This window comes from Rutilus rutilus (assembly GCF_951802725.1).
Source record: "Rutilus rutilus genome assembly, chromosome: 4".
NCBI classification, from domain to species: Eukaryota; Metazoa; Chordata; class Actinopteri; order Cypriniformes; family Leuciscidae; genus Rutilus; species Rutilus rutilus.
Window position 1 is genome coordinate 34,481,875 of NC_140212.1, and position 66,396 is coordinate 34,548,270.

Consider the following 66,396-nt stretch of genomic DNA (forward strand, 5'->3'; position numbering starts at 1 on the left):
AGGAAAGTGTGCCTCGCTCTTAAGCGCTTTCTCCGAATTTTTGTGCTGTTTCCTGGGCACAAACCCGTGAGAGCCATCAAAGAGGAGTTTTACAGGATTGCAGGTCAGTGATGTATAAATCGGTTTAAATGAGGCTAACCTGATAAATGACGTTCAGTTAAGAGCATCTTGCTGCGACCCCTGGAAGTAAACTAATAATTAGAATTCCTTTTAGGATTTCCGAATGTGGTTGGATGCATTGATGGCACACATATTCCCATCATTGCACCTTCCAAAAATGAAGCTGACTATGTCAACAGGAGGTCCATCCACAGTATTAATGTGCAGGTACACTGACAGCCTACTGTTTCTAATGGTCAAAGACTACATCACAGTACTATAACATGTCTCATTCTTTGCATTGCCAAGATCATATGTGATGCTGCACATCTCATTACAAATGTGGAGGCCAAGTGGCCCGGTTCTGTTCATGACTCACAAATGTATCGTGAGTCAACCCTGAGCAACAGACTGGAAAGGGGTAAGTAAATGCATGTATTTCAATGTATGCACTACACACTTACTGGGGAACTTCTATGCAGCTCTAAAGCAATGTGAACTTTCTTACAGGAGAGATTGATGGCTTTCTGCTGGGAGATAGGGGTTACCCATGCCAACCAACACTAATTACCCCTTACCCAGAACCTGAACCAGGCCCCCAGCGCCGCTTCAATGTGGCACACTGCAGGACGAGAGCCCGGGTGGAGATGACCATAGGCCTGTTGAAAGCACGTTTCCAGTGCCTATGTCACCTCAGGGTAACCCCTGAAAGGGCCTGCGACATTATTGTGGCATGTGTTGTTCTCCATAATATTGCCATAATTAGAGGGGAGCAACACCCTGCCCTACAAATACAAGACCCAGAGGAAGACCCCATCAACCCGGCAGATTTCCAGGATGGAAGGGTAGTCCGGGATATGATATGCCGAAATGTCTTCACAGATTAATACACATTATATCCACCACCACAACCAACCACAAAATAAAATAAATGAATAAACACAAAATCACAGCAATTTATATGGTGTTCTTTATTTCCTACACATAAAAAAAAAAAAAAAAAAAAAGATTTTTATATATTTTCAATACTTAGAATTCATCTGTGACCATGCACTTACCTCTAGCTTTAGTTTCAGAATCTCAATTTCCAGATCTGCCTTTTGGATCTGGCGGTCCAAGTATACTAGTTCTTTGCTGTTTTTTTCTATCTTTTTAATAAGAAGAAGCCTATATAACTCCTTAACTGGCAACTAAAAATACAGTAGATTACAGTTACATAATGTAGTTCTAAAATTCTACAGAATTAAATGGTGGTATTTACTGAGAATCACTGAACTGTGTTCATCTGTGCACCAGAAGTTGATGGACCATCCTCTTGCTGTTCTTCCACACTCTGGGGAGAGGTAAAATACCTGTTTATACTTAGATTTAAACTTAGATTCTATAGGCTACTCCACATAAAAAGGTGAATAAATGTGAATGTGTAGATTGTTTGATAGACACATAATATTACCATTACCTCTGTAGGCCTCTCTGTGGCAGCAGAAACTGTTTCTTCATCCCCATCATCCTGTGAAGATGAGCATTTGAGTACACTTTATAACACTATTTGTCATAATTTCTGGTGTATTGAGTAGGCTACTTACAACTGCCTGGGGTTCTGTTGGGACAGGAGGCTCCAAAAGACAGATTTTACCGTCAGAATCTGTTGGGACCAACGAAAAACCCACCCCAAAGTAAAATAAATGGAAATATCACAAATAGCCTATATAAAAACACAACACATAGGTAGACCTCTTACATTTTATGAAGGCACTTAAATCTTCTGGAGTGACTGGCTCTGATGAAGTCCCTCCAGGAATTCCCTCAGCCATTGGCCTTCCAGCATTCAGGCTCAGGGCCATCTCCTCTGCAAATTTTGTCAGAGGTGGTGGTGCAGGTCCTCCCCCCGTTTTGCGAGCCTCTGCCTTCTTTCTGTTGGCTGAGTAGTCAAATGAGAATGAACATTTAGACCTATGTCAAAAATGCTGCTGCACTGCTAGACACTGGATGCTATTTAGTTATTTATATGTCAAATGTTTGTAAAGTAATGTCAGGTAGACTACAACCATGATATGCTCAAGCCTTACCTGATTGAACTATGTTTTAATATTTCATTTTCAGCTGCTGCCATGTTCTTTTAATACCTGCAGGATTGCACCTACATGAAAATTAAAATTAGGTTGAATAACATACTGTTCTTCCAGTTTCACCTCTGATATTATAACAGTTGGGCAAGTCACTTATATTACTAACTACAAATGACATCTTCAACAGTGTAATTAGATTAATGTAATAATTACTATCTCTAGAAAGTATTGGTCTACTTATTACTAATTACTTTCTAAATCCCATATCAACCTCAACCACTTGAACAATACAAGGAGAGACAAGAAACTGCACTTTTAATGCTTTCAAATAAACATTATACAATTGCATAAATTATTCTTGAAAAAAATATATCTTTTAAAATTTGATGTTAAATCCACTATTGTTTTATACAGAATTGCTTTAAAGTCTATGCAGCATTTAATGCAATTACATCAGATTTTACTTTAAATTACAGAGTAATCCCTTTAATTAAATTACAGTTTTTAGATTACATAGAAATTAATTACACACAACACTGTATAACAGTAATTCAAATGTAAACTTACGCATTGACTCGAGCAGCTATTTTCTCCCTGGCTAACTCTCTGTCCTTCGCCGCTGCAGCCGTGGTGCTTTTTTTTTTTAATATATGTTCGTACTCTCCATATGCTTGCATAAGCACATCCAGTTCTGCTGGTGAAAAATATGCAGACCTCTTTTTGTCTGGCGCTGTTGCCATGGTGACTCATAATATCTGCGCTCCATTGATAATGGCTTTTTATAGTTGTGGTGCACGACCTTAACTCAGAGTCAGTCAACTCAGAGTTGATTAAACTAACTCATTTCAGCTGTTCTGAAACCGAAAACTCAGAGTTTCCCATCTCAGGGTAAGTCAACTCAGAGTTCAAGTTTTAACTCAGAGTTGGTTGAACCTCCTTATTGAAACAGGCCCCAGGCCTTGATCGCTATCAGACACAGCATGTGTCTTTGTCTGTGTCTTTGGGAACAAATGTTCATTGGAGAAGGAGGGGGTTGAAAACAGTATAGCAAATCTGTTACGAAGCATAGGAGTCATTCAGATCCAAGTGCAGCTTGTCTTTATTAAACAGAGTAGTCACCAGGCAAGGGTCATACACCAGCAAACACAGAAGAGAAGATTAGGCAAAATCGTGGTCAATTTACAGGCAGGATATCAGGGGCCTGTTTCAGAGAGGAGGTTCAACCAACTCTGAGTTAAAACTTGAACTCTGAGTTGACTTACCCTGAGATGGGAAACTCTGAGTTTTCGGTTACAGAACAGCTGAAATTAGTTAGTTCAATCAACTCTGAGTTGACCTACTCTGAGTTAAGCGCGTGCACCACAACTATAAAAAGCCATTATCAATGGAGTGCAGATATTATGAGTCACCATGGCAACAGCGCCAGACAAAAAGAGGTCTGCATTTTCTCACCTTTACATTTTAATTAGTTATACAGTGTTGGGTGTAATTAATTACCAAGTAATCTAAATACTGTAATTTAATTAAAGGGATTACTCTTAATTCTTCTGTAATTTAAAGTAAAATCTGATGTAATTGCATTAGACTATAGAACAATTCTGTATATTTAACATACATTTTTAAAAGGTATATTTTTTATGTAACCTTCTCCCTCTACACACTTTGGTCAGTTCAAGAATAATTCATGCAATTGTATATTGTTTATTTGAAAGCATTAAAAGTGCAGTTTCTTGTCTCTCCTTGTATTGTTGAAATGGTTGAGGTTGATATGGGATTTAGTAATTAGTAATAAATAGACATTAATCTAATTACACTGTTGAAGATGTCATTTGTAGTTAGTAATACAAGTAACTTACCCAACTGTTATAATATCAGAGGTGAAAGAACAGTATGTTATTCAACCTGATTTTAATTTTCATGTTGGTGCAATCCTGCAGGTATTAAAAGAACATGGCAGCAGCTGAAAATTAAATATGAAAACATAATTCAATCAAGTAAGGCTTGAGCATATCATGGGTGTAGGCTACCTGACTTTACATTTGACATAAATAACTAAATAGCATCCAGTGTCTAGCAGTGCAGCAGCATTTTTGGCTGAGGGAATTCCTGGAGGGATTTCAGAGCCAGTCACTCCCAAAGGTCCAAGGGCCTTCATAAAATGTAAGAGGTGTGCTATTTTTTATATAAGCTATTTTTGATATTTCCATTTATTTTACTTTGGGTTGGGTTATTTTTTTTTGTTGGTCCCAACAGATTCTGATGGTAATATCTGTCTGTTGGAGCCTCCTGAACCCCAGACAGTTGTAAGTAACCTACTCAATACACCATTATGACAAATAGTGTTATAAAGTGTAGGCTATACTCGACCAAATGCTCATCTTTACAGGACGGTGGGGATAAATAGTTTCTGCTGCCACATAGACGCCTACAGTGTCTACACATCAAACAATCTACACATTCAGATTTTTTCACATATTTATGTGGAGTAGCCTATAGAATCAAAGTTTAAATCTAAGTATAAATGGGTATTCTTATCTCTCCCCCCGCCCCAAGAGTGTGGAAGAACAGCAGGAGGACGGTCCATCAACTTCTGCTGCACAGATCAACACAGTTCAGTGATTCTCAGTAAATGCCAGTTGAATTCTGTAGAATTTGTTTACAACTACATTATGTAACTCTAATCTACTACTATATTTTCAATTGCCAGGTAAGGAGTTATATAGACTTCATCTTATTAAAAAAATATATATATACAAAAAAAAACCCAGTAAAAATAGCAAATATTTTATTTATTAATAAAAGATTAATTTTATTAATAAAAATGTACTGAAAGAATGAATGAGGTGTTTAAACACTACTTCCTCTTTAAAAAAGGGGAGGAGACCAATAGAAACTCTGGGTTTACCGAAGAAAACCTGCTCCCGACCAGGTTAGGTTCACAGAGTAAGTTACCATAGTAACTGACTCTGAGTATAAGTTACCTCTCTTTCAGAAACGGGCTTGACTTACTCTGCTTTCTCAGGTTTAACATACCTCCCATTCTGAAACAGAAAACTCAGAGTTTCCCTCATTTCAGGGTTAACATACTCAGAGTTTTCACTTAACCTCCTTTCTGAAACAGGCCCCAGGGCAGGCAGCAGACAAACAAACAGGATACAGGAACCAGGCAGAAGATCAGGAACAGACAAGGTCACAGCAGGCAGGTAAACACATAGAAAACCTGTGGAAATGTTCGCAGCAGCAAAACAAGACTTAGCCCAGAGTGTTGTGTGAGTGTGGCTTAAGTGAGTGTTTGAACATGAGATGCAGGTGTGTGTAATCAGCGCAGTGCATGTGTATGATGTAATCAGTCCAGGGAGATGCATGATGGAAAATGGAGTCCGTAATCACCCAGAGAGTTAGTGGCTAATCTTGACATATCTCTTGGTTCATTTCAAATGTCTTGGATTACTTTCAATCCTACACTAATAAAACCTTCCTTTACATGTTTCCTTTAGAAATTATACTAAGTAAAGACAATGGGCTTTAATCCGTTAAAATTGCTAACTTTAAGATGAAGAATGTTTCTCTTGCAGGCTATTAAGAAGACAGAAACGTGTGGACAGAGACATGCTGCTACAGGGTACTACACTGCCCAAACAATTATATTTGGCAAAGGAGTTACTTCCTGAAGCACGCACCCTTCCAGCTGCTCCTGCACAGCATGGGCATGAGGCCATGGTATTTGAGGAGCCAGAAAATCAGGAGGGAGAGGCCTTCATACGCAAGCAAAAGTCCAAAAGGTGCCCACTGCCCACCCCTCCTCCTTTATCTTCCTCTTCATTTCCCATATACCCACCAGCACCACACTTTGCATCCTCCACTCTTGGGTCCTACCCACCCATTTCCAGCTACCCAACAGGTCTACCAGTGCCTCAGTCTACCCAGTTTATGCCACCTTCGCAATTCCAGCCATCTTCCCAATTCCAGCCCCCTGCCCAATTCCAGCCCCCTCCCCAATTACAGCCACCTTCCCAATTACAGCCCCCTCCCCAATTACAGCCACCTTCCCAATTCCAGCCCCCTCCCCAATTCCAGCCACCTTCCCAATTCCAGCCCCCTCCCCAATTACAGCCACCCTCCCAATTACAGCCCACTCCCCAATTCCAGCCACCTTCCCAATTCCAGCCCCCTGCCCAATTACAGCCACCTTCTCAATTCCAGCCACCTTCCCAATTCCAGCTGCCTGATAACCTGCCAACACAAACTCAGCCCAGGCAGCGCACCTGGAGAAGGCAGAAAGCTGCCCAAGAGGATGAAGAGCAAGTGGCTAGGGGTGAACCACCACGGAAACGACTAGCAAAGGATATATATCACTATATCTGCAAGCAGTGTGGGCTGGCAAAAAATAAGACAACTGGCCACACTCAGCTGAAGGGCCGGTGGTATTGTCCAGCCTCAGGCCTCTCTATTGAGCAGTGGAGGGAGAATGTACAGGGAGGACCTTTATTTTTTTTTAGGTAGCTTATATAAATACCTGTGCCTGGCACGGTCAGTCATCTTAGGTGATCCAAGATGGTTGGCTGGCAGTTTGACTGAATTGAATTTCTTTAACCCCCAACTATAACGTCATCATACTAAAAATAGCTGCGGAAAAAGACCACCGGCAGGCGAGTGGCTGAGTGGTTAAGGCAATGGACTGCTAATCTGTTGTGCTCTGCGCGCTTATGGGCTTGAGTCCCATCCTTGGTGTTTAGTTTCACAGAGAGCCTAGTGAACAGGTCAACCGCAGGGGTGCCGCTCATGGCGAGCTTTAGCTGAATTGCGTTTTAATGATAGCTGCAGAAAAAGCTCATGTTCATTTCTGAAAACATTGTTGAGGTCAGGATCAATACAAGAAGCCCCCTGGTGCATGGCTATGACCATCAGAAATACAAAAACACGTTCTAAGGGAGGTCCAAATCCTGGATACACCAGCCTTCTTCAAGCTCATGCTTTCGCCAGCACAGCGAAAGCAGCAAAAGCAGAAGCAAAAGCACAGTTCTTTTTTTCAACAAGTCACGAAGCCTTCTAAGAGACCGGCAAAAATTGCCAAGGCTGACTGTATTTCAAGTCATCCCAGCGGGGTATTGGGTAAAGTTTTCAACCAGCAAAGATCACGTCTCGGATGAGCCTCATAGAGTACGATATTGCCTCTGCGAAAGAATGCCGGCGAAGGTAGCGACGTCTCCCGTGCTTTTATCTGGACATGGAACGACAGGGTGGTATCAAGCTTTAAACTGCCATGTAATCAGCCTTTTGGCACTGACGGCTGCATGGTGAGTCTACGAAACAGGCGAGTGATATGCACATAAAGGTTTATTCATTGTTCTCTCTTCACTCAAAGAACAAAAAGTGCGCTGCTTTCGTAATTTTGGGGGGAGAGACTTATGGGTATCCTGGTAGCAAAGGGGGGGAGTTATAACGCTCAATCTCCAAGAACATATTTGAGTTCGGGATCGATTCGACGAGCCCCCTACGAGGTTGGGTAGGATAATGAAGAGTGCAAGGACACTGCAAACATATTCTGAGAGAGGTCCAATGCAAGCTATGCTGCCATTTTCATGACCCAGGTGTTCTCTCTAGGTTCTTTCCAACAAAGCAGAAGCAGCACACAAAAGAAACATAAGCACATCTCCCTCTATCAACACGGTTGTGAGTCTCCTAACCCATAGAACCCAACGCTCCTTGCAGGTCAGTCGAAGGGTTACCCATCTCATCAGCCCAACCTTTTACAACACATTGTGGTGAACTTTATCTCCGTCATGTTAATGAGAGCGGTTGAAAAGCACCAAAATACCGCTTCCGACAGCTTAAGCGGCGTGACGAGGTGGCCGTACCCTCCAGCAATTAGACAGCCTAACTATTCCTAACCATTTGTTACAAGTCCTAACACAATCTAAATAAGTCCTAACAATTCCTAACGCAGTCCTAACAATTCCTAATATAAGTCCTAACAATCCTAACATAAGTCCTAACGGCCAAAATTACGTCCTAACAGTTCCGAACAGCACTCAATGGGGCAAAACAGCCGTTGGCTGGACGGGGCAAAAAAATCATTGGCCGAAACATAGTCACGTGACTACCGTCATAAACAGCGACAGCGCGGGAAGGATTCGTCACCCAACCCATCACTACGTGAGACGGTTATTGTATTTTGATGCAGGCTTGTACAGTTTAATCAAAATATAACGTGAAAAGGAAGCAGTTTCGAGACGATTTTGTGTTTTAATGCAGGTGAGTACAGTTTAATTAACATATAACATGAAAGAGAAGCAGTACGTGATGTATTTTCGTTTGGTTGCACACGTTTAATTTAGCTAACTTATCTTTATTATTAATTCGATGTTTTAATACTTATGTAGAGTTCAGAGGCCATGTTTGGATATAGTGATATAAATCGCGGTGGCCATTCATATTGCAAAAGCGTAGCCGGACTGCCTTAAGATAACAGTATATAGAAAATAAATGATGACGATAATTCCTTTGATGATAATAATTCCTATGATGATTAATGCTAAAATACAGAGTGGTGACTTGTTTTGTATTAACCATAGACTGTATAAATAAAATAGTAAGAAAAAGCCTAATAAATTTAGTAATTAATATGTTATAATTTCTACATAATTAACTGGGGGTTTTTTTACACTCTGTTATTTACTGTTTTCAATTTATTAATTTGAATTTAGTGTAACTTTATCATTCATTCTATTTGCCATAGTTTAAAAATTGTCTTTTAACATGAATAAATTAACAAACTTATACGTAATTTGACAAGCATCCATGTAAATAATAAAAAATAATCCATGTGTCAAATCTCTCTTCTACATAAAAATTGTCTTTAAAAAAAAATGTTTGCCCCTAACCCTTTTCTTTAAATTTCACTTAATTTGTATCTCTCTCAAGTTGTTCTCAAGTTGTCTGTTATTTACCCTTGTTGTTTCATATTTAAAGACATGACTAAGACAGGTAAACCTGACTCATACTGGCTTGACATCATGTGCAAGTATGCCCAAGGGAAGTACCACTTCTCAACAGGCAAGAAGCCAGGGATGAAGAAGTGGAAGCATGCCTTGGACAGAATTAACAACTGTCCATTACACAACCAGACCCATGCATGTGATGTATTTGGGAAAAGAATCACTTGCAAATGTGGTTATCATAAGGTATGTAATGATATATGTGATTATTGTACCTATGCTGATCATTACTCATTTTTTCTTTTCTTTTTTTACATAAATTTAACAAATTTAACTCACAGTAAAAAGATACATGCACAAAGACCTGAAGGTGGGTGTTTTTACAATTATACTAAAAGGTGTATTACTTACCTTAAAAAATAAATAAATTCTGAATCTGACGACAGATGGCATGTAGTAATTGTGTACAACAGGTTTTTCAGCAATGTTTTGATTTTGATAATTTGCAGATTTTGAGCCCTAGGGAAAACCTTAATGCTTTTTTTACAGTCAGCAGAGCAGACAGTATTAGGCATGCAGGCAGGACCACAGAGCAGTGTTCTTGAACCAACCTCACAGAGCAGTGCAGGCGCAGGACCATCGAGCAGTGCAGGCGCAGGACCATCGAGCAGTGCAGGCGCAGGGCCATCGAGCAGTGCAGGCGCAGGGCCATCGAGCAGTGCAGGCGTGGGGGTTTATATTATAGTATTTTAATCATGTGAAACATTGTCTTTCAGGGTGGAGGTGTAATGCACTACATACTCAGATGTACATGCTTGAGGGTGCATCTAGACTTCTTCTCCCCCCCCTTAGCAGTCCCTTTTGCCCCGTCTGAAAAATGGATGGTACCACCGATGGACTGCTAATCCGTTGTGCTTTGCGCGTTTATGGGCTCGAGTCCCATCCTTGGTGTTTAGTTTCACAGAGAGCCTAGTGAACAGGTCAACCGCAGGGGTGCCGCTCATGGCGAGCTTTAGCTGAATTGCGTTTTAATGATAGCTGCAGAAAAAGCTCATGTTCATTTCTGAAAACATTGTTGAGGTCAGGATCAATACAAGAAGCCCCCTGGTGCATGGCTATGACCATCAGAAATACAAAAACACGTTCTAAGGGAGGTCCAAATCCTGGATACACCAGCCTTCTTCAAGCTCATGCTTTCGCCAGCACGACGAAAGCAGCACGCAACAGAAGCAAAAGCACAGTTCTTTTTTTCCAACAAGTCACGAAGCCTTCTAAGAGACCGGCAAAAATTGCCAAGGCTGACTGTATTTCAAGTCATCCCAGCGGGGTATTGGGTAAAGTTTTCAACCAACAAAGATCACGTCTCGGATGAGCCTCATAGACTACGATATTGCCTCTGCGAAAGAATGCAGGCGAAGGTAGCGACGTCTCCCGTGCTTTTATCTGGACATGGAACGACAGGGTGGTATCAAGCTTTAAACTGCCATGTAATCAGCCTTTTGGCACTGACGGCTGCATGGTGAGTCTACGAAACAGGCGAGTGATATGCACAAAAAGGTTTATTCATTGTTGAATGCGGTTGAAAAGCACCAAAATACCGCTTCCGACAGCTGAATTTTTTACGCGCATAACGCATCTTTGCATTGAAATCACTCACGCCTGACACGCTATTCGCGTCCGGTGTGAACGCACCATGAGAGTATAGCAGTATAGCCTACTACACAAAATAATCAATAAATCATGTTGCTCTATCGTCAATTACCTTCAGGAAAGTTAACACATTCTACAGCTGACCACACATAAAAAACTAGGCTAAGGCATGTGGTAGATTTTTCCCTAAACCTAACTATCTGGGTCTCATCTACAAATCGACATCCGTACTCAATAAGTCACCTAGTCTATCTTGTTCCCCTAAACTAACTTACTTCCTAAACTAGCTTCCTGCGCAGGAATAAATCGACAAACAGACCTGCAAATGTCCTTTAAATGCTTTAATCACGGCTAGGAGATCTTCCCGAGCAGTTCTCAGGGAATCTCTCCCAAGAAGCAAGGCCGGAGGATCTCAGACAAAATCCACTGAGAATCCCACCGTAAAACACAGATACAACAGTTTTTATAGAATCGAGAAAACAAATAAGACTAACCTGTCACCTTCAATATGATTGGTTCAAAAGCCCCAACCTTTTTTCCTCTGTCACTGGCACAAGCAAACTCTGATTTTAATGATGACTTCATTTGTTAATCACAAGATTCTAACAGACTGTCTAGTTTAATTTCCCCTTTCTGTGTTATTTTTACGCACACAGTCAAAGTCACAAGTTTTCCCCAAAGAGTTTGGACACATTAAAAGCATATGAATGTTATTCCTGCAAGAAAAACAAATGTTAGTTGATTAATTAAAGTTGATTAATTAAAATCCATCACAGGCAACACTGAAAGACAAAAGCATGTGATGTCAGCACAATTTAAAACTGAGTGGGTTGTGTCACAACTAAATAAACTTACCTAAGGAAAAACCCAAAAGCCATAGCCACTGACATCAGCTGTCTGCTACACACACCAGTTTAAATAAGTCAGGCTATTCGCCATCCAACCAGAGGCCTTCAGGTGTTACAGCCACATGTGTAGCTCATTAGCAAAAAAGGTTTCTTTAAATCAGTTGCAGCTGATGAGGTTAGAGTTGCCTTTAAACCTCATGGGTAGAGAAACTGACTTATAAAAAGTGGTGTGTAGCAGGCAGCAGCACACAGTGTCAGTTTGGCCAGGATATACAGAAAAAGCAAGTGGTTCACTTAAGTTTTATGTTGGTTTGCTGTAGGGCTGCACGATAAATCGCATGAGATTGTTATGCGCATCTCGTCAGTAAAGCCGGTTCCTTGATTAGTAGTAAATCCCCATCACCTGCTTTCAGATGAAGCGGCATTTACTACAAAGAGCCGTAGTTAACTGACAAGCTGAGCCATATCCCATTAATATCGCGGACGTATCGCCAGCGACAATAATATCGCCAGCCGACATACAATAAATGTGGAAAATTGCACGATTCAGGGAGCAGGATACACAGTGAACTCCAAGAAAACGCTACTGAAGCTCCGCTACTTTCTTCGACCCTCTCTGTCTCTGTCTCTGGTCCTGGGCTGTGCTCACTCAGTGTGCAGTGTGAGAGGGGAGGGGCCAGCTGTTCTCACTCAGTAGGCGTTTCTCAATGTCAAGGAAGGATCCTCGGAAGCCAGAATTTCGAGGATGCTACGTCATCGACATCCGTCGAAGGACTGTTCCAATGTCGAGGATCCTCGGAATTTCAGCCAAGGACTGAGTCCTTCGTTCGAAAAATATCCCATACACAGGAAAGGATGCATATGTGTAGCCTTCGCGCTCTCAAATCACCCACAATCCTATGCGCGCAGCTTTGCTATCTTGTTCAAAAATACAAAATGTCGGACATTAGCGGAGTCGGAGCGGCAACGGGGCAATATGCGTTCAAATGTAAGTATATTTACGTTACCAAACATTTGTTATTAATCGTAGTAAATATAAGTAAAGTTTAACGTTTAAATGCCAGTACAAATTACTGCCGTATTGATATTATAAATTATACAAATTACGTTATTGATGGCTAACTGAACCGGACCTGTCATTTAACAATTGTTAGCCGTCACCGGCATTTCTTTTATAAATAACTAGTTGTCCAACGTAATTTAACGTTAATATTATACCATTCACAGCGTTATTCATAGCTTTCTCGTCTTTTTTTAACAGGGACCAAGGAACAAATGGAGGCGTTTATACGTCTACGTGCAGAAGAAAAAAAGCTGTTTACCGGGGGGAGAGACACCGCGGCGAACGGATATCGGTGAGAAGCAAATTATTTAATGTTCAGAAGTGATAGCTGTGTAATCTTCTTTTTATTTCTCCCCCCGTCATTCACATAGGCTTATTTTGGAGAAGATGGGTCTGGAAGGGAGGGTTTCCCACGCCCAGGCAAAAAAAAAGTGGGACAATTTAAAAACCAAGTACAAGGTGGGAGACAAGTAACTGTGTTATGGAAATAATTGTTTATCCACATTTTAATGTAACTTGTGATTTTTGAAGTAAGCCTTGAATGTTAACCTGACAGACTTGGGCCTGCTTCCAGTAGGCCAAAGTAAGTTATATGCAGTGCAACGTTAGTGTACAATAGTACTAATACACTACCATTCAAAAGTTTGGGGTCAGTGAGAATTTTTGTTTTATTTTTTTGAAGTAAAGAAATCAATACTTTTATTTATCAATGAATAATTAATTTGATCGAAAGTGACAGTAAAGACGTATAATGTTACAAAAGATTCTATTTCAAACAAATGCTGTTCTTTTGAACATCCTATTCATCAAAGAATCCTGAAAAAAAAAAAAACTGTACAACTGACAGACCAACAACTGTTTTCAACATTGATAATCAAATGTTTCTTGAGCATCAAATCCTCACATTATACTTTTTTTCTGAAGGATCATGTGACACTGAAGACCGGTGATGCTGAAAATTCAGCTTTGATCACAGGAATAAATTCACATAGAAAACAGCTGATTTACAGTGTAATAATATTTAATACTATATTTTGTAGTATTTTTAATCAAATAAGCGCAGCCATGGTTAGCAGAAGATAATTATTGTAAAACATTTGTACTGACCCCCAAATTTTTGAACGGTAGTGTACATCATCACAACTTTTTGATCTTCACTGTTTAGGAATGTAAGTGTCCTGCCACAGGTCAAGGGACAGAGGATGGCAAGGTGACAGCAGGAAATTGGCCCTGGTTTGCCCTCATGGACGAGGCATTAGGGCAGTCTGCAGCAGTCTCGCCCCCTTGCCTTATTGCCTCGATCCAAGAGGAAAAACCAGGGCCAAGCACTGCACAAGAGGTAGATGAAGGGAGAGACGAGGAGGAGGAGAGAGTGAGAGACAGCAGCAAAAAGAGAGCAGGGCACAGAGGAGAGAAGAGGAGAAGAGAGCGAGAGGATCCAATCCTACAGATACTTGAGGACATTAAATACCAGAGGGAGGCAGATGAGAGGAGGGAAGCAGAGGCCAGAGAGAGGTCCAAACGCTTTTTTCTGCTGTTGGAGAGGTTGGCGGAAAAATAAAGTCAATTAAATTGAACTGGTTTTGTCTTTGCCCCTTAATTATTTAATATAAACTGTATATCCATTTTTAAAAAAACCTTGTTCTTTAGACTGCAATAGAAAAACAAAACAATGTATTGAACAATATCTTCACCCTTATTTTACAATGTTTTTGTGATTCGGTATTCCAAGCTCTACAAAAAGCATTAATTTCTTCTTTGTTACATACATTTTTTATTTTATTTAAACATTTCTATATTGACAACTATATACATGAAGCAGCAAATTCATTTAAACAACATTCTCATATCTACAACTATATACAACAACTTAAACATTTACAACTATATACAACAAGACGAGAAGAACACGGCCATCAGCCACAGTGCCTACAGCACCGCCGGTGCTGCTGTTGTTGCTTCAAGGCTGCAGACAGAAGAAGAAAGTGTAGGTTACTCCAGTGGTTATCCAATCTGTCATGTAAGATGATAAGTGATTCTACAACAGTTGCAGTATATTTAATATTGTATCACTGAAGGTAAATAAAATATACTTAATGTACTTTAATGGTCAGTGTTAAAGGAGAACTCTGGTCAATTTGAACATTGAGCTCATTTTTTTGTACATTTGTAAATTTGTTTTTGTAAAAAATTACATCCAAGTACATACAACACCACCATTGGTAAACACCCATAGGCAAGAAGGTAAATGAAATATACTCAATGTACCAGTGATTTTTTGTAAATTTGGAGTGCTGTCAGTACAGAGAACGTAAATTTTTTTCGTTGTTCTCTGTACTGACAGCACTCCAAGTTTACAAAAAAATCACTGGTACTTTGAGTATATTTCATTTACCTTCTTGCCTATGGGTGTTTACTAGAGCTGGGGTAAACGATTATTAATTAAACGATTAGTCGGGCGATTATTTTATCGATTAGTCGACTAATCTAACGGCTAAGTGGAATTAATTATCCTGTCTGTTATTCGCATATCTCTGTCGAACCGTTACTCCGATGGATTTCAAACTCGACAGCTGTCTGGGCACGAGTAAGTGCAGTGCCAAGTTTGACGTTGTTTGAATGAGAAATGCAAAATATATCGTTAAATATATAGGTAAAAGAAGCACTTAGAAGGTTGTGGTTTAAAAATAAACATTCTGGCATAAATACTGTCAGCTACAGTGTTTACTTCTGAATAATATAGTATAAACATGATAAATCCATTTTGATTAATTTGAGTAAAATTTTTTTTTTCTTTACCAAGAAAGTGGCAAGATGAAAACCACTATTTTCTGTTTCAAACTTTCACATAGCATCTCTAGGTTATAATAACATACATAATTCATATCCAGATTTAGATTTTCAAAGATTTATTATAAAAACGGATTATTTTTCCCCAAAAATGCAATAAATTCATGACACTTTTTTTTTCAAAATGCAATTAATCCATTGAATCAATATAAAAGTTATTTTTCATATTTAAGCTGTTGAAAATACACAACAAAGTAAGTTGATCCACATATGACAGCCTCTGAACTCGGCCAATACTAATCTTATATAGCCTACAGGCACGTACTGGACTAAACATAGGCTAATGTTACAGCATTCAATCAGCCATCGCTAAGAAATACCTCCTGAACTTTTTTGACGGCGATCAGCTGTAAAATGGTCCTGCTTGGTTTTTCGTTGACTTTGAGTACAAGAATTGAAAGTTTTTTAAAAGATCCCCTGGGGTTAACGTGACAGAAGTTTGATGTTGTCGTGTGAGAACCAGTCTATGGTGAGAACAAGCAACAGTCTGCATTTTTCCTCCTCCCGCGTGCCTCATCTTCTTAATCTCCTCACGTAAATGATTAGATTTCGATGGCTTACGTTTCTTCCCTACGGCAGAAACCACCACAGGTTCATCAATGCCGTCAAATGTATTAATTTTTTTTGTTTGTTTGTTGATCAAAAAGTACAAAGTAGATAAGGAAAACTAGGATGCTGGGTGTATTCAAAGCTCCGCCGTTACTGTTTACAATGCGTGGAATGGTGCGCTGTGATTGGTTGAGCGGATTTATAGCATTCTGCAGAGAAAGGAGACTGGCGTTTGTCGCGGTTTGGAAAGAAAGGGAGAAAACATGACAGAATAACACGGCGGGCGGTGTGTGTGTGGCGAGCTGTACCTCGGGGAATGGTGCAAAAAAATAAATAAAGAAGCGTGGACGCAAAAAATATGGCGTCGACGTAATTTTGGCGTCGAAGCGTCGACGTCATCGACGCACCGCTACAGCACTAGTGTTTACCAATGGTGGTGTTGTATGTACTTGGATGTAAGCGCAGCAGGTCATAGTCCACACTTAATTATTCACCTGACAAAAATAGTCATGGTCAAGAGGTGCCTCGTGGAGTGCAGACACCTCATTGGTCAGCGCAGCCCGCCAAGCCGCTCCACTCCGGCTCTCCCCACCATCAAGCTCCACAGGTGGCTGGTTGTCCTCCTCCTCCACAACCTCTTCTAGCACATCCCCAACACCAACACAAATGTTGTGCAAAATTACACACGCCGTCACCACCTGTGTACAAGGCGGAGCAAAAGGATACAAGACTGTTGAGATATGAAAAAACAAACACAGAAGGTAGTGTGACTTTAGCAGTTGTTAATCATTAATTGTTATTTTGAGTAGGATACTATGATTTGATTAAGAAATCCACTACAGAAATATTGCAATGATTTATTACCTTAGGGACAAACAGTGTATGTACTTCAAGTGCTTCTAAAAAGATGCACCTGAAGCGGGTTTTCATCATTCCAAATGCACGCTCAATGATTGTGCGACCTTTGGAATGATGGTAGTTGAACCTTTGCTCTGCCATGCCTCTCACTGGCCTCTTATATGGTGTGATAAGGGCCAGGGGTTCCTGTAGACATGGGTAGCCACCGTCAGCTAGGAGAAAATACCCAGGCGGAGGGTAAGTCCCCCTAGTGTAGATGGGGCTGTTCTTGATGATGCGTGCATCATGCACACTTCCTGGGTAACCCACAAAGATGTCAATAAAGCGGCCCTGATGGTCACAGACTGCCTGGAGCACCACTGAAGGGAAAAGCTTTCTGTTGTTATAATCGTGACCATCAGGGCCATCAGCATTTTATTCTAATATGGCAGCCGTCTACGGCCCCTGCTGCCTTGCCAAATGCTTGGTGGTTAGCCAAGCGGGCAAAACCATCCCCAACCACTTGGAGCTCCTCCTGTGTGCGGGGGAAGTGGACAAATTGGGGGAGCACAGCCACCACCTCATCCACCATCTTGTGGATAACTCTGTGCACTGTGGGAAGAGGCATGCTAAAGACCCTGGAGACAACTGTGTAGGCTGAACCGGTTGCCAGCCAGAACAGGAACACGAGTGTCTCCAGGGTCGGGCCCCACCCGTGCTGCCTGTCAGTCTTCAGGGCCACCATCAGCTGCTGCATGGCCTCTCTGCCCAGCCTGAAGTCTGGCCGAGTGTCCTCCCCTGAATAGTACCGCTGCAGTACTGGCACTGTGGCATTGATGGCACAGTAGTGCCGAGCCTTTACAACATGTTGAAGAGAGGAAGGTTTAAGTATAATTTCAGTTTTGCCATTTATTTAATGTTTGTTAAACTATTAAACATATCGGCTCAACTGATTTGCAGAGGGGGTATTTAAAGCTGTTCCCTTTTACTGGTGATTCACCTTGCAATTTTTACTTCAACAAAAAAAAAAAATGCTAGGCTATATGATCACATATTTTACCATTGCATGTGTTTTAACAGCTAGAATGTTCCCAGTCAATAAGCTTAACACTCCTATTATGTTGTGGGTCAATTTGACAATTTGTCAATTTATTTTTTTCAAAATAAAGTGTCAATGGAAAAGATACCAGCTCTGCTCATCTCGACAAGACAGTAAAACCAGTACCACTTGTGTTGAATGCAATAAATACTTATGCAGAAAGCACACATACATTATGTTCAAAATGTGGAGAGAAAGACTGAAGGGATCATTTTGCTAAATAGGGTAAAAAAGTCTAACGTTAGTTAAAAAAAAAAAAAAAAACCTCTTAAATTATATATATTTTTAAATATCAAATATCATTACATGGCTTGGTTGAATTCCGGTCTGTTATTTCTTGATAACAGACCACCGCGAAGTATACCGGCACACCGTTGCCATGAGAAACAGAGCGTTGCTATGGACGCAGTTTTGTTCACTCAGGCAATATAATCGTTTTTAAATCAATAAACTCCTTTTTAATCATATTGATTATTTGACTGTCAAGTGTGTTTAAACAGTGCGGGTCAATTTGACCCATAACATGATGTAATTATTTTTAAATGAATGATAAGAGCGTAACGTTACTTACCATCCCACGTCTTTGACGGCAGAGGTGGCGACAAATTAAAATTCTCCTCCGAGCCTGACGCCGATGCTGCCTCACCATCTCCATCTCAGAAAAAATGCTGTACAGCAACCAAACCATTAACCTTTGCATTTCTATTTTTCAGCGCCGAAAGTGGACCTTTTCGCTGACGTAATGACGCAATGACGTGCACTAGGGCTGGGTATCGATTCAGATGTTCCAGATCGATTCGATTTCGATTCACAAGCTCTCAAATCGATTCGATTTCGATTCTCGATTCGATTTTCGATTTCGATTCTCGATTCGATTTTCTATACTCGATTCTCGATTCAACTCAATGAATATAGATTTAATACATATACTATATTTATAAAAAAGAACAGTGAACATAAGTTTACAAGTGAGTAATTAATAAAAAGAAATTAAGAGCCACAAACCTGTATATTAAACTCTTTTATTTTAGGTACACTTGGGTACACTAAAACAGAACCCATCTCTAATTTTCAAATGCATACAATTGTTAAATAAAAACAATACAATTTTGATGCAAGATGAAAAATGTATGCTGAAAATAGAACAGTGGCATTCCTTGATCAAACAGGATCAGGTTTATTTCATTTTTACGATAAAATAATCGTAAAATCTTACAAAATTAGCTGTAACATGGAGGCTGCAAGCCTATGAACAATGTAGGACAACTAATACTGGGTTATTGGCGATAGTTCACCCAAAAATAAAAAAAATATGTCATCATTTATGTATGTATTCATCATGTATAATATTTTTTTTCTTCTGCTGAAAAAAAAAAAAAAAAAAAAAAGATTTTTGAAGAATAGGGGGAACCAAACTGTTTTTGGTCTTAAAATATTCAATATTATGGAAGTCAACATTTGTGTTCAACAGAAGAAAGAAATTCATACATGATGAATACATTCATAAATGACACTTTTACATAAACTAACACTTTAACACTAGTACTAACAGTACGCTCAAAGTACAGTAACATTGCCTCATTGGAAATTGTAATTTTTTTGCAAGAAAAGGAGTTGGTCAACGTGCTCTGGCAGAAGGCAACTTCTTTGAGCTGTAATAATGTCTCCAGCTGTGGAGAAAATTCTTTCAGCTGGGACACTGGTCCCTGGAACACAAAGGTAGCGTTTTGCCTGGAGGGACAAAAGTGGGTACATTCCTTCATGCTTACACCACCACTTAAGTGGATCTTCTGAGAGAGGTATAGGTGTAACTTCTCTGTATTTGCCAACTTCTTCTCGTGTCCTGTCTGCAGCAGTAGCACAGACTACTGTAGCCACTGGTGCATAGGCTGCCCCAAGCAGATCCATCAGCGCACAGGATTCTTTTGACCTCTTTGGTGGGGCTGGGGAGGGGTCACCTTCACCAAGGGTTTTTTGCTCCTGTACAGGTGCACTACCTCCATTACCAGCACTATCAGATCCTTGCTGCTGATAGTTAGAAACAAGGAAAATGTCAATTAAAATTACATTTGAATTTAATGTTGCACATTTTATTATTTTACTTTAATTCATTAATTCAAATATGAATTATTAATAATTTCACTTTAATTCATTAATTCAAATATTTGTTTACATTTTCAGTTTTAAAACTTTATACAACTTGTAGCCTACCTTAACTTGCTCAAGAGTGACAATCTCACTGATCAATGTTGTGAATGTGTGCTCGCGTTCCCCTTCAGAGATGAAAGGAAGAGTCTTGAAACGAGGGTCCAGGGCAGATGCAACATACAGCTTCTCTTTTAGATTTGCATATCTTTAAAGATTAGACAATCACATTTAAATTACCATAAGGCATCAACATACACAAACTTACAATTAACAATAATGCAATCTCTTGTAACATTCACAAAAATGTTTACATTTTATATATAGTACTCGCTGTTTTTGTAAACATACCTAAACCTCAAGTTGTCATGCACGGCAGATTTGAGTTCCTTAATGACAGTCGAATCACTGGCAGTCGAGCGCATCTCATCAAGGAGCTGGGCGTGCAATGGTGCAATAATAGAGAGGGTAGCGGAGTTCTCCCCAGACATCACCAAAGTTGCACTCTTCATCGGCCGAAGAGCTTTCACGATGTCCTCGGCCACAGTTATATCCGCCTCTGTCAGAGTGCAAAGATCCTTTTCGCTCCGACGGACTTCAGGAGAAAGAAGTGCAGCTGAGATTGCCGGTTGCTGCTCCAGAAATCTGTCGAGCATGTCCAGCGCGCTGTTCCACCTGGTCACCACGTCAATTTTAAGTTTGCGACAGGGCAAGTTCAGTAGCGTCTGTTTTACTTTGAAAACGTTGTTAGCGCTAGCGCTCCTGTGAAAGAATGTCACTATGCGCCTAACTCGACCTAGCAACCGAGAGATGGCCGGAAGTTTCAGCGCAGCTTGCGATGCTAGATTTATTGTATGAGCAAAGCAGCCAATATGGAGCAGCTCCATCATCTCCACGGCACGTATCATATTGCTTGCGTTGTCGGTCACAATGATCGGGTTTTTCTCAGTAAGCCCCCACTCTTCCAACGCCTCTGAAAGCAATGCACATATATTTGCCCCTGTGTGACTATCCTGCATAGCTCTGGTCTGCAACACATTTGAAATGAGAACCCAGTCATGTAAATAGTGGCAGGTAATTGTGACATAGGTGTCTTGATGTCTTGACGTCCAACCGTCACACGTGAGGGCCACTCTGTCCGCTGACTGTAGGGACAGAGTAATGTTTTGCTTCACTTCATTGTACAGTCTCGGGATAATCTCTTCGCTCATACGTTTGCGACTAGGAATGGAATAACGAGGCTCCAGCACATTCAACATGTAACGGAATCCGTCGTTTTCGACTACGCTGTATGGCCGTATGTCTTTGCAAATAAAAAATGCAATCGATTCAGTGATCTTTTGTGCACGAGGTGAATTGTGAGGAATTTTGCTTGTGAATGCATTTGAAATCTTCGGTTGTGTGCTCTGCTGTGGGGGTGTTGTAACGTCTGGGTGATGTCTCATCAAATGGTTCCGCAGATTTGTAGTATTACTACAGCACTTCACCTCTGCATTACAAATCACGCATATAGCTTTGTTCTTGTCCACAACACTATCGTCGTCGTCTTGCTTGCGAAATTTAAAATGCTTCCATACCTCTGACTTTTTATGTGAAGGTGGTGGCATCAACGTCGACAAAGCACCTGAAACCGCCATTTTAAGCACTGAATGAATGAATGAATGAATGAATGAATGACAGGTTCGCCTCTCGCTCCTTGGTAACATCGCGCAAGGTAAATAAGAGGGTGACATCTAGTGGAGAAGACTAGTGATTAGATTAACGTTAATCTTACGTTCAATGTTTGCGGAAATAAATATGGAAAAAAAATCGATTCGTGGCCTTTGAGAATCGATTTTGAATCGACCACGTTTTAAAAAACGATTAATCGAAAAATCGATTTTTTTGCCCAGCCCTAACGTGCACTTGCTAGCCTGTTCCATTTACGTGTTCTCCGAATGCTTAAGAGGAGCCTCGCCTAGCCTTTGAAGGAAGTGACTTGGAAGGACGAGTCCTGCCAAAGGAAGGATCCTTGACATTGAGAAACGCTAATTGTGTAGCCTGCCCCCTGAATCGTTGAGTTCATTGTGTAGCCTGCTCCCGGAGTCGTTGCGCTTATTCATTTGTGGATGTTAACTTAATCTATAAGTCACCTACGCTGTTTACTTCTGTATATTATATCTGTCTATAAATTACGGGAACAATTTAGGGAGCAGGCAACGATTCAGGGGGCAGGCTACACAGTGAACTCAACGATTCAGGGGCGGTCTACTACATGGCGGTAAATAAAATGAAGAGTTTGGTTCCAAAATGCGATAAACGCCATTTTTCAAAAAATGTAGTTCCTGCAAAAATCAGTATTGTATAGATTTGTATATTTTTATATTTTTGTATTGAAAAGTAAATTTGTTATTTTACTTAAAATGCAATATCCGCCGTGTTATTCTGTCATGTTTTCTCCCTTTCTTTCCAAACCGCTACAAACGCCAGTCTCCTTTCTGCAGAATGAGATAAATCCGCTCAACCAATCACAGCACACCATTCCATGCATTGTAAACAGTAACGGCGGTGCTTTGAATACACCCGGCATCCTAGTTTTCCTATCCACTTTGTACTTTTTAATCAACAAACAAACCAAAAAAAATTATACATTTGACGGCATTGATGAACCTGTGGTGATTTCTGCCGTAGGGAAGAAACGTACGCCATCGAAATCTAATAATTTACGTGAGGAGATTAAGAAGATGAGGCACGCGGGAGGAGGAAAAATGCAGACTGTTGCTTGTTCTCACACGACAACATCAAACTTCTGTCACGCAAAGTCAGCGAAAACCGAGCAGGACAGCTGATCGCCGTCAAAAAGGTATTTCTTAGCGATGGCTGATTGAATGTATTTTAGTCCAGTGCCTGTATAGCCTATAAGATTAGTATTGACCAAGTTCAGAGGCTGTCATATGTAGATCAACTTACTTTGTGGTGTATTTTCAACAGTTTCAATATTAAAAATTACTGTTATATTGATTCAATGGATAATTGCATTTTGGAAAAAAGTGTCGTGAATTTATTGCATTTTGGGGGGAAAAAAGAATCCGTTTTTATAATAAATCTTAAATCAAAATCTGGATTTGAATTTTTATGTATGCAAGCATATCAGAGAACACCCCTGACCACTCGGTGAGTTTCACGTCTTTGTAAACGAAAGTTTAATGCGTTTTAGGAAGGATTGTTCAAGTGCACCTATGCAGCCATTGTGGTGGGGGGGTGCTACCACAGAAACCGAAAATTCTCGGGCCAGCAGCATGTGTCCAAATTTCTATCTTAACCGTTCTATTTCATCAGAAACGATCTGTAAACAGGACTTTTAAGTGTAAAATACCGAACTTGTCCTTTAAGGACTTAGTGTAACAAAACATTGCTACATTTTTTTTTCTTTTTCTTTTTTAAAAATAAATAAATAATGCAGAAACACTTATGGATGCTCGTGAGGCTCTCAGAGGCATCGGGCATTCTTTCTCTGCTTGGGTGCCCTGGCTTCCTTCACACTCTAGACCAAAGATGAGTCCTTGTGGAGGAAGCGGCAAGGACCTACATCGAGGGCCGAACCCAAAAGGCTGTGGAACAGTAAGTAACAAATGACCTAAGTTTCCCCTTCCAAACTCAGTATCTTTTTTTTGATGGATGGGACACAGGACATCAGTGGTGTTGAGCAAGTGTCTATCTGCATACGTTATGTTGACACAGACCTGGAACCTAGAGAGGAGTTTGTTGGCCTTGCAGGAAGTGGCCTGGAGAGGCAAATTGAGGGTGGAAAGCCACACTCTCTGGCCACAAATATATCTAGGGCTCCTGACATGACGTTTGTTTGCGGTTCTTTGAGTACGTGCCTTCGAACGACAGAGAGCCGACCTAACCCTTCTCCAGGTGCGCTTACAACGCTGGATGAAAGCTTTTACCGACGGTACATTGGAATCAGCATCCTGAGAGGAAAACAGAGGGGGCTGATACCCTAAGCAGCAGTGAAATGGGGAAAGGCCGGTACCAGACATAGGCAGAGAATTATGGGCATATTCGGCCCAGGGCAGTTGTTCTGCCCTAGAAGAGGGGTTACAAAAGGCCAAGCTACGTAGGAGTCGACCGACGATCTGGTTGGTGCGCTCAGCCTGACCGTTAGTCTGGGGATGAAAACCAGACGAGAGGCTGACGGATGCACCGATTAGACGGCAAAATTCCCTCCAGAACTGTGACGCGAATTGAGGTCCCCTATCCGAAACGACGTCTGAGGGAAGACCGTGAATCTTGAAAACGTGAGTGACCATTATCTGGGCCGTTTCTTTGGCAGAGGGAAGTTTAGCGAGAGGAATAAAGTGCGCGGCTTTAGAAAATCGATCCACGACTGTCAGAATGATGGTATTACCGGCCGACGAAGGGAGACCAGTAATAAAGTCAAGGGCGCGCTTAGCGTCGGGTTTTATGTTTTTAGAGCCTGGACGATAAGAAATTGTGAAATCAAAACGACCAAAAAACAAAGCCCAGCGAGCCTGACGTGCATTTAGTCGCTTGGCGGAGCGGATGTATTCTAGGTTTCTATGGTCAGTCCAGACAACAAACGGAATTGTAGACCTAGGGTTGGGTACCGAAACTCGGTTCCAATAGGGAACCGGTTCCGACGTAAACGGTAGTAACCAGACCGAATAAGAACGAAACTTTCGGTGCCTGATTTCGGTGCCTGACGTTTTTTACCGCCCCCTATAAAACATCTCGCGGCACGAATGATCCAATAATAAAACATCTCCAGTTAACCAGCAGAGCATTCATTTAGTTCGTTTGTTAAATAAGAGATCTAGCGCTGAAATGTGTTTTTTAAATCAAGTGATCAAAGTGCTCGTTGCCGCTGCGATCAGTGGCGCGGATACAGTGTTTTCTCGTGGCTCGCGCACACACTTGGCTTCACTCGGACGCGCGCTTCAATACGTTGCTGAGATCGATCTATTTATGAGGCGCCGTCTATATGATTATGTGCGCGGAGAGTTTGTGTGTGCGTGCTCGCGTCTCAGATGAGTATGTGCGCGGAGAGTTTGTGTGTGTGTGTGTGTGGGTGTCTGTGTGTGTGTGTGTGTGTGTGTGCTCGCGTCTCAGATGAGTATGTGCGCGGAGAGTTCCGCGCGTCTCGTGTGTGTAGAGTTTGCGTGTGTGTGCGTGAGCGACTTTAGAAGTTGTGCATTTCATATGTATTAGTTTGAGCATTCAGTAGTATACATGTAGCCTATGTGTGACTACCTAGTACATGTGTATGCAAGGGTTTCATATGTGCGTGAATGAAGTTTGATTTAAGCCCTAGACGGCGCCTCATATCTATTCGTTCTGGTGAAATCTCAAAATATAATGGACACAAAGTGTCCCTGCTTGATATACAACCACTGATGAGCATAATCGGTTTAAAAAAATAAATAAAATAAAAAATAAAAACAACGAATGCGGATTAGAACCCAAAACCTCTGACACGCTTGACTAAAGTTCAAGTTCAGCTGCCAGTGTTCCTCTTCGGGTAAGTCTAGTATTTTAATGCCAACTGCAAATCTTGATACAGCAGGTCGGGAGAAGCCTCTTGCATGAGTAGTATACAAAATAATCTGGCAAAGAAGCAGGGAAAAGGGGAAGCTAGAAGTAGCAAACATAATTAGAGGGAAGAGAGAACAGGTGTGAGAGAATTAGCGTGATAACAAGTTGCAACTAGAAACAGCTGAGGGTGAGTGAAGGTGCATGAGGTTATGTGTGTGTGTGTGTAATGGAGAGCGTGTGTGAGTGTGTGTGTGACCAGAAGAGGGAGACAGAGAAGGATACCAGATTCATGACATTGTCAGGTGTACAAGCTCACATCCGCAGAGAGCAACCACTTGCCACTTTTTTTGCAATTCTTTTGCAATTCTTTTGCAATGGATACATGAGCTGGGCTGTTTGTTTGGCCAGTCAGGCAAGTTTAAAACCATTTTTAGAAGTCTGTGGCAAAATCTGGCTGCTATACAACACTAAAACCATTGTGTCCAACTAGATGGACAGTGCGTACACCAGCCATCAATTCTGTCCTCACTCAATATGAAGCTGTCTTGACAGCACTGGAGGAAATGGCATCATCCGGCACACATGACACTGCCTCCAAAGCCAATGGCCTTCACAAGCGTTTCCAGAAAGGGAACACTGTCCTTGGACTGCTGTTGGCACAGGACATCATGTGGAGGAGTACAGATGAGGAGTACTATCGTGTGCAGTTCTTCCAAGTTGTTGATACAGTGATGACACAGCTGACACACCGATTTGACACACCAGAGGGTCTGCGGAACATTGTCATGCTTGAAAATGTCCTGATCTCTGGACAAGTCAACAACATTGTTGAACTGTACCCTGAGCTGGAATCCCGGTCCCTAAAGGTGCAGATGGCCATGTTTCGCACAAATTATAAATACCAAAGTTGTACAGAAGTGGTCAATATTTTGAAGAACATGGTACCTGAGGTCTGTGGACTCTTCAAGTGGAGACTCTTGTCTGCTTACTTCTCGTAGTTCCTGCATCATCAGCTGAGGCAGAGAGAAGCTTCAGTGCTCTATGCTTTACTCTATTGAGGAAATGTGATGTGTGAAATTAAGAAACAGGCAGAGACCAAAACTGAATTTGTACTTGCTTTTAGTAAGAAGAATTTGATGTAATAAAACACCCAATAATACAACAAACAGTGAACCAAATATACTTCCAAATCAATACACATCTATTTACAAATTATATACAACATAAAAGACTAACGATTACATAGTGAGGGACAAGAGTGGTGCTAAAGAAAATAAATAAATAAAACAAACACGTTAACTAAACCCAGGACAAACGCTAAACCTAAGTAAAGAAAATATCTTCAGCGTAGGACGCCACTAACTACGCTACCTAATAAACAGAAATACATGGATTAGCACGGGTCCGCTCATAACCTAGTGTGTTAAACAACTTTACTCTAACGTGTTGTGAGATGTAAATCACGTGATGTAACGTAGACTAACCATGTTCCGTACACAACAATATTCCGTACAGATGACCTTTTCCCGCCGATTGCCAAATAAATACTTCCAGGTTATAAATAAACTATATATGTGTGTTATCATAATTTCTCCCTCTTTCATCCCTGACCAAGAAAGAGAATCAACCCGCCGTTTGTTCCAGAGAGATTTCAGTAAGTTTGCTAGGTGCGCCCACTGCGCCTGCTAATGGAGGGTAGGCAAGCTGCAGCCCAGATATTAGCTTTAGGTGGGGAGACGAGTACAGTGGTGAAAATGTACATTTCAATTGGATTAATGCTTCTCACAGTACTATAGTCTTCATGAAATGATTATTATGTTATCACAAATCATTAAATATATTACCTTTGGTTGAATAACTGCTTTGAAATGGGAATTTTAAACGTAATTTCCGGACAATGGCCGCTTGGCGCCACTCTTGCACTGAGACAGGCAGCAGAGACGCATGTCAACACAGACTGCGTGCAGTGATGATTATATTTAGAATATTTATGATAATATTTATAATATTTTAACATTTAAAAATAGTCATTCTTTAATAAATCAACAATTATATGTATATATATTACTATAACTGAATTGATTGTGATGTTATTTCATAGCCAACTTTTCATAAAAACTAACGTTAATGTTATGTTTATGATACTGTTAGAACAATGATAGGATCTTCACACATAATGTTAACGTTATTTAATTAAATGTCATACATCAAATGATTGTTTAGAAATATTTTTTATTCACAGTTTTAGTTGTAACATATGTGTTCATTTCAAAAGGAAAATAATAAAAGCAAGACGAGGGAAAGTGAGGAAATGTCAGGCAAGAAAAAGCAGTATACAAAGGAAGTGCTAGAAAAGGCAGTTGAGGAAGTGAGAGCAGGAGCTAGCTTGAGGCAGATGTCCAAAAAGTATGGCATTCCACACACCACCCTGCAGGACTACAAAAAGAAAAAAATACTCACTGAACCCTCATCCTAATTTGGCCCTGACACCTGCAGAAGAAGATGCACTGATTTCTTTTATATTTTGGATGGCAGACCACGGCTTCCCAGTCACAAGAGCTCTAGTGAAAGTGCTGGCTAGCGGCATTATAAAAGAGAGCGGCAGAGCGGGCAGTACCACTGTCAATCTGGAGAAGGGGCCAAGTGATGTCTGGTGGTCCAGATTTAAGGCCCGCCATCCAGAACTCACCTCCCGTACCGCCAATTCCCTGGACAGAGCAAGAGTCCATGGTGCTACTCCAGAGGCCATTGAAGGCTTCTTTCAATTATATGAAGCCTTGTACATCCATCACAGTTTAGAGGACAAGCCCCATCTCGTCTTCAACTGTGACGAAACTGGCTTTTTGGGGACAAGCCTAGGTCACGAGAGAAGGTGCTCTGCCAGATTGGGAAGAAGCACGTTTACCAGCAGCAGCAGACGACCAGGGAGCACATTACAGTGCACTGCTGCGTGAGTGCAGCCGGAGAAAGCATTCCACCCTTCATCATCTACCCCGGCTGCCTCCCAAGTAATGCATACAGGCTGGATGGGTCCCCCAACGCTCTCTATGGCATCCAGGAGAAGGGGTACATGGACTCTGAGCTATTTCTTGAATGGCTCAGGCATTTTGTACATTTTGCTCCGGAGGAAAGACCAATCATTTTAATCATAGACCAACACGAGACACATGTCTCAAAAGACGTAATTATGTACTGTAGGGAAAATACAATTGAAATTCTCTGCCTCCCTGCCCACATCACACACATCCTTTAGCCCCTAGATATTGCCGTCTTTAATCCCCTTAAGACTTGTTTTTCCACCATGGCTTCCAGGATGGGTCTAGTGCGAGGGGATCTTGTGGTGGGGAAGAACCAGTTTTCTTCCCTGCTAAAAACAGTCTACCCCACTGCTGTCACTGCACTAAACATAAAGGCTGGGTTCCGGAAGGCAGGCATCTTTACTCTGTCCAGGGGGGCTGTGGACACAACCCAGGTAATTTTAACATTAACACAAAGATAATTCATCCTCTAAGTTACTTGAATTTTTTGTGGTGTGCTAATTAGTTTTAAATATGCTTTATTGTTTTAGGTGGTGAGAGTGCTACCATCTCCTGACGCCATCGCTCCCGTCACTCCCTCAGCCACGCCATCCAGTGCTCCCGTCACTCCTTCAGACACACCATCCGTCGCTCCCATCACTCCCTCAGACACACCATCCATCGCTCCCATCACTCCCTCAGACACACCATCCGTCGCTCCCATCACTCCATCAGACACACCATCCGGTGCACTACTGACACACAGACATCAGCCACTCCCTCCACCACTCCAACACCTTGCCCCACCTGTAAAAGGTGGATTCCAAAAAATTACTTGGTAGCAGCAGGGGTCATTCCAGAAAGTCTGGCTAATGTCCTCATGAGCCCAGCCTTGGACAGGAGGGAGGAGGTGAGGCGTCGCCTTCCGCTGCCAGCCCGCGTCATCACAAGTGACGAGTATGTTCGACTGCTGGAGCAGAAAGAAGCAGAGGAGAAAGAGAAGGAAGAAAAGAAGAGAAAGCGCAAGGAAGATATGGCAAAGAAGAAGGAGGAAAAAAGACAAGCGCAGGAGGCCAAAAGGCAGAAGAAACAGGCACCACCTCCAATTGAGGAAGATGGGGAACACTGCGCTGTCTAGAGTAGGGTGGTCCCACCTGGCTCAGGAGATGGGGCCATTGATGAATGGGTGCAGTGTGACCTTTGTCATCTTTGGTTCCACGTTGAGTGCGCAGGGGTGGAGGAAGTGCCAGACGCTGAGTGGCTTTGCCATAAATGTTGTTTGTCCACATAATATAACACACACACACACAATGTAAATAGTTTTAAATAGTGCACACACAAAATTAACACATCCTACTGCTGATTGCTGCTGATGAACACATCAGTTTTAATCAGTTTAGTGTTAACGTTAAATGGTGCACACACACGTTACAACACTCACACACGTTACAACACTCACACACGCGCATCCTAATCATTTTATTTTTAAGTTCACGGTTTGCCCATTAATTGGTTACTTTCAATTATTAAATGTTTTAAACAAATGCAAATTGTTTTTGCTTTCTTGTTCTTCAGAAAGATATGGTCAAGTTGTTTTATAACGTTTCACATGGTTCATGCTTAACTCACGTGCCATAATTAACATAATATCACAACACAATCATGCCTAACCATACTCGCATGGTCGTCTAGCTTATTAAGCAGTACGGAACATGGTTAGTCTGTTACTAACCTGGTCCCATCACTGTGTATCGGAGAAAGACTTAAATAAGCTCTGGGAAATCAGCGTTATAAAGAGTAAAGTTCCAACGGAAGAAAACTTTAACACAACATAAAAAAAAATAAGCCAAAGCAAGCAAAGACAAACAACAGCAAAATGCAGGAGAGCACACAAAGGAGAAACAAAACGCTCTGTTCGTGTCATATCCGGGTCTTTAGATGCGCTCACTAGTCTCTGATTGGTTCTCGCGAGGTCAGGTGAACTCGATGACTGACAGGGACATCATCCAACCACAGGTCCTGTGAGATGAAACAAGTGTTTCAACCGTCCCGACAGCGCCTCCTGCCAGTTAAACCTGGTCATAGGAAAACCGCTTTTAATGTGTGGTCACACAGTGTTTAAGCATTGAATAAAAAAGTGTTTTGCAATAAATAATGAAAACATTTGTAATACATAAGATGTGTTTTCTATGTTTAATAGTAATTTAACCTTACGAACCTACAGAAAATGCCAAGATTAAGGAGAAAAACTACAAGGAGAGGAGAGGTTGAGCCAGAGGTATTTGAAAGGGCCTATTTAGATATAGTGTCTAGGGAGGTCAGCATTAGGTGTGCAGCAGAAAAACATGGCCTCAACCATGTCACCCTGTCACGGTACGTGAAGAGGAGAGCAGAGAAATCCCTACAGCAAGTTAGGCCCCCAGGCTACTTGAACCCAAATAATAGGGTGTTCAACCCAGAGCAGGAGGGCAAGCTGCAGGCCTATCTTAAAAGAGCAGCTGCCATTTACTTTGGCTTGAGCCCAAAAGAGGTCAGTGTGAAGAAAACAGGGAAACACAAAATTAAACTACATTCTATATTCACACATGAACACTAATAAATACAGAACCATATACAGTTAAATATGAATACAAATAAATACAGAACTATATACACTTAAATATGAATACAAAACGCACACAAACAGTGATTACCACTGTTTCATTATAAAAATGTTCCATGAGCTCAGGTACGCAGGCTTGCATACCAGCTAGCAGTAAAATTTAACTGCAAATGCCCTGCCTCCTGGAAGGACAAGGAGATGGCAGGGAAGGACTGGCTGACATCCTTTCTACAGCTTTCCACCTCCCTGTCCATCCGCCACCCCCAAGCTACCAGCATTCAGCACGCAACAAGCTTCAATAAGAGCAATGTGAACTCCTTCAACAATTTACAGAAGGTCCTGGACCACCACAAATTCACGGAAGACAATATATTGATTTAAAATTTCTAAGACGTGTTTTGTGTGAAAAAGCAATATGCGAAGGGGCATATTAATCATCTCATTAATATGCAAGCTTTTCACACCTGAGAAAGACAAAGACACTCCCTAATGGCCCTATTAGGAGCTAACAGGCCCTGTCATTCTGAGCAACCTTGCACAAAGAATGAGATTTAAAAAAGAATGGCTTTTTGATTGGATTTATTTACAACACAACATAATCCAAATATACACAACAAATGACAAAAAAGCACTTATTGAAAACAATGATCCAAAGACAGAGACCTTTCTGCCATTCCTAAAAACATTGTACATACCTTTCATTTCCAAGGTGTTTGATTTTCACTTTACCATGTTCATGTACAGAGACTCATGTCAGTGGCATCTGGTCCCTGAAAAAAAAAAAAAAAAGTGAACATACTGATATCAAGAGAAATAGGGAATATAGTTCTAAAATGTATTGGGAATAAATTTTAGATTTTTCTGGTTCAAATTGCTTTTTAAAATTCACAGAATACACACACACACACACACACACACACACACACACACACACACACACACAAATGTTTCCAACAAAATATAATATAACGAACACCAGGTTTGTTGTGCCTTGTAAGCAGTAGGCTATGCACAGTGCGTTTCAAACGCGATCGCGCTCCAAATATGATACATTCAAACGCGATCGCGCTCCAAATATGATACATTCAAAACCAGATGGTTACCATATTATACATATCTACGTTTGAGCAGATATCCACAAACACAGTAACAGTAAACACGGGTCTAAATATTATAATATTCACCATATATCTAGCAACAGTTCGACTGCAATGTGAAATTTATGCAACAATAACAAACTAATATGTAAGAATTTCTTACCTTACATCTTTCTTGTCTTCAAATCGCGTTCTTCTTCTTCTGAGGTAAAGCCAATGTAAGCTCACGGCGCGTCTTTCAAACTCGACGAAAAGCAGAGACTTGTGAAGTTTGTTGGTGCTTTGTTTTTGAGGTAATGAGCGCGTTCGCGTTCCATGTGGAGATTTGCATGTGAATATCTTTTGCGCTCGTAGGCGTGGTCAAATTAAAAATAATTAGGAAGCGTTTGAGAAGCTGGACATCTTGTTGGTTTTATACAAATTACTTAAACATAGAATATTTGTTTTCAGTTTGAATCCAATCATTTAAAAGTACACACTTAAATGTTTATAAAGGTATATGGCTCATAAATGTGTGACAAGTATTCCCTGAGTTTGGTTTCAGTTTATAGACGTGCTCAAGAAAAAAAAGTTCACCGCGACGGAGAGGCAGAACGCACACCCTGTTTATTTTCTTTATTTTACAAAAACACAATGTTTTGATTAGATTGTAAGTGGACACATACAAAAGTAGAAATATCACAGATTATTTTTTATATTTCTTTTTTTCTGTATGACCATAAATGACGGAGTAATTTAAGTTTATAGTGCTACAATGTGAAGAAAATCCAGCAAAAGGGGTTTGTCAACCCCTTTATACTTCCCTGACATGTTATTTGCATTGTCGTATGACTGCCCCCCCTACAACTGGATAGGTCAAGCCCAAGACTGTCAACCATAGCCAAAATGTAGTTGGCCAAGCTCTCCCCGGTGTGTCTTTCTATTGGTTCGAATGCCAAAAAACGCTCCACCTCTTGTCCATCAGGATCAACAAACCGAAAAATAAAAGTCAGTTGATCAACATGAGAGATGTCTGGGGTGGAGTCTACAACTACAGAAAAGTATTTCCTTAGCGATGGTTTGCTTGATTTTTCTCTATTAGCTAAATAAATTCTTCACACGTCATTAATGATAAATAGGACACAGTGCCCTTTCCCTTCTACCCAAACTTTCTGATATGTTCTGCTAAAAATGGATCATACTCTGCCAAAAGTTTGAGGATGCCTAAATAATTTCCTTTATGAGGTAAACCCAACAACTCATCATTTCCAATGAATGCCAGCCCTCTCTCCCTTAAAAACGTAATGACTGATACAACTCGCCGTAATACTTGATTCCAGTATTCCCTCTCTGAGTCCTTTTGTTTAGTTAAATCTGAGTCAATTGTTTCTGTGCCCTTTGAGCGCTGATGTAACATTTGCATACAAGCCCTGTGCTCCGTGCTCCTCTCATGTTCCCCGATCCTCTCCGAATGTTTCCAATCGCAAAATCCGTCAACGAACGCATTATCACGAGTGGCCCAAACCCACACAGGCGGAAGAGCCCCAGCCCATACAGGCAGTAGAGCTCCCCCCACTCGAACAGAGACCTTTCAAGAGAACCCGTAAGGTGTTGCACTGTATTCCCCCTCCAGAGGAGCCCGTACAGGCTCCGCCCTCTGCTGATGTGGACCTGAAAGAGTCGGCTGGTCCACATAAAGCAGAGGAACCTGTACTGGGCCTTCTGGCACCAATAAGTGAAGGGGACTCGTATCCATGTCCCTATCAAAAGGCGGGGTCGCCTCATTCTAGCAACCTTCTCTTCTCTGACCACTCAGACCAATCTGTCAGAAGGACCTCACCACTCTCAGAATTCTTAAAAGATGCTCTTTTGGCCAGGTCCACTGGGCACTCTAGGCAGGCTGGGGGGTTGGAACATCGGGAAACCACCTCTGAATCTTTATCACCTGACAGCTTTGCCTTGAGCAGGGAGACAGCTCCCTCGAGGAACAGGCGGTGCCGTCCTCCTGCTTGGGGCCAGTGAAGGCTTCGGAAGCAGACTAAGAAAACCACATGGATGACGCTCCACTTCAGTAGCACCTATACACCAAACTTTTGTACTTGTACCTAGTTATAGTTATATTATGTTATATTATGAAGACATTTACAGAGGGATTTGTAAATATATTATTCCTAGCCTGATTTATATAACATTTTATTCCAAAAAACATGGCGAAAATAATTTTTTTAAGGCTATTGACAGTATTTTCTGATTTACAGGATAACAAAAGTAGATATCCATAAATCCCTCTGTAATTTTTTTCCCATCTAATATGTGAACACAATGGAAAAATTATTTTTAACCTGGCTTTATCCAATACTCAGATTTCGTTGTTTTAAATCTATGCAAATTAGTGCATATTTGATTAGATATTGCCTAATTTGCATATTTAAACATTAAATTACAGAAAACTTGTAATACATTTTGTTTCTCATCTTAATGTAGGTAATCAACTGTGAAAGTTTCATGGTGATATCTGCTAGTTAAAAATTTTACCCTATTCACCTGTAGTGTTTCGCCTTAATTAGCATAAAAAAACTTGCAATGGTGTTTTTCTTAGTTATTATGTAATATGGAATACATCACATATCATATATACACTGGGAACATTTAAGAGTGATATTGATTGAATATGTATGTCGGCCTTAAAAAAATGACACAAATAATGCTTAATTTCACCTTAAAAGTTGGTATTTTGCATAAATATATACATAAAAAAGGCAGTGAGCCTCCATTATATCTTTGCTCTGACCCTTGACTATCGATATAGAAACTTAATTTCCTCATCTTGATTGCCTACTTACAAAAAAACTAGGGGAAAATGGTCCAACGACTGAGCAAGATAGGCAATTTGGCGGCCATTTTGATATGCAAATTAGAAGGTAAAAAACTAAAAATTTCGCTTGGGAACCAGTTTTTTTGGACTCAGCACCCTTGAAATATGTAAGGTAGGCCAGTTCCCGACTTGTACCCATAAATGCTCCTCACTTCTTATAGAAGGCCATTTTTCTAAAATCCGTCTAGTCTAGTAGTGATGTATGTCTCGAGACCACTTTTACGTGGTCTCGGTCTTGTCACGGCCTTGACGGTCTTTGGTCTTAGTCTTGTCTTGGTCTCGGACCTCTCGGTCTTGTTTAGGTCTCGCTGTCTCAGACCGACATAGTGGTCGGGGATTTAGCAATACAATACTACAATATCCACGACGACACAACGTTCGATAATGCAACATTATTATCCGCAACGGAATGGATTGAAGCGCGCGTCCGAGTGCAGCGTGTGCGTGAGCCACACGAGAAAACCATAGACTGTAAAAAATAGAAAACACTTTATCCGCGCCACTGATCGCAGCGGCAACGAGCACTTTGATCACTTGATTTAAAAAACACATATCAGTGACATGATGGGTTTTAACTTCATTTAGGAGATTTTGGGAAACTGCACAACTGACAGATGACTTTGAGCGCACTGCCAACGGTGTGTGTGTGTGTGTGTGTGTGTAACCATAGCGACAAAACGACCAACTTTCGGATCCTGTACTTAAGCCTATAATTTCGTTTTTTAAACATTTTATTATGGATTTAAAAGTTGCAGAATGGATTCATTTGGAGACTCCGAAATCGGCAGAGATAGGCAGGCATTTGCTTAGATGAATTTGTGTCTTTGATATCTCTGTGTGTTTGTGTGTGTGTGTGTGTGTGTGTGTATTGTTTGATAACAGTATTGTATTTAAGATGGTTTTAGACTAAATAAATGGTCTTTTAAATATCATCTGCATATCTCCATTGTGTTGACTAAACATTAGGCCTAATCCAAGTTTATAATTGTGTATCTTTAATTTGATGTTAGGATTTCATCTACCATTAAGTATAATTTCAATTGGTTACATATTTCTCATTCTTTAGACAGTTGTTGGAGGAGCAAGATGGTGTTGGAGGTGTTTGATGTTTTGTCAGATGAACCAGTCAGTACCAGTCATGTCAGTCCTCAACAGTACACAAAAGTTAAGGGAGTCTGAGTCAATCCTCTAATAGTGCAGTAACAGCTGTCATGCAATTGCTACACATAGTTGATCTCACCCAGTCTGCAAAAACATTTACAGTGAGCTCACAGTAACACACATGACATGGTCTGTCTCTGTATTGTTCTGCCTGTGTAGTTGAAGTAATACCATCTAATATGTATTGAATGTAAACTGCGGCTGAACCCTAGTACGCTGCTGTTCTTGAATTCATCCAAGTTATTGCTTAGCTTCAACACTAGTCTGTTTTTTCCCTCCGGTCTCGACTTGGTCTCGGTCTCGACTTGGTCTTGGTCTTGACTTGGTCTGTCTTGGTCTTGGTCTTGGTCTTGTCTTGGTCTCGATACCCTCTGGTCTTGGTAGTGTTTTGGTCTCGGTTTAGGCGGTCTTGACTACAAGTCTACCTGACAGACCCAGACTTGCGCCCATATCGGCCGGCAAGCATAAGACGCCACCACCACAAACTGAGGGTGTGGGGACAAAAGCCCCCACACCAGCATTGACTCCATTGTGTCGTCCTAACAGTCACATTAATACAAGTCGTAAACTAACTGACTGGAGTCTAAAGATTAACAAAAAATATGTCATAATCGGTGATTAGAATCTTTCTAGGTTCCCAGCTTCCAACTGCCCCGACCTGCAGATAAAAAGTTACCCGGGTGCTTAAATTCATCATGCGGGTGTACTGATTGAGAAGGCTATAATTGAGGTTGAGCCAGAAAAAATTATCGTACTGTTTGGTCTCAACAATAGACAACATGGTACCGCACGACAGCCATTACTGAGCTACAGAAAGCGTACAGAGCAATTAAGAAGAGATTGCCAGGGACAGAGATCCTATTCCCTCTCATTAATTTTTCGAGAACTCTTTCTTTGGGGGAACAGGGAATGATGGAACATCTGAACACACATATCACGAATCACTTCAGTTTCACACCTGCACTTCCGTCAGCACACTTTTACGTTGAGGCAGATGGAATTCACTGGAGACCATAGTACATAGAATAGTACGTAAACATAGTATGTAGACGCAGGGCCGTGGTACCTTGATTTTTGAGATTTTGACTCTCCAGGGGCCCCCGAGAGACGGCCCCGAAGTGTGAAACTCTATGTCCTTCCTGAAAAAACGCCATCAAACTCAGTCCATTTTCGCATCCCCTCGAGCTGAACGCGGATCGCAAAAGGCTATAAATGATTCCTGCACGGGTCAAGCTTTGTCATTATCACTCATTTTCCACAAAACATTAAAAATGGCACTTAAAATTGACATTGCAGAGCTGCAAAACAACTTGACCATCCCTCTGAGGAGGCGTCGGAGGAGGAGGTGCAGGGCTGCAACAACCCCATCTGAGCCAGGCCCTCAGAAGCGTGAGCCGCCTCTTCAGCCTGTTGAGGAGGAGGTCAAGGCCCACCCCCTCCGCCCAGGTTGCTGGGTCACCAGTAGAGTCCTGTCTGCTCTCCGCTCCCCCGAGAATGGAGCGTACAAGGAGGAGTAGGAGGAAGGTGAGCCCTGTGCCGGGCCCTCTGGGGAACCAGCCGGCCAGGCCCCCTTGGACCAGCCCCCTGCAGAACACTTGAATGCGCACCAAGCCTAAATAAAAAATGTATTCACAGGTCATGCATCTGAGGTAAATTTCCTGGATGTCGTGTCCTATAAGGGTCTCAATTTCCTCTCTTCAGGAAAATTGGTTTTCAGAGTTTATTCCAAAGAAACAGACACACACTCACTCTTACATAAGCACAGTTTTCACCCTAAACATACGTTCAGGGGGATTGTGAAGTCAAACGCATTTGCACTGAACAGAAATTCTTTACAGCAACGAACACTCTTTTTAAAGCTTTGAGACAGCGTGGGTACTCATGCTCATTCCTGTGAAAATCACTCAAAACCTTTGACGAACAAATTTCAGGCCCCTGGGACCTTTCTATAAAAATCCCACTCGCCCATTAAATGAATGCGTTTGCCATAGTGGTTTCGTGGACACCGCTTCGAAAGGGCCGAACGACTAGGGGGCATCATTTTCCATTTCGTCACGGCCCCCTGGAGCGGGCGGAAAAGTTTGGTGGACCTACAGCCTCGGTCAGGGATTGAAAGGTCAAAAAAGCCCCTCCATATCTCTGACACCCCTTCGAAAAGGCAGATCAACTAGGGGGCGCCATTTTCTGTCTCGTCACGGCCCCTGTAGCGGGCCTTAAAGTTTGGTGGACCTACAACCTCGTTCAGGGGTCAAAAAGTCAAAAAAGACACTGCACGTCCATCAACAAAGGGCCCCTGGGACGGCCTCTATACATAGACGCAGGGTCGTGGTACCTTGAGATTTGAAATTTTGACCCTCTAGGGGCCCCTGATGCAGGGCCCCGAAGTGTGAAAATCTAGGGCCTTCCTGAAAAAACGCCCCTCCCCCGCTGCCACCAAACGCATCCCTCATAGAGGCTGAAATGTTTTGCCTTCGCTCTAGAGCCCTGTGCTTTCGGTATGTCGCTCAGGGTGGGCCCAGGGGGCACCATGTTTTTGTATTATAATGTATGTATGTAGGTATGTATGTAGCAACATACATATGTATGTATGTAATTTTTTTATTTATTTAACATGAATTCAAAATTGTCAGAAGCTGACTCATCTTTTTATTCTGTAAAGATGGTAAGACGATCATTGCTGTAAAGAAAAATTTCTGTTCAGTGCAAATGCGTTAGTAATTGTGACTTAACAATCCCCCTGTAGACCCTCTGGTCTACATCACTGAGCACCTGAGGGACGCCCACGGCATGCTGAACCTCGAGCAACAGGCGATCATTACTAAATATGCCCGCCGCAGAGTGAAGCTGGCCAATGTGGCTTGCCCACTCTGCGGCAAGGTTGTCAAGTATCCGGAAACCCACTTGGTCAAAGGGCACCGGGACTTGACGGTAAGTCAGTGTTAAAACTGACACGATCGTATTTGACCCCTTGTTTTAAATCAGTGTATGAAACAGCTGTCTGTTTATTGTTGATTTAACAAATACAATCATGTTTTTTATGATGTTTTAGACCCGCTCGAGGTCAAGAGCAGTGCGGGCGTTGGAGAAGTCGGTGACCGTGGAGAAGCTTCGGCTTGTGTGGGAGTCGAAGCCAGCCATCCCCATGGTTCTCGACTTCTCCCAGGCCGAGGCCCCACCTGAGGCCGGGTCCCTGGAGCCTCAGTCGGAAGACCGACCGGCTTAGGTGTGGGCCCTGCCACCTCATGTGCTTGCGTCACCAGTCGGGCCGGAGGCAGATAAATTGCAGGACATAATTGGTATGAATCTGTTTATCATCACAATCCTAATAGTAACTAAAATTAATTATTAACAGCTAATTTTTTTTTTTTTTTTTTTTTATCAGACGAGCTGTTTCCTCTGTTCGAGGATCTGTCGGAAGTTGGGGCGGAGGCCACGGCTTTGTGGAGCCCCGATGAACTGGAGGCCCATATGAGTATGAATCCGTTTATCATCACAATCCTAATAGTGCTGCAGTTACTCGATAGGTGGTCCACTAAATTGATGGTTTGTTTTTCATATGAGAGCTCTTCCCCTAGTTTCACGGACACGTGGGAGTGTTTGTTTTGATTTTTGTAAGTCTGTCTTTTTTTTCTCTGTGTTTTTTAAAATACAGTATTTATAAATTTGACGCTGAGTATTTGTGTCCGTTGTGTTCTTGTCTTTTTTCTTTTCTTTTTTTTGTTCACTCAACCGGACACGTTCCTCTAACTTTCAAGTCATTTCAGTGCTTAATTTTGCATAAAAATGCAGTGGATTAGGACCTAACATAATGTCTAACCCTAACCACTTTGAAATGGCCGATCGACTAGGGGGCGCTGTTTTCCTTTTCGACACAGCCCCCTGGTGTGGGTGTAAGAGTTTGGTGGACCTACAACCTCGTTCAGGGGTCGAAAGGCCGAAAAAGGGTGAAAAAGACGTTTTGCATTTTACACTGAATAAGGTCCCGGAAGGTCACAGCAAAATTTTTGGCGTTTTACATTTAAAACTATTATTTCTTACTCTAAACTTAAATTAATATTGACAAGCTATACATCATTTGAAAGCTCACAGTATCTAGTTGTGATATTTGGTGTCTGCTTTTCAATAAATATGACAAAGGAACAGAAACGTATTAATTTGTATTAATTTAATTGTTTTTAGCTTCCAGGTCCTTTTTTTACTGAAATTACTGAAAAATTTGTGGATCATGTACAGTTGAGTGTGCTTAGTACACTAGAGGTGATTTAATACACGTTTTCATTATTTTAAAAAAATGAGGCCCCATTCAAAGATGTTGTTAATTAGGCTATTCAGATGATAGCTCTGTGGTCAATGCATTAACCCTCTGAGGTCTGAGCTGTTTTCTGGGCCCTGGAGGTGTTCTGACATGCTCTGACATTTGTGCTTATTTCTGTTACTTGTGACATTTTCATGGCTAAAGTCTTATTACACTGTATTCAGCACAAACTCTGCTACAATAATATATCAACAGCATGTGTGTAAAAGTTTGTAGTTTTGAGATAATGACATTTATGCGTTGTAGTGGCAATTTTCATTAAACAATCATCAACTGCGTAAGAGACACTCTGAAATTCAAATGATCATTAAAAAAGTATTTTATTCTTGCAAGAAGGCCCAGTTGCCACACAGAAGTCATTAGTACAGTCTGTGAAACAAGTGCGACGAAGGGAGGGAGGGCAGAGGAGCCTTTATAGTACCTTTAAGGTCTTCTGCTCACAGGCCCTTATCTAAACAAGGGAAGGTTTCTTCCTACAAAAGGTTTCTTCCTACAGTTTATTCCTACAAACTCAGAAGTCCCAAATGGGACCACCTCTGATCCCAAGGGGTCAGAGGTTCCCTTTTCAGCTGTCTCCCCCTTTGTCTCACAGTGTTCACATTAATCATTATATTGAAAAATCAGGAGCACACCTAGAGTGTGAAAATGAAAATTCCCATTACACAAATGTACTACAAACTTAAGTGGAACTTGAAATTTTATATAATGTTTGTTAACACAGGAGGACTAAATGGAAATGCAAGTTGAAAAGATTGAAATAGTTTGTGAAAAAAGTAAAAGAAGATAATTAACAGTTTGAGCATTTTACTCACATCTCCGGAAAAAAAGATGTGTGCCAACTGTAAAATGTATTTAGGAGTATGTGTAAATACGAAGTAGGTCCTCTTTTGCAAATTAAAGTCATATAAAGTCTAAAATACCTTAAAATGGTACAACAAAAGCTTTAACATTTTAAGAGGTCTTAAAATTTTGAGGCCTTAAAACATAATTTGCAGAAAGCAATAACCAATTTAATTTGATAAAACTGAGTCTTTTTAAATCTTTTGTTGGAGCAAAAATCTACTAGAGCAAAATCTTCATGATGGAAACCCCGGTGAGTACATACATCAAAATCAGTGTTATTATTAAATCCTGTTCTTTAATAATTCATTAGAGAGTAAAAACTAAAACAATAGTGCCATTTGTTTAAAAGTCTCTGATTTGATAGATATGATTAGGGTCTTATTCAAAGGATGAGACAGAGGTTGATGAACTGTTTATTATATCACAAGGTAAAGCATTGGGTGTTAGTTGTACCCATATTTCAGTATAAGTTGATTTGATTTCATATTGTTAGTTTCAAGCATTCTTTTTTTCTTTTAGCGGTGGTAAGACATGTGTTACAAGATTTAAACTAAAACGGTGGTTTAAAACAGAAATCTAATCATGGCGTTCCTGAATCAGAGTCTGTACTCTGTAAGAAGTCAAAAAACAGCTGAGAGGGATTTATCTACAAGCATTTGTATTGCTTTTTATTTTATTCATGTAGATGTGTGTGTGTGTGTGTGTGTGTGTGTGTGTGTGTGTGTGTGTGTGTGTGTGTGTGTGTGTGTGTGTGTGTGTGTGTGTGTGTGTGTGTGTGTGTGGGCTGCCTAACACGATTCACAGTCCCAAGCATGCTGGAGGGATTTCATTAGAACAGTCTACAGGTCACCAGTCCCAAACAACAAGGCTCATCATCTCTTTTATCACGGAGACATTTGGCCTCCTTCACCAAAACGTGGTGAAGAAGATGTTGGTGAATGAGGCCCATTGGCCCCAAACCAGACAGACTGGAGAGGAGGAACCCAGCAAACACATTTACGTTGTGGCAACGTCTCTGGCACGTTGCATTTCTGCTATGGCAACGTCGCTGTCTACGTGCTCGCAACATTGTAACAACGTAGAATTGTAAGACGTGACAGGGCTGTAGCAACGTTGTTGCGCGACATTCAACAACTGAGAGACGACGTTCTGACAATATTTTTATATGGTGTATTTTGTTAGATAATTATATACTTTTTATCGTTTATTGTTTATCTATATTATTTAATGGGGCTATCAACACCTGCAAGTGTAGCCTACACTTTAAAGAGTAAAAATGACAGAAGGTTTCGTTAATTCAACTTTATTAAAATTGCATATAGGCCTAATCAAATTGCACTTCCAAAAGTGATACATTTGTGAAAAAAAATAAAAAATAAACGAATACACATTTATTTTAAGTATAATAAATAAAACATGAAAAGCAAAGGCAGATCAGAACATTTAATGAACAAAACCGGGTCTGTATGGCGGACAGTAGCCGAGCAGGTGTCACCGGGGAAACATCCACAAATCCAGAGGAGCAAAGAAACGAATGAGACTAAATAGCGGAAAAATCAAACGAAAAACTAAACAGTGCGAGCGATGCTTCATTAATCACATTAGAAATTAAAGCTGTAGGTTGTGTTTGATAGCTGAAGTAGGCTAAACGCAATACTCACGTATCCTTGCTCGATGATGAACGAGAACACAATGAGCCCAACAGGTGGTTGGAATTTAAAAGGCTGATTTTCCCGCTTCAGGGCAGTGACGAGTACATTATGTAGTATAGTGGTTGTCCAGACACCCTAGGCACAACCTTAAGCAATGGCCCTGAAAGATGGTTTAATGTCAACATTGTGATAACGCTGTAACAACTTCACCACACAACGTAGTTATAGCAACCTTTTGGCCATGTTGTTAAAACGTTGTTAGAAGGTTGGCTACGTTGTGCCAACGTTCTGTGTTTGCTGGGAAGGGTCCCATTGTTGTAACCGAATCACAGGTGAGTTGAAAAGAAAAAGCAAAATAGGGTTTTTATAATATAAATTGTGTTATTTCTTATACTGTGTGTGTGTGTGTGTGTGTTGATATATATTTTAAAGTAAGTGTAGATCAAAGTTTAGTTTGAACCACTTGGTAAATGCATCGGCCACAAGTGTTGATAGTTTCAGACAAAGGGCTTCAAAAGTAAACTTGTAGAGTTTGAAGCATTCAGAAAGAAACTGTAAAGTCTGCTTCCTTCCTGTTGATGAAAGGTGGCGGTGTAGCTCTGGACCCTGACCACCAGAGGACTATGAACACCTGTGATGTCACAGTCAACACAATCACTTTGAATGGGAATGTGTTGTAACATCATTTCAAAATAAAGTGTCTCTAGCTGCATTATACCGGCTGCTAAGCTACACAGTTGTTGTTCAGATGTGCACCAGTAGGCGATGGAGAGAGAAACGTTTTCTGGGGGAATCTCCAATCCTGCTTCTGATTTTGATAGTCAAAAACCCTGTTTTGATCAATTTTCAAATTAAAGTCAAACTTGACCCCCCTAATAATGAGTAAATATGATCATTATAGCAGTAGTTTAGCTTTGACCTGTATGACCGTGATGTTAGTCTCACGTGTCAGACCCTCCTCCAAAGCACGCTGGAATAAGGTCTGGTGAGGCCACATAGCGTTCGGGAATGGGAGGAAGACATGCTCTGGGTTATTGGCATTTCTTTAAACCAATCGCAATAAGTTAAGTCTTCTAGTTTCATATGATACACACAGAGATCAATAATTCGATTTTATGAATCTATACTGGATTGTTTAAATGAAAACAGATTTCCAAGAATCCAGCCCTATTAATAAGCTGCATTCTGTGTCCTATTAAAAGTTTTACATTTAGAAATCTTAAATTGAATTTAAAGAACCCTACAGGGAACCTATAAATGATGATTTTATTCTTTAAAAGAAATAGAGTCAAAATGTTTATCACACTTTATTAATTTGATCCGACAGACATTTGAGATCATTTTACAGTCGTCGCAGGAAACACTGGTCTGTGATTGGCTGGTCTCAAGGTATTTAAAAACCTCAGGTAACCATAGCAACAGCAGTGATGCTCTGGTTAACTGAGCGGTGAAACTAACCGGACCGTAACATACCAACAGAAACACTCTGAAACATGGAAGATCAGACCTGTTCTTCTTCATCACTCTGTCAATATTTATCACTCAATCAATATCTATCACTCTACTCAAACAACTATCCCAATGCTGTTACATAAAACCCAAATATCCACTCAGAGTCACTCAGATTGGACTTTGCTGAAGTTCTCCTCCTCCTCCTTAGTGTGGAGTGTTTAAAAATGCCTTGTCATTAAATACCAAAGTTCAATACCTAAGGAGTAAATCGTCTCAGCGTCATTAAGCCAATCAGCATGCAGCATGCAGCATGCTTCTACCAATATCTAATGTCTGTGATTGACTCTCTAACGTTACAGGGCGTGAAGGCACGGAGAAAAAACTCGACGTTACAGAGACAGACGTGTGTGGTTGTGTTTTGAGAGGGTCTACATTTTTTTAACCCTCATGTTGTCTTCGGGTCAAATTTGACCTGTTTTTAAAGTTTCTATATCAGAAATATGGATTCTTTTCAACCAAATTGCCCAAAAATAACATGGGTACATACATACAACACTCTTCACATGTAAAATTACAGACATTCCACTACTTTTATTGAATTGTGGGTGTTTTATTTAATATTATAGCATATTTTAGGGACCTGTGTGTAGTGTGTAATAACAACAGAGTGTAAATTGTAATTTCCCCATTGGGGATCAATAAAGAGTATAAATTATTATTAATAAATTATTAATTAATTATATTTCTGCTTTTTAAACTCAACAATGTGGTATGGTTTATTGACCATGAATTACAAGAATAAGTGTAAAACTACTCATAATTTCATGTTAGTGGTGTGTATATACTGGTGGTAGTGGGGGAAAAGCGTCGGAAACATCAAAGTGACAAATATTTTGAAAAAAGCAACCAAAAGCGACAAAATGGCAAAAGAAGAACAAGAAAAACATCAGAAAAATAAAAACAAAAAAATGAAACAACGACGCCATATGAAGACAGCTCACCGGCCTGAAAGCTGGCCGTGGATTAGATGTGGTTAATAGTTCCTGGTCAAGACTGGGGGCTAGGCGCCTGTCTGGTTCACACCTCTTCACAACTACTTTCTTGCTCCTTGGTCTCCATGCTTTCCCTGGTATAGGGCAATTTTTTACAATGGTGATTGGTATGGTGAAGGTGACACCACATCGGATCACTAAGGGCGGAACCCTCGGTACCAGAAGTGTGATCAATTGAAAAAATCACAGTGTTGTCTCGGCTAATCTGGAGGATGTCCACCCTTCTCGTGTGCTCGCTTCTAACAATGTAGATTGTTTCAAAAATGTTGTCTAATTCCAACATTGGCGAACAACCGGTCGGGGGTTTGGGATCGAACCCCACCGGTATTGCAAGATCCCCACCCTATCCCCAGGCCAGGGATGCGGGTGTCTGCAAGAGGCCTCCGATTGCTGTTAACGCCGCTTCGGGAGTAAGACTTAAAGAAAGTTCTGTGGTTCTGACTCGCCTAGGACCGGGGCGGTCAGTCGTTGAGAATGGGACAGCCACGAACAGTGATCAGCTTGATAGCACGAGTCTAGCCAGAGACTCCCTGGGAGCGGGGCAACCCGACGCTACCCCTCGGAGGGACCCCTGTCAGGTCCCTCCAGCGGATGAGGCACAGGAGGGATCTTCTGGGGTGGTGATTACATTGCCGCTCCAGGACTTCACCTGTGCCTTATGTGGCGTGTCGGCAGACACTTGGACGTGGGCGCAAAAGCACTTTGCAACCCGTCATGGCAATGTGTCTGTTAGATACAGTTGCCGTTCGTGTGGAAAAACCTCTCACCTCGGGCAATCTATTGCTTGTCATATTCCCAGATGTAAAAAGCCGAGACGGGCGCGGCAACGAAGGATTATGTGTGAGGGTTGTGAGGAGACCTTCTGTACGGTGAGAGCGCGAAGTATACACGAAATGCACGTCCACCCCAATATTCGCAACGAGAAAAGGATCGCAGAGGCAAGGAAGAGGGGTGGTTCTGCCTCTGAGCAGACAGGTGAGGAGGCTGAGGCTTCAGCCGCCCGGATGATCGTGGAAGGAGGTACCCCGGACGGGGTACTTCCTCCTAAACGCATACGGCTTACAGAGGACAGTGGAGTACCGTCGGAGCCTGTTGCGAGCTCATCGGTCCCCCCAAGAAACCCCACCTTGCCAGAGGGTGGTCTCCGGATCCTTCTCCAGGATTGTCACGTTGTTGAGGTACTGTGTAGTTTTCATTGCTTTAATTACCCCGGGTTTAAAGTTAAAAAGAAAATGACTGAAAAATAGTAGTATAATTTAATTAAATGCATTTATGGTGAGATTACTATATTTATTTATATATATTTTCATGACAATCCGTGTTCATTTTGACCACGAACCATGCGCTGTCACTTTAATTCAGCGCGTGCAGCACAGTAGAAATAGACTCGGTGAGGAAACGATCGCTGCACTGCCGTTTTGCCCATCGAGGTCCCTGCGCCACTCGTCTGCCTCCGTGTTTTGTGTGTGTCTGTTTACATCTGATGTATATATATATTATATATATTATATTTATATACACACTGGCGGCCCCAGGTCTGGACTCTCACATCAGTGTTGTATGTTTCTGCAATAGTGAGGTAAAGATCTCCATCTGCAAGAACAACAACACATGAGTCATGGTACAGAAACTGTCACAGATCAACAGGTTCTCACTCCCATCTGGTAAAATACGGACAATATTACACAACATACTCCACCTTTTACATACTTTGATTATAAAGAAATCAATAAATCTTTTCCACTTGGACTTAAAAGTTCATCTTTACATTGGTGACGTTTTTTTATACATTCTGCAGATTAGTGTTCAGTTTGAGGAAATGGAAACCAAAAGATTATTTCAAATTTGGAAACTAAATTTGTGTAATTTAACTCCAATTGTTTATAGGTTTAAAACACATTTAGTATATTTTTTTACCGTATATTCCTTGTTGTGGCCTTTCTTCTTCTGAAACAAACAGTAAAATAGTTTGTGTTAGGGTTGGGTACCAAATTCAATACTTTTTTTGGCACCGAATGAATTGCCTCCTTAGCATAGAGTACTGAAAAATACCTTGTCATTCAATACCAAATTTCAATACCTAAGGAGTGAATCTCATCTGCATCAGTGAGCCAATCAGCATTCAGCATGCTTCTACCAAGATCTAATAATTAACAGTCTAATAATAATTGAAACGTTACACGTTGTAGAGACACGCAGGTGTAATCCTCTTTATATCTGAGGCAGCTGTGTTAACAGTCGATAGTGTCCCTGACATGTACAGACAAAGCCACAGATTCGGGTAGTTAATGATTAACCGTTAAACTGTTAACCGACAAAAGGATTTTTGACCGATTAATTCTGTCAGTTAAATCATTAAACCACTAGCCTGGCTCCGCCCTCCTTCGTACTTCCGTTCAATTTTCATTTCTTTCATTCACCACTTTCAGTACTCCGTCTGGGTTTGTGAAATATTTGCGGGTTTTTTACGGCCAAATCTTTATTGTCCAATCAACGAACAGAAGGAGTTGCTGAGAGCGATGGCGTTGAGATCATGCTCTAGTTTGTAATTCCGTAGTGGCGGCGGAGAAAGATGCGAGCGAAGCCATTCGGTCCGTTGTGAATATCCAGAAGTTAAAGCTCGAGCAAGAACAACCTTTGCCAAGTTGTGTTGGTGGCCATGATGTCGTGGCCCTCCTCCCCACGGGGTTCGGGAACAGTTTGATTTTCCAGCTCGCTCCGTTAGTGGTGAAGGAGTTGGTTAAGGCTAACGCTAGCGATGCTAAGCCGACGTCACGACCAAACGTTAGCGATTGGTCACGGCAGAACGTTTTGAATCACTCATAAGCTGAATTAAAGGTAAGGAATGTTTGTGTTGGTGTGTGTGTGTGTGTGTGTGCGATCGTATGACATTTCGGAGCTCTTCTGGGGCCATGTGGTGTTGCTCTTTTGCACCCTGAGGAGTCATAAACACCTCAGGGGAGTCAATTCCTTCCAGATTTTTCAGCTCTACTCTGTAATTTACATTCATGAGTTTAAGGGTTAAAAGTGTCCTTAAAATTTATAATGACAAGTAATCATGAGTTCTGTCCATATGTTACAAATACAAGTAATACAAAAATAATAATGCTGCAAAATGTGTTTCCATTTGTACACATTTTCATATTTTTATTTAACTGTTTTTTTTTTATTGTAATTCTTTAAAACCAATAAAAAACAACACTTATGTTGTTCCTCCTGTTGTTTGACTGCTTCCCTTCTCTTCTAAATGTGTATATTATGAATCTATTTGAGTTTCCATTAACAAATCTGAAAGACAATGACCTTTTTGGAATTCGTTCAGATTATGTATTTAGGTACAGCAAACATCAACCTTGCGGAAACTACTCTGGCTTTCTTCGTTAAGGCTACTGAACAGTTTGGATATCCACTCTGGTAAGTGAACTACAAATAGTTCCTAAAGGAATAGTTCAGGCAAGAATGATATGTCTTTTTTGTCAAAAACTAAGTTCCAGCGAGCTACAGTGCATTTTTTGATGTAGCACATATGTTCTTTATTAAGCAAGTCAATAGATGGCACTTTTATAAGATTAAACATAGAAAACAAACCTAACAAATGACTCATGAGGGGAACGTATGTTGATATGCACTCAAAATGTGTAACTAAACAAAAAACTTAACATCCCTTACTATACATCCCTTGATGCGACTATACTGTATGTATGCAGGTAAAGTTGAATGTACTATATCAAATTTAAATTTATCACTGGGCCATACAGTATATAAGTAATAAAACCACCATTAGCGAATAATGGATAGTTAGAATGCAATGTGTTAAACATTTGTCAAATAATGGAGAAACTAAAGATTACTTAGAGCAGAAAGTGGATAACCATATTAATGTTTGCCGCTATCACACATAGTTAAAGGCAGTCTGATCATATGTGGTGTTTTTATTTTGCATATAACCAGTAAACGCTCGGACCAGGGAGTCGAAAATGTGGATGTGGCCAGGCTTATGATGTCTGTACGTGGGCCAGACAGTGCATGCTTCATAACAGGGAAAAGTGTGCACAATCAAAGGTAAAATGATAAGTTGTTTTATACAGTTACAGGATAACCACTAAGTTATATCACTACTTCCCTTAAACTACATAAATATTCTGTGTTCATTTAATTGTTTTATTTAATCTTTTTTTTCCCTGAACCTATCCTGTGTTCTTTAAATTTGCTGGACAGTGTTTTCATTCATAAACACCACCTGGTTAACTTCATATGTTGTTAAACAGAATTGAGCGGTTATGGCGAGATGTTTGGTATGGAGTCACATCCATCTACTATGCTACCCTCTCCTACCTTGAGAGCCATGGACTGCTGGACCCCAACAATAACATTGAGTTATTCTGCTGCCACTATGTGTTTTTGCCAAGACTTCCTTTTCCGCGGAAGGAATGTCTTATCTTTGTGAACTTCTTGAGCCGCACATAACAAATGTGACTCGTCGAAGCCATGCCCTTACTGTACCGCAAATGGTATGTATTGCGTTGCGTTTTTTTGCAAGTGGTACATACTTGTATGCGGTCGGTGATGCAGAGAATCTAGGGAAAAACACGGTCTGTCGAACCATTCGCAAGGTGGTCCTCGCTCTGCAGGGGTACATAAATAGCTTCATTGTGTTCCCTGGACATTTATCGACCATGTCCATAAAAGAGGGCTTTTATAAAATTACCGGTAAGATATCTTGATAGGGTGACATCACATGAACAAATTTAACCTTTCAAGCCATATTTAACTTTTTTTAAAACATTAGTAATGCATTGCACACACATACCCAGAGGAGCCAGCACCAGGGTCAGACTGTACAGCACTTGCAATCCCATCCATAATCGGCCGCCCCTTATTGTTACTCAGCGCCAACTCCTCCGCCACAGTGTAATCTTGAGGAGGTGGCCCGCCCCCAGTTTTCCTTATTTCACACTTTTTTTCTGTTTGCTGCAAACAAGTGTTTGTGATTAAATGTTAACAAAAATAATAAATGGTTGTGGTAAGTACTCACCACTTTGAATTATATTTTTATATTTTGTCTTGATCTGCTGCCAAGAACGTTTGGAGTTGGGGTTGCATCTAAAAATCAATGAATATCATATATATCAACACGAATACACACATTTTCATTTTAGCATTTAATAAATTTTTAATGATTAGCCTACATACATTTACATTGATTGTTTAACTTAGCCTACGCATTAACGCAATCAGCAATCTTCCTCCAAGATTGTTCTCTTGCTTTGGCAGCAGATACAGTGTTACTGCGTGCTTGAAAAACACTTCTATATTCTTCATATTTCTGAAGAATAATCTCTTGCTCCTGCGCTGAAAAATATATAGCTCTCGCTCTATCCATATCGAACGCGATTGCTTGTTCAGTGTCGACGTCACTCTTTTATGTGCATGCGCGCGTGGAGTAATCATAGCTTAAGGATCAAAGCCTGAGTTGACAGAGAAAGTTGATGAGCTGCGTCATGGTACCAATTAGAGATGTGACGGTGATATTATTCTCCAACCGGTTGATCGACTTGTGACAACACCGGTTTCATCGTGGGGGTGGGGGGTGTTAGAGTGATGTAATTTTTTTTTTTTTACATGGCGTCAATTCATCATTCGTATTGAGTTTCATTGACATGCGATCTGACCAAACAAATTCCACCATTTTTGTGCGACAAAGCAGTCAGAAGAGTTATTAACTTCGGTGGATTTGAACTTGGCTTTAACTGAGGCAATCTGTCACAACACATTAAAGAGCCAAAAAACGGTAGGCCTATTTTATTTTTGTTTGACTGACCAAATTTTAAAGTTGAGACTTTGTTTCATATTAAATATTACCAGCTCGGTCCTGTCTTTCAGCGCGTTGTCAGTGTCCTCTATTTTTCACTGCTTGAGATCATGTTGAGAACAATAACGCCCTATTTGAGGGTATAGGGCACGATTTCGGATTCAACCACAGTGTTTGAATGGTGGGTTCGTTATTATTCATGAAAAACGGAACAACAAAACAGTACAATGGCAAACGCTTATATTAAACATAGAACGTTTATTAAAAAGAATAAGAATACACCATGCTATATAAAATAACAAATATAGGCTAACTTACACAACGTTTAATAAAAAAATGAAATCAGCTCAAACTGTGGAACCAAAAAAAAAAAAAGAAACAGAACGTTTATTAACGAATACGATAATAATAATAATAAAGCTTGGAGGCACGGTATCATGCTTGCAAAATAAATTAAATGAATCACAAAAGGTTTAAATAAAAAAAATAATCTGTAACGCTAGGCCTAAACACTGTGGAACCAAATAAAAACAGCTAAAGTCAATAAAAGGCTTTTCAAAATTAAAAGAAAAAAATGGAAATTATAAATTCCATTTTATATCGCTGTTTGTGACAATGATTGCCTAGCCTACATGTTCTTAGCTAGGAAACCTAACGTTCACCATATCTGGTTTCAGAAGGGATCTCTCGGACACGCAGCTTGTTGCGCACACAAAGATATTTTTTGGCTACCTTTGCCAACGGAGGGAGCCTATTTTGGTTATCTTTCCACCAGACGAGAGGATCCTGCTCTGGGCTAATGGGAGACTCCTGAGCATAGGTGGCGATTTCCGTCACCACCTTTTCTGGAACAGACGGTGCAGCAGCGCCAGCTTTTCTTTTTAATAAAATTGCTAACGTTTTTTCTTTCTTTTGGGCTGCGGTTCGGCGGCGGCTTCCTCCTCCTCATTTTCTGCCTCTTCTCTCATGGGCTGCGCTCTCCTACAGAGGATGACCGCTTCTTCCTCTATCATCCTCTTGGTCTCCTCAACATTCGGGTTGTAGTCAGCCCGGTAGCGCGGGTCCAGGAATGTTGCCTTGCGCATTAACTGCCGGCTTGCTTGTGGCAGAGCTTCATATTTCTCATTTAAAATAAATATTTGCTTTCAAATTTGCTGTTAGTTGTCCATCCTCATCCAATGGGGCCAATGTGTCCTCTTTAATGAGATGCAGCACAGGGAGTAGAGATGACACGATTACATAACTCTCTCCGGACATAATGTCAGTGAACTCGCTAACTGGCTTCAGCGCTTTGTTCACCGAGTGCAACACATCCTCGTCTTGCCATGTGATGTTGAGATTGGCTTTACGGTCATCAGCAAGAACTCGATTGATGGCCGTCCTCTGCTCTAGCACCCTCTCAACCATTTTTTGCTTCGAGCCCCACTGAGTTGCACAGTCCTAACGGGAGAAAAAAATTATATTATCATCAATAATAATTTTTTAAAATGCATAGGATGTAGTAGCTATTATAAAAATTATGAATAGCCTACATCTAAGAAAAAAAGGCATAGGCTAAAACATTACATTTGTTTAGTATTTATTATAAATTATCATAAATCATTTAAAATTTGGCTCAAGAACGAAACATTTCTATTGAAGCAGAAGAAAATAACCATTAGGTGATTCCGTTTGCTATTACGCTCTAGCTGGAACAGCCTTCTGATGGCTCTGAGGAGAGCTGCTTATCTTTTAAGTAGGCTAAACTAGCTTTTATTGTTTTATAATTTGAGTTTTATATTTACTTTATTTAATATCATCTTTTTTATTCTATTTTGTTTTATTAACACTTGATGCTTTTGTCTCCAAACTATAGTCGTACTTAATAATAAGACTTAAAGTCCCTGTAAAGGCAATTCTAAAAAAAAATTCTAAACACATTATAAATGTTAGAAATGTATTGATAAAACATATTACAAAGACTGTGAACTGTGAAGTACTGAATTGTGGAGTTAGACCGTTAAACAGTTTTTCTCCATTGCTGTGTTCCGGATTTTTTGGCCGGGGCTAAAACGGGGGCTCGATGACTCACTGAAGCCCCTGAGCTCCTGGACACGCCCCTACTTGATGACGCATCGGAGCCCCTGACGCTGCCCCTCCCCTAACAATATAGCACATTCGTTCACATCAGTTTGCCGATCGCGAGTTACTGTCAGTACTATTAGTTACTACAGCCTACAGTTTGCTAGCTAGCTATGCCTTCGTCACGGAAATGCGTACTACCTGGATGCGATCACGTACAAAACAGATCGGTGTCCTTATTTAAATTTCCGAAAAACGATCACATCAAGAAGAGGTGGATTAATTTTGTGAAGAGCCACCTTGATGGACAGCTGAGGATCACCGCCAAAACCCGCCTCTGTAGTGATCATTTTACACAGGATAGTTTTATAAACTTCCGTCGGAGACAACTGGGATTCACTGATAATCCGCTGTTACTGGTGAATGAGGCCGAACCGATTATCTCCCGCCTCGGCCTTCATCCTCCCGTCGCGCCGACAACTGGTGCCATCGTCGGCTGGCTTTCGTCAGCTTTCCCGCGAGTGGGCGTGGTTTCAGCGCAGCCAGCGGACACGCCCCCAGCGTTTGAGAGCAGAGACTACTGCTCATTTTTTCAAGATTTTGATAGCTTATTTTATGTACTTGCCGGCTTTTTTTATCATTCAAATTTGGCTGGGTGGCTAATAACACCTTTTTCTGTGGTGTGACAAACTCAGAAAACATACTTAATTTCGACTTTACAGGGACTTTAATAATAAACTTCACCGTCACCAGCGAATGCTCTGGGAGACCAAGATCAGCTTGAGCTTTTTGCAGCTCCCTTCTCCTTCTCCAGCTGTGAGAGAACATGCCGTTTATTGTACGGCAAACCGCTAGGGCACGGTCTGTGCGGGCTTTCTCCGTCTTTTCAATGGTGTTGGGACACAGCTAGGTTCAGGTTGTGCCCAAAGCAGCTTAACCAGGGCCAGCCTAACTTGCGAACGGCTGCCTTTATGTTGGTACCACTGTCAGTCGTGAGACAAGACACTTTGTCTTCCTCTAATCCCCAGTCATCCAGAGCCTCCTGCAAAGCATCTGCCAAGTTTACGGCAGTGTGGTCCTGGGGCAGAAAACTGCCCATTCTGTGTCAATAAAATGGAATGTCAGTGAAATGTAAGGCGTCATGTTTGCGCTGGACCACATCTGCCGTGAGTGAAAAATGCTCGACTGATGATATAGCCAGTTGTAGTTCACTCCGGACACGGTTGTAGGCACGTGGGACAGCGGTTTTGGAAAAATATTTTCGCCCTGGCAATTCATACTGGCTGTCGAGTGTGGTAACAAGTTCTTTAAAAGATCTTTTTTCAACCGTGTTGAAAGACACCATTTCCTTACAGATGGAAAACAAGGACACAATTTGTTAGTTAAAGCACTGTTAAAAAAAAAAAAAGAAGCAATTTTAGCTTTCTAAACCCCCCACTCCACCTAAATGAACCGAACCGAACCGAGACGTCAAAACCGTGGGACGTACCGAACCGTCAGTTTTGTGTATCGTTACACCCCTATTCGTAACCTTGCACATAGAGAACGCTCTTAAGAGCTAAGATACATCGTTATCAGGAAACCCGGCCCTGGTCTCCGCACTAGCCTAAAAAATACATTAAAGAAACGATTCCCTCTGATTTTCCCTCAAATCTCTACATTCATTTATGATATTATTTAAATTATTTGCTCTTGAGGACACTCGACAAAACGGACATTTTGGCATAATTTGTGTGTGTTATGTTGTGTTCAAGGCCGAAAAGAGAACTCGATACTGACGCGCGTCTTTTCCGTGTGTGTGTAATAGCCAGGACTTACAGCGCGGTCTCTTGTTTTGTCGCGCTTGAATGGTTGAGTGTGATCATACACTCTGTGCAGCGGTGGGCAAGTGATGAAACCGGTGTTGCGACTGAACACCGTGTAACACTGACTATCGTGCCAAGCCTAGTACCAATAAAGCCTGATTGCATCGGTTTGGTTTTGTCGACTCAAAACCAATCCTGTAACCCCGAGTTTGTTCAACTACCATCATGGTACAGGCCCCTGGTATTGCTTGTGGTTTGTGTGTTTGTGTTTTTCTACCAGGCAAGATGGCTTCTGTGACTGTTCCGGCAGCTGATTGGTGGTTCAACGGCTGATTGGGACTTGGAACTCCGCCCACTCGTCAGTGGCTGCAGCTGGCTGGGCTCTTTAAAAAGCCCAGTTTTGGATCAGTTATCTGTGTCTGTTCCTGCTGTTGGTTTGTATCCTGTGTGGGGATCTTTATGACATTTTGATTAAAACGTTTGACAATAGTTTTAAACTGTTTTTAATGCGTTAGTAAACCTAGCTTGTGTTCCATTTTTGTAACTTGTAGCAGCAGGACGGAGCATTTGATTGTTTGTGGATTCTTATAATTTGTGCTAATTACTTTTTTTTCCCTCTGTTGTTTATAGGGAGTTGGGGAGTAGATTTAGAGCTAGCCTGGGGTATACATCACCCGTAGGTATACTTCTGTCTAGAAACACCAGCTAGACCTGGGCGGACCACCAGCTGTAAGTTTGGTTAGGGCGCCTTGATCGTGTGCCAGATAGGGATTATATTACATATATTTTTTATTATTATTGGAGGTTAGTATAGGTTAGGGGTGGGGTCTTTTGTTTATTTCTTTACTTTGGTCCGTCCAGCCCTCCCCTTTTCCCAGAAGATTATTGTTTATTATTTACACTATTACTGTGGCTAAATAAAAGCTTTGTTTTTATACGGTATTTGGTGTTTGTGTCCTCTTCTCGCACCACGACTCCATACCTCCTTTGCTGGCATCGGTGGGCCTGAGCAGTGGGTTGTCAGGCTCCCCTCCCTTTGGGAGCTAGAACGTAACACTAGTAGCTCATTCAATGACGTTTGAGTGGTTGAATTACTTGACGAAATCACAGCCAATATCTGGTGTATCATCACTGCCAGGGTGTAAACTCAAGATTTCAGAGGATTCTACATGCTCTGTGTATCCATAATCAGATGTGTTATCTTGTAGTTCTTGAAGTCCATCACCATCACTTGGTACTGAATAAATATCAAGGTTGTCATCACTATCCAACTGAGCAATGGCATTAACTTCTGCTTTTCTTTTTCTCCAACTTCTTAAGTGTGCCATATCTGCAACAGTAATATAATTGTATGTTGACATTATAGATATTTAATGACTCAATTTACATAAATTATTTTTAAACATATAAACAAAAAGCTTAATAGTGATTGCAAAGAAACTAGAACCCAAAACACAGAAATTGGTTAATAAACTTCTCAATAATTATAGGAGGTACATTTATGTGCAGACATAGTGTCTGCAAGGATATCTCTCTTATATAGCTAACATCCCTTTGTTGATAAACTGCCAGTCAAGACAGGTTTACCTAGCTACCACAACAGTACCTAAAAATCCATGCAAACACTGTGCTGTGTGAGACAAGGGAAATGCTCACCTTAATCCTTATATTGATCAGATGCTGAGGGGAAAAATTATAATTAACATATTGCATATGTAGCTAAGGCAAACTTCTCCATCTAGCTAACAATGGAGTTTTGTGCTAACTTGAAGAAAAAACACAAAACCACGTTTACTTAGCCTTACGGCACCAGTGTGTCAGCTAGGCAAGCTGTCTTGGACCTGGACCTGAAGTGATAAGAGACTGAAGCCATGATAACCTGTCTGATTATGAGGGCATGAAGCAGATCATGAATGCATATTAGTCTAAAAAAAAAAAAAAAGAGTACATATTAAACTTTTCTAAAACTTTACTTGCCATATTATAAGAGAATATGCATAACAAAAGCTCAAAACATTACATTCTCAACATGTATATCACTTTTTTTCCCACAGTAATGACTCGAAATAAGTGACTTTAAACATTCCACCACACTAGAAGGAATAATAAAATATGATCAACAAGCTATTTAACACTAGCCCCAAAATGATGTGTGGCATTTACAGCTGGTAGTAAAACTCTAATCTCATGGTTTTTACAAACGAAATAAGACTGAAACAACATCATGTACTCTCATACACTCAAATAACATTGACATAATGACCATTTATAATGAATAGCGGGCTATCGCGCTGATCGCGAAACACTCATGCTAACCATGTGCTCAGACATACTAAACTCATGACACAGTATTAATATAGTAAAAACAACTACTTTAAACACACACAACTCATCAATATTGCATTAACAATGTTTATACTCAAAACCGAAGTGTGTTTTAGTTACCTGAAAAGGAGTATAAGGATTAAAGAAATGAAATAAAAGAGAGCGCTGCAGTGATGACTTCTTTGTTGGTGTAATTACTCAGACTGAAGCGCATCACGGGCGCGCGCGCCACCCACTGAAGTGTGCGATGACGTAATCACGCTGGTATGCCAAGCGAAAATAATTAATTTAATAAATGCACATAACTCTTTTTAAACATAAAGTACATTTTGAACAGTATTTAAAAGTATTAAAAAAATAACATTTTACTATATCGTACCCACTGTATTACATGTACAATATTATAAACAAAAACTGTGAGAAATAAAACATAATGAGGCTATAGAACAGGGTTAGGACAATACATTATTAATACGTTATGAGCAATACAAATAAAATAAATGGGTAAGACAATTAACATGACTTTTATGTGCTAAAATAAATAACAATTATTTAGCATTATTTACATGGCCTTTTATAAAGGCAGATAAACCTTCTAAAGTAAAGAACAATAATGAGGGCAAATAAATCTAGTACAATAATTGATGGCAATTTCCATGACCTTTATAGATAAACCTTCTGAAATAAACAACAGTCATTTGATGTTTTAAAATAAAGAGTAATTATTTAGGACAATTTCAATGACCAAATACACATTTATAAATAATAAAGTATTGGCATGGCAAATACATGTTCTCAAACAAAGAAAAATATTTAAATGTTCTAAAATAAAGAGTAATATTATTTAGGACAGTTTCCATGACATTTATAAAGGCAGATAAACGATATAAGTAATGATCAATCATTTAGGACTATTTACAAGATCTTTATCAAAGACAAATAAAAGTTCCTTTATAAAAAGAAGGGAAAGAGAATATACTATATTTACAGATAAATAACTATTTACAGTGAAGTATTTCCTTCATTCCTCTTCTCTTCCTCATGCTATGTTTGCGTTGCTAAGAGTGGTTGCTAGGGGTGTTGTGTACCGTAGCCGTGTTTTAGCCTGCATCATCAGAATCCAGGACTGGAACTAATCTTTTCATAAACATTAAATAACTAATTTATAATTACAAACTACATTAAATGAATCATCACGAAAATACACCTTGAGCTGAATGCGCATAATCTTAAACCGGGTACGAAGCGGTATATAGGTGGTTGTGGAAGTTTGACCCCCGAGCGCAGCGATAGACAAGAAGTGTGAGCAGGCGCGTAGCCAGTAATGGGCCAGGGCGGCACTGGCCCGCCCACAAAACTCACTGGCCCGCCCAGGCAAGTTTGATCAAAATACATTTTTAGTTTATTTTTATTATTCAAATGTATTTAAGAAAATATATTAATATAAACCTGCTTTATTGTTGACTGGTGTGTGTTTAATAGAGTTGAGCCGGATACTCGGCTGAAACGAGTATCCGGTACGGATAAAGCACTTTTGTCGAGTATGAGTATTATACGAGTAATACGAGTCAATATCTGTGCTCGGATTGAAAAAAAAAGAAAGTTATGTTGAGATTAGGGCTGGGCGATATATCGATATATTTATTTATTTATTTTTTAATGCGATATGGAATTAGACCATATCGCATACCGATATAGTTCAAATTTGCGCTGTGATCCTTGCTCCAAGCAAGCTGCTGACCCGGAGCTCTCTGCACTGCTCCCCGCACCCCGCCCCTCCTTTTCCACTTTGCGTGCGTGTTTAGAGCATGTTATGTTATAACATGAAATAAAGTCTTTCACCTCAGAAAAATGGACTTTCTTGTCCTGTCAGCCGTTATACTGTGGTCGTAGCGCACGCGCAAATGCGGCGTCGCGCGCTGTGTATCGCCTCACTGTATATAAAGTGCAAAAGAAACTACGAGCATGCAACGCCGTTACGTTGTAAATTACACAAAATAAAAGTAATGCAGGTATGATTTTCATTCTATTTACCAGGAGCAGTTTCCATGTTTCATTAACAGTTCTTGTATTGTGTAGGCTATTCACCATGGTAACTGTCGTTTCCATATTAACCCCAAAATGCCACTATTTTTCTTTGTGTTATTTTTTATATTTTTAAATGACTGTGGTGGCTCATACCAACATTGTATTAACAAAAACTAGTTTGGGACTGCTATTTAATACCTTTAGCATTGGCATAATGTTTATTTATTAGTACTAGTCTTTACTATTAGTCATATTCTTACAATTTATGTTAAGTAAAGGGGGACAGTACTTGTGTGTGTGTTAACAAATTTTGAAAAAAATAAAACATGAAAAATAAAAAATATTGGGATATATATATCGTATATTGAAATTCAGCCTAAATATATCGGGATATGACTTTTGGTCCATATCACCCAGCCCTAGTTGAGATAAAAACTCTTGTTCATTACATTTTACTTCATAATTGCAACAGCATGTGTTGTATTCATTGTTGCAAAACTTGTTCTGTAGTTCGTTTGTTATCGTGATCAAAACCATTGATCTGAAGCTCAATGCTGATGCTGTCATGTAAATATTTTTTTAATCAGCAATAAATATAACAATTTCTGATCAACCCATATCAATTGCATGCTTAAAATAACATACCGGTTAAAGCCCCGCCCATTTTAAGACAATCTGACTCACTTCCGGGTTAAATCCCGCCCACTTCCGGGTTAGGCCCCGCCCAGTCCGAGTACAGATACAGATAATTCATATGGTTAACAGATACAGATACAGATACAGATAATGCTGTACTCGCTCATCCCTAGTGTTTAATTCTGTTTCCGAATAAAATACGTGAAAGCCTCCCTCCGGAACGTAATTGGTTGCTATGGTTGCTAGGGGTTCCGAGTCCGACAGGAAGACTCTCTAGGCGGCGGGCTCTGGCGGCCTTGCCCTTTAGTTCTTTGAAAAATAACTGTGACTCTTTGGACTATGATGAGATCATTTCTGTTTTTAATACTAAACCCAGGCACTTGCATCTTGTTTTGTAGAATGAAAACAACAAAGGTAAGCCAGTTGTTTAACTAATTTCCTTAATTTTTGCCCGTGAAGTGATTTAAGGCGAGACACGGCAAAAACATCGGGGTTTTTTTTCACTGGTCATTTTTAAGATTTTGGGCTATTTGTCTTCTTCAATGCCTTATTTCAGACTTGTGGTGAAAAAAAAAATCCCAAATACACATTTAGGTCTTTATTTTACTACATTTTGTCTATTTGCGTCTGTATATTTCTCCTAAATTCAACAAAAGTTGGCGTTGTTAATCAATATGCTGCTCCGCGATCGCTGTCTGCACCTGTCATAACACAAACACCGTTGAAAAGCTCTCTACTTTCTCCTGTACACAATGCTGTCGGATCCAAATGTGGTAATTTCCTTTTATCAGCAACCAATCGTGAAAGTACAATGGGGCATTTAACTCTAAAAGCGAAATCTCATTGGCTGATGTCAATTTCTGACAACGTGATTCGTTCAGATGCATCACGTGACGTGCTCTGACATTTTGATGTGTGTTTTTGACTGTTTTTGACTGTGGTTCTTCTGTTCAGTTGTTGGCCATAAATGCTGTGTTATAAGTTTTGATGTGTTTTAGGTGGTTTGTATTGTTGTTGCTGATGATTTGATAAGATATTGTGTCTGTAAATAGTTGTTTCTGCTAAAAAAGTATGATTTTTTTTACATTACAAATCTTTAAATGCTGTTTTCTCAAAATTAGTTGTTTGTCATTCTCCAGAACAACTGAGGAAGTTTTATGGTAATATCTATTATTTTAAAATGTTACCCTATTCACCTGTCTCGCCTTAAGTTAGTGGTGTGTTGTGTACAGTATAGCTGAAACCGTGCTCTGCTGATATTTTTCATTATTTGAATTTCTTTTACTTTTAGCCTACTTTATTTTGGGGTGAACTGTCTTTGCACTGCTGTCTAGCCTGAATAAAATAGACAGGTTATTGTCTATGCTGGTGGTTTGTCCAGCCTTTATTGAGCTCTGATGGTTGAACATGATGATTATTAGACAGTGTTTTGTTATTGCCTTTGCCCAATATTGCAAAATAAAGGTGTAACTGTTTTTGCAGTTTATCTATTCTTTTTTCTACTCTCTAAGGTTTAATTCTTATTTAAGTTTTTTTTTTCTAGGAAAAACTATTGGCCCACTCACTTTTTCACTGGCCCGCCCAAAATACAATTTCTGCCTACGCCACTGAGTGTGAGGCCTCCCTTTTGCAAACTTCCTGTCTGGGTCCTGGACCAGGGTTTCTGCACACCTTTTAAAGTTAAAGTTAAGGCTTTTTAAGACTTGAAGAAATCAAAATAAATACTGTACATTAGGTGTGTGCAATATTGACAAACAAATTATATCTCGATATTTTCAACGTTTTGTTGATACTAATGTGTTTTTGTGCTGGTACCGTGGCTGTTGTTTTGACAGCTGACTCATGAAAATGTTTATTCATAATCTATGCGGTGGTCAGTTCACAGCAGTGACAGATTTCTTTTTTATTAAGGTAAATATTTGCCACTTTAAATTGATTTTTTACCTATATAAGGGCATTTTTTCTAAACTTAATAGATGTATGCATCACCGTTTATGTTTTATGTTCTATTGGAATAATAACAGTTAACGGCTTATACCAGTCAAATTAAATCATTATCAACAAAATCCATCTTTGCAGTGCAGAGGAGACATCGAAGCAGCACCAGAAGTGGCATTAATATATTTACACTGCATTTACAATTGCATAAATAACGCTGAGTTTTGTTTTAGTTCAATATTTAAATATGAAATGAATTACAATTTGAACTTTAAAATTAGAGGACATTTTAAATATGAAACTAAAATCGCCAGTAGGTGGCGGCAAGTCACTGTCTTAGTCAGAGAGTTGAGGGAGTCATTCGATCAACCAGTTTGTTCAAACGGCTCATTCATTCCGGAAAGAAGCAAGTGATGGGCCATTGAATCATTAATTAAACTGATTCGCTCAAAACACGGATTCAGTCAGTAAAACAATTTTAGTGTTTACACATGGAGAAAATGTATTGTGTGCTTGTGGGAAGTGCACAATCTCAGGTTGTATTACAGTTTTTCTCGATTGCTTAAACACATTTCTTGAAACTATGCCTCATATTCTCAAAACAGTAAACACAAATCCATAACATCTCACCCAATTCCCCAAACATCCTATTTCCAGGTCAAAATGAAGCTCTACACTCAAAACCATTCACTCTTGCTGAAAAACCAAACTTTGCCCTCACACTGGACACACAAGCCCTCATAATCACACACACTACAACATAGTCTAACACACTGGTGCAATAAATTCAAAACAACATTTCCAAAACTGGTAAGTTATGTTACTTGTGGTTCCCCGCCTCACAAACCTTTTCACATGATGAACACAAAAGACACAACCAATGGATACACTGGCACATTTTTATTCATTCATGTACTACACAGTACAACACACACACACACACACACACACACACACACAAAAAAAAATTATATATTTTTTTACTCTCTCCTCTAATTTTTTTTTACAGTATTTACTTACTTACAGTAAGATGTGTGTGACCATCATATGACAGTAAAAGAGCACACACAAAACCTTATTCTATGTGGAATTGTATTGGAATGGTAAAGAGTGTTAGTAGGTGACAGGAGGGCCTCGATCCACTCAAGGAGACAATATGATGAACACGTCTAAGAATGTTCCACGTATGGTTGAAATACCATCATTTGCCTAGAAAGATAACATTCTGGGAGTCAAGACTATAAAGGATGAAGGATGGCCAACCTTCACTGTTACACTCTGCAGCCACTCTGTGTGACTGTACGACTGCTGGCCTTTTCTTGCAAGAAAATACACCTCATCAAAGACTATTGGAAAAGTTTGTCTTTTATTCAGTGATAGAATTCTGTTTGCCACCACACACCTCCCTGAAGGTTCTCAAGGCGACAGTAAAGCGACTCAAATTTGGCCTTACTCGTAGCCCAGCCTCCCTCATAGTCATACCATTGACAAAGACGTGCAACTAGAGTGGCTTGAATTTCATCTGAGACTGCTTGTCTTCTTGTCCTTCGTCGTCGTCCTCCTCCTCCTCCTTATCCCTCCTCGATCTCTTCCTTCATGTCTTTCTGGATCCATTGTTCCAAAACTCAATAAACTGATTTGGGCCCTTTTATATATCTATTGAAGGATCTGATTGATGTGTGTTCAATTTTGACTCTTAGTGTTTCCACCTGGGTAATTGTGTGCTAACTGAGCTGAAGCTGTGCTAACTTGAGTGAACAATATTGAGTGCTAGTGCTTTATACATGACAACATGGTGTAGGCAATGAGAAATGAAGGGATTTGTGTGTAGAGTTTTGCAGTGACAGTTCAACAAATTTGACTCATGTGTCAAAACAGGGAATAGTGTTTATAGTTTAGTGAAATGGGTGTGCATTTTGATAAATGGCATTATGGTTTTGAAATTTTAGTTCAAAAGCCTGGTTATAGTGTTTAAGCAATCGAGAAAAACTGTAATGGGCATGTTCATACATTTGTTACAGCATGGAAATTTAATAATTAATTGGTTTATTAATCAATTTATTTTCTATTTGTGAACTCTGTGTTTCATTTTAAAGCATGTTTCTATTTCAGATGATGTCAGAGTTTTCCCAAAGGAGAATACAAATGATTTCAAAACCTCTTCCACCCAAATGTAAGTTGTTGACATGTAACATGATTAACACATTAACCAACATATGAGATGTTGTTTTTACAGATAACTATTCTCCCATATTCATCCTCTGGACAAGGGTTCATAAAATATACAAATGTGTTTTTAAGTGTAAAGACATTTGAAAAAAAATATTTCTCTCTTTGCCCTCGCAACAGAGAAATTGTGAGGTTGTTCTTCTGTTTCTCTTACTGTTTAATTCTACCTGCAACCCTACTAGGAATGTTAAGTCTATTTGGATTTTATTTTTGCAGCAAAATGTCCCGACAATCAAGTGTGTCACAACCCCTTCAAGGTATACATTTCATCTTATAATATTGTAATTATTAACCATTCTATTTAGAGTGGTTTATTATTAAAGTATATTTTGATGTCATCCCACAGCTGCCTCACAGCTCCTCTTAGAAGAGCCCCAGTGTTCTTCTGAAGCAGCAACAAAGAGTAAGTCACGTTTTCATCGTTCACACTTAAATAATACTGTAAGGACCAATCTGCAATATTGCTTCACAGACTATCGCACAAAAGTCTTGCAAAACCTGCAAGAGATTGTAGAAAACCAGCAAGACATCCTTGCCTTACAAAGAAGTATACTGGCTGCTGTGGCTGTGACAGAGGAAGGGGGGATGTCCTGGAAAATGGACCATGTCAGACTGTGGAAGAACTACACAATCTTTCCACGGAACTGGAACACAGACCTCCTATTGGGGTCGCTGGTTTTGAAATTAGCTGATGATCAATAAAATTCAGCTCATAGCCTATATGTTGTTTTCGGTGACTTGAACTCCATTAAATCTGCATATAGCAGATGCAATTAAGAGCTGACTCAAAAACTTATTTTTATTTGAGCCCTGACCAAATATCACTACTTCAGTTTTATTAGTATTTTAACAAAAAACTACAAGCCAACCAGTCTTTTATCAATTAAGAGCTGACTCAAAAACTATTACAAAAAATATCACTACTTCAGTTTTATTAGTATTGAACAAGCGTGCCGCACAAGCCCTGAAAAGTGAAGCCAAAACGTCTCGATCGCCCCCCGGTGACTGGTCCTAGTATAGGTCATAAGCCCCGCCTCCCCGTGTTATTCAACGGGACGTGAGACAAACTAAACAATTAAATTACACTTCAAATATATTTTTTCCGAAGGTGGTTTCTGTCATTTACTGTAGTTTTTATCACGCTGATGTAAATTCAAGTGTCTGTTTTTAAAATAAGTTTGTTTTTAGTTAGTTACGCGATGCGTTTTCGGGATCTTCGGAGGACTGAGGAGATTGGAGCTTTAAATTTAATATCTAAATTTCTATAATTAATTATTTCACACCGACATAATGGGTTGTTCTGCAGTAGAATGTGCTAACCGATCTGGCATGTCCGATCGATCTTTGAGTTTTTTTCGGTAAGTTAAATTTATAAGCTAATAATTACTGCTAGTAAATAAATGTTATGGGTAGTGTTGTTTTTGGCGGCCTGTTTTACTTTTAGTTTTAGTCTAGTCTTTGTCAAGCTGTCGTTTTAGTTTTTATTAGTTTTAGTCACGTTCATACTCTTTTTAGTCTAGTCTAGTTTTAGTCGACGAAAACTGATGACATTTTAGTCTAGTTTTAGTCAATGAAAATTGTATTTTATTTAGTAATGCAATTCTATTTAACCCAGTCAATATAGTATTTCAAACAAGGTTATCTTATTATATTTAGGGCTGTGTCGGTGGCAGTTTGTTGGTAATGGACCAACTACCAGCGGTGGTTGGGGGGGTTGTTTAAAAAAACAAAAAAACAAACTCGTTTTATATTTCCACACAAAGACGCGTGATATAGCCTACCACAATGCGCTTTGAGAGGGATGTGGGACACGAGCAGGAAAGAGTCCATCG

The 66,396-nt window shown here is 40.3% G+C and overlaps 1 protein-coding gene and 1 long non-coding RNA gene across 2 annotated transcripts; both read right to left on the minus strand.

Moving 5' to 3' along the window:
• Window positions 1–1,229: 1,229 nt before the first annotated feature.
• Window positions 1,230–2,900, minus strand: LOC311289196. The gene is made up of 5 exons (XR_014627078.1): window positions 2,736–2,900; window positions 2,169–2,239; window positions 1,559–2,020; window positions 1,376–1,432; window positions 1,230–1,289 (listed from the first exon to the last, which is right to left on the minus strand). It is a non-coding gene; the product is annotated as an uncharacterized lncRNA (long non-coding RNA).
• A 15,872-nt stretch (window positions 2,901–18,772) lies between these two features.
• On the minus strand, window positions 18,773–21,802 carry LOC311288654 (E3 SUMO-protein ligase ZBED1-like). The gene is made up of 3 exons (XM_084406163.1): window positions 20,499–21,802; window positions 20,214–20,355; window positions 18,773–20,027 (listed from the first exon to the last, which is right to left on the minus strand). Exons 1-3 carry the CDS (start codon window positions 21,782–21,784, stop codon window positions 19,581–19,583), a joined length of 1,875 nt encoding a protein of 624 aa, XP_084262289.1. The 5' UTR covers window positions 21,785–21,802; the 3' UTR covers window positions 18,773–19,580.
• Between the last annotated feature and the right edge of the window lie 44,594 nt (window positions 21,803–66,396).

Bases quoted from the DNA above. Each gene is read 5' to 3' on its own strand.
- LOC311288654 (XM_084406163.1), bottom strand. From the start codon at position 21,784: ATGGCGGTTTCAGGTGCTTTGTCGACGTTGATGCCACCACCTTCACAT. The intron at 20,356-20,498 runs GTATGTTTACAA...TAATCTTTAAAG, and splicing joins CATGACAACTTGAGGTTTAG to ATATGCAAATCTAAAAGAGA. The intron at 20,028-20,213 runs GTAGGCTACAAG...AACTATCAGCAG, and splicing joins TCACTCTTGAGCAAGTTAAG to CAAGGATCTGATAGTGCTGG.